This window comes from Musa acuminata, chromosome BXJ1-5, assembly GCF_036884655.1.
Source record: "Musa acuminata AAA Group cultivar baxijiao chromosome BXJ1-5, Cavendish_Baxijiao_AAA, whole genome shotgun sequence".
Taxonomy (NCBI): domain Eukaryota; kingdom Viridiplantae; phylum Streptophyta; class Magnoliopsida; order Zingiberales; family Musaceae; genus Musa; species Musa acuminata.
This window is the reverse complement of record NC_088331.1, coordinates 30,375,543-30,447,631: the sequence shown is the minus strand read 5'-3', so window position 1 is coordinate 30,447,631 and position 72,089 is coordinate 30,375,543. Positions and strand designations below refer to the sequence as shown.

The 72,089-nt window shown below is 43.1% G+C and overlaps 4 protein-coding genes and 1 long non-coding RNA gene across 5 annotated transcripts; 3 read left to right on the top strand and 2 right to left on the bottom strand.

Moving 5' to 3' along the window:
- Positions 1 to 11,469: 11,469 nt before the first annotated feature.
- On the top strand, positions 11,470 to 18,216 carry LOC135675050 (uncharacterized). The gene is made up of 3 exons (XR_010513801.1): positions 11,470 to 11,596; positions 17,164 to 17,391; positions 17,607 to 18,216. It is a non-coding gene; the product is annotated as an uncharacterized LOC135675050 (long non-coding RNA).
- A 1,268-nt stretch (positions 18,217 to 19,484) lies between these two features.
- Positions 19,485 to 20,897, bottom strand: LOC135675049 (transcription repressor OFP13-like). The gene is made up of 2 exons (XM_065185309.1): positions 20,112 to 20,897; positions 19,485 to 19,953 (listed from the first exon to the last, which is right to left on the bottom strand). The coding sequence occupies exons 1-2, from the start codon at positions 20,767 to 20,769 to the stop codon at positions 19,949 to 19,951; spliced, it is 663 nt and encodes a 220-aa protein (XP_065041381.1). The 5' UTR covers positions 20,770 to 20,897; the 3' UTR covers positions 19,485 to 19,948.
- An 8,229-nt stretch (positions 20,898 to 29,126) lies between these two features.
- On the bottom strand, positions 29,127 to 46,160 carry LOC135674115 (small ribosomal subunit protein uS5c-like). Its single transcript, XM_065183592.1, has 2 exons — positions 45,463 to 46,160; positions 29,127 to 29,464 (listed from the first exon to the last, which is right to left on the bottom strand). The coding sequence occupies exons 1-2, from the start codon at positions 46,119 to 46,121 to the stop codon at positions 29,215 to 29,217; spliced, it is 909 nt and encodes a 302-aa protein (XP_065039664.1). The 5' UTR covers positions 46,122 to 46,160; the 3' UTR covers positions 29,127 to 29,214.
- Positions 46,161 to 54,952: 8,792 nt separating this feature from the next.
- Positions 54,953 to 57,263, top strand: LOC135675048 (uncharacterized). The gene is made up of 3 exons (XM_065185308.1): positions 54,953 to 55,183; positions 55,787 to 55,921; positions 55,991 to 57,263. The coding sequence occupies exons 1-3, from the start codon at positions 54,959 to 54,961 to the stop codon at positions 56,120 to 56,122; spliced, it is 492 nt and encodes a 163-aa protein (XP_065041380.1). The 5' UTR covers positions 54,953 to 54,958; the 3' UTR covers positions 56,123 to 57,263.
- A 10,083-nt stretch (positions 57,264 to 67,346) lies between these two features.
- LOC103989922 (pyruvate kinase, cytosolic isozyme-like) lies at positions 67,347 to 67,778 on the top strand. Its single transcript, XM_065183333.1, has one exon. The coding sequence runs from the start codon at positions 67,347 to 67,349 to the stop codon at positions 67,776 to 67,778; it is 432 nt and encodes a 143-aa protein (XP_065039405.1).
- Positions 67,779 to 72,089: the final 4,311 nt, after the last annotated feature.

The window sequence follows — 72,089 nt, the reverse complement described above, 5'->3', positions numbered from 1 at the left end:
CTGTATGGGTCTGACAACACCATGCTCAATATACGGTCTCTGGGATATTAGATGGATGAGGGACTATAGGTACACGGTAACTGAGGACATACAGGTCGAATGGATTGGATTTCCCTGTATCATCTGGGGACTATGGCGTAGTGGCCTAGTGCGTCCGTAGTTGATGAGTCGAGTGAATTATTATAGAGATAATAATTCACTAAGTTAGAAGGAGTTCCGACAGGTTTGACTCACGGCCAACTCGATATTAGGCCTAGAGGGTCACACACATATGGTAGGCATTACGATGAGTAGAGGTTCATATATGAGATATTCGACGGAGCCCTTGTCTTATTGGATATCCAATAAGCCCTTGAATTATTGGATCCTATGGACGAGATCCAATAAGAGCCCATAAGAGATTATTGGATAAAAATTCATTAATCTAAAAAGCTTGGGTTATTAGATGCAGATCCAATACCCACTAGGGGAGGATCCATTAGGGTTTGACAGGGGACCTCTATAAATAAGAGGGATTCATGCTGCTCCCGAGGGCAAAAACCTAGCAAGGGTGGTCGCCCGGCGAGGTAGCACCACCTACGGGCGTTGCCTCATGGGCAGAACCGCCCGCGGAGTGGGGCGGCGCCCACAGGGGCGCCCAGTTGCAGGGGCAGCACCGCTAGCGGACGTGCCGCCTACATGCGAGGGCAGCGACCCCGCCCTTCACCACACAGCCCGCCGCCGGCAGGATGTTGGCGGTGGCGGCAGCGACATCAGTAGGGGAGGATGAGGGCATTAGGGTTTTATGGGCAAAAGATAGTCTTGCCCCTCGGAATTTGAGAAATTCCAATTTTTTGTCTTTTGTCTAAATTATGAAAATACCCCTAGGAATTAAAAATTTTTCTATATGTCCTTGATTTCATAAAATACTAATTAATTAAAAAGTTTAATTGATTATTATTTTTATTATTATCTAGTAGTCCTAAATGATGATGATTAATTATACATATGATGTATGATGTATGGACGGATGATCATGGACCATGTGATATGTGTACTTGTGATTATTATTATTAGGGTCTATGAGCCTCCATTATATTTCTCGTTTATTATCGGGCCTGCGTGTCTATGATTAAGTTGTAATCACATGAAGAGGCGCTGCGGGACCCACGAGACGGATGATCGCGATGCATGAAGATGCATCGAGATGTCGACGGAACCGACGAGGACGAGACGGACGATCACAGGGCATGGAGATGCATCGTTGCACACATAGATCTTGATGTGAGTGATCAGGCCTATTGGCTCGAACCTAATCACATTAGGTCGTGGTCCATGATCATTTGGTATGATTGCTTATACACATACTAGATATGTATATATATTTGCATGCGATATAGATATATATTAAATATGTATATGTGTGACATGTCATATTAGGAGACCAAATCATAGAAACATCTCTCTCGATAATATTAAGTCGGTAAACGTGAGGCAATTAGATTGACCCACGTGGCCTTCCATCGTTATAAGTAGGAACTGATTCCCGGTGTAGGTTGAGTTGGTTGAGTCCCTCGAGACTAACCTATATCGCGATTCGCTATCTTGCTTATGATATAGAGATGTCACCGGTGACCTGAGGACATGGTATGCTTGGTCGAGTCCCTCGAGGGTATATCATCAAATTAGACTCATCTTGTAACGAAGGTGTTGACTTAACCGAGCATCATGGTTGGTCGAGTCCCTCGAGACCATGATGATTCGGAGGCCGAACAGGATGGGAATCATAAGGAGTTGTAATCGGCAAGAGTTGCCTACCTTTTAGGCTTAGTGTGATTGGTTGAGTCCCTCGAGGTTACACTAAGACACTGATTGGATCCTGATCCCCACTAGAAGTCTGCTGGAGACTTCCGTTTCACATGCTGAGGGTGTCGCGTGACTCGTTAGTAAAATAGTGGGAGCATATTAAGATAGAAGTCCATATCTTGATAGTTTATTTCTTGCAAAATATGCATGTCATTCATTTATGCTGTATCTTTATTTTCAGAAAATATCGGTTTCAAATCCCTTACGTGGCATACTTGATGTCAACTGCCTCATTGGTCCAAATTATACAGATTGGCTCCGTAACTTTAGAATTGTTCTCACGGCGGAGAAAATCGTGTACGTCCTTGATACAGTGATGCTTGCGCCCGAAGAAGGGGCAAGCGAGGATGAGATCGCTCGCTACGTGAAGTACATTGATGACTCCACTTTTGCTCAGTGCTATATGTTGGGTTCTATGACTCCTGAGTTACAGAGACAACATGAAAAGATGGATGCCAGATCCATTCTCCTACATGTCTGCAAATTATTTGAGGAACAGGGAAGGACTCAGCGATATGAGATATCCAAGAGCCTCTTCCGCACTAGGATGACTGAGGGGACATCGGTTCAGAACTATGTCCTAAAGATGATTGAGTGAATATAGAAACTCATAGGTCTAGGAATGGTCCTAGAGGATAACTTGTGTGTGGACATTGTGCTTCGGTCCCTACCAGATTCCTTTTCATAGTTCATAATGAATTTTAATATGAATAAGCTTGAGGTGACTCTCCCAAAGCTCCTCAATATGTTGAGGGAGGTAGAGAGTACTATTAAGAAAGAGAAGCCAGTTCTCTATACTAGTGAGACCAGAAAGAAAAGGAAAACAAAAAGGTCCCTTAAGAAGGGAAAGGGCAAGGGCAGACCAAGTAAAGCAAATGTTGCTAAGAAAGACCTAGCAAAGGACAAAGGACAGTGCTTCCACTATGGCAAAGATGGGCATTGGAAGAGGAACAGTACCTTGCAGAAAAGGCGAAACAAAAGCTTGATGAAGCTTCAGGTACATTCATGATCAGTCTCTATTTGTTAGACTCTTATGATAACATATGGGTATTGGATACCAGTAGTGCTTATCATATATATAATTAGTTGCAGGTTCTAGCAAGGCCTAGGAGACTAGAGAGAGGCGAGATGGACCTCAAGATGGGTAATGGAGCAAAAGTTACTATAGTAGCTGTTGGAGAGGTCGCCCTACATATGCCTAGTGGAGCTTTTATTGCATTAGATGCATGTTATTTTGTTCCTTCTATTATCAAAAACATTATCTCCATTTCATGTTTGACAGTTAGTAGATATAAATTAGTTTTTGAGAACAATGGTTGTTCGATATTATTAGATGATAAGATCATCACGAAAGGAACATTGCATAATGGTTTATTTATGTTAGACACTACTCCACATATCATGAATGTAAATGTGTCCAAGAGGAAACGAGATGAGATGAACAATGCATACCTGTGGCATTGTAGGCTAGGTCACATCCATGAAAGAAGGATTCAAAAGTTGCTAAATGATAGATATCTAGATCCATTCGACTATGTGTCATATGCAACTTACAGACCTTGCCTTCGTAGAAACTTGACCAACTCTCCATTTAGTGGAACTGGAGAGAGAGCCACTGAGCTGTTGGAACTCATACATAGTAATGTATGTGGACCCATGTCAACTCATGCCATTGGTGATTACTCCTACTTCATTACCTTTACTGATGATTTCTCAAGATATGGATATGTGTATTTAATGAAGTACGAGGCCTTTGAGAAATTTAGAGAGTATAAGAATGAGGTGGAGAACCAGACTGGAAAGAGTATCAAAACTCTTCAATCAAATCGAGGAGGTGAGTGCTTAAGTACAGAGTTTACTTAGTTCCTCAAGGACCATGGGATATTATCCCAATGGACACCTCCTTATACACTTCAGCTCAATGGTGTCTCTGAAAGGAGAAATCATATGCTATTAGACATGGTACGGTCCATAATGAGTTTCGCTGACCTACCCATCTCATTCTAGGGAGATGCCCTAGAAACCGCAACTTACCTTCTGAATAGAGTTCCAACTAAGTCGGTAGTGTCTACACCATATGAGATATGGAAAGGGAAGAAGCCTGATCTTAAGGTTATTAAGATTTGGGGCTGCCCTACCCACGTTAAAAGACACAACCCCGATAGGTTAGAATCGAGGACAAAGCGATGCAAATTTGTGGGATACCCCAAGGAAACTTGTGGGTATTATTTCTATCATCTAGAAGACCAAAAGGTCTTTGTAGCTAAGAGAGTAGTGTTCCTTGAGAAGGAACACATTCTTGGCGGAGATAGTGGGAGCATGATAAAGTTGAGCGAGGTTGGAGAACCAAGCTCAAGCACCACTCTACAACCCGAGTATGAACCTAATACACAAGTTTCAACTTTACATAGGTCTGATAGAGTATCACATCCTCTTGAGAGATATGTGGGACATATTAGAGGAGAGGGTGTTAAGGATATTAATCCTCAGACCTACGAGGAGGCTATTATGAGTATAGACTCCGGGAAGTGGCAAGAAGCCATGAATTCTGAGATGGATTCTATGTACTCCAATAAGGTTTAGAATCTAGTTGATGTGCCCGAAGGTATTGTACCCATCGGTTGCAAGTGGATCTTTAAGAAAAAGATCAGAGTAAATAGAAAGGTAGAGACCTATAAAACAAGGCTAATGGCTAAGGGGTATCGTTAAAGACAAGGTGTTGACTACGACGAAACTTTCTCACCCGTAGCAATGCTGAAATCCATCAGAATTCTATTGGCTATTGCAGCACACTATGATTATGAGATCTGGCAGATGGATGTGAAAACTGCATTCCTCAATAGGAACCTCGAGGAGGAGGTGTATATGATGTAACCTGAGGGATTCGTGTCCAAGAACTGCCCAAATAAGGTGTGTAGGTTGCTTATATCCATTTATGGACTAAAACAAGCTTCCCGAAGTTGAAACATAAGATTTGATGAAGCAATCAGATCTTATGACTTCGTTAAGAACGAAAATGAGTCTTGTGTGTACAGAAAGGTAAGTTGGAGCGTTATCACCTTTTTTGTGTTATATGTGGATGACATCCTGATCATTGGGAATGACGTAGGAATGTTATCCACAGTAAAGACTTGGTTATCTAGACACTTCTCCATGAAGGACTTAGGGGAAGCATCCTATATCTTGGGGATTCGAATCTATAGAGATAAATCCAAGAGGATGCTTGGCTTATCCCAATCCAGGTACATAGAAACCATTGTAAAAAGGTTTGGTATGGAAAATTCCAAGAGAGGTCTCATACCGATGAGACATGGGATATCGCTTTCTACGAGTATGTCCCCAAAGACTCTAGAAGAAAGGATGAACATGGATATAATACCTTATGCCTCAGCAATAGGGTCTATCATGTGTGTCATGCTATGTACTAGGCCTGATATAGCGCATGCTCCGAGTGTCATGAGCAGGTATCAGGCGAATCCAAGCTTGGAGCATTGGAAAGCAGTAAAGTGTATCTTTAAGTACTTAAGAAAGACTAAGGATCTTTTACTAGTATATGGAGGTAATAGCCTTAAGGTTGAATGCTATACGGACTCAAGTTTTCAGTCTGATATCGATGATAGTAAGTCAAATTTAGGGTATGTGTACACCTTGAATGGAGGAGTAGTGTGCTGGAAGAGTTCCATACAAGATACTACTGCTGACTCAACCAAAGAGGCGAAGTACATTGCTGCATCAGATGCAGCAAATGAGGGAGTCTGGTTGAAGAAGTTCATCATAGATTTGAGAGTCGTGTCGAGTAGCAAGGAGCCGATCTCCTTATATTGCGACAACAACGGGGCGATTGCTCAAGCGAAGAAACCTAGGCCTCATCAGAAATCTAAGCATGTTCTGAGGAGGTTTAACCTTATGAGAGAGATCGTAACCCAAGGATATGTAGTAGTGGAAAGAGTTCCATCCGAAGATAATATTGCAGATCCACTAACAAAGTTGTTATCTTATATTGTCTTTGAGCGTCACAGGGGTCTGATGAGGATCAGACACTTAGGTGATTGACTTTAGGTTAAGTGAGAGATTGTTAATCATAGGTGCCCAGCAAGCTAATCACGTGAGTGATGGCATGTGTGACTTGATACAAAATCTTTTTGTTTATTATATTTTGGCATATATCACTTTATAACTATTGCATATATGCATATATATATATTGTGATATCCTTGGATTTGTGCAATGGGAATCGGATCGTGATGCGATCACGAAAATGAGATCGATTCACATTTAAACACATATCCTAAATAATCCCGGTCATAGGTTACTCGAGAGGAACATGGTGATAACCGAACAGACTGGTGTGCTATATACCCGTCCATGTGATGGATGCAGCTGGTCTCATAGCTGCTCGTGTAGGGACACTAGGGATACAGTACAGGTACTCATTGGAGAATGAGTTCACTTATTGATCCGTTTATGGAATGCTGGATGGTTGATGATGCCTTATTGTTAGACAACGATTCCGTAGTCCTAGTAGTATATCTGGTCCTTAGACTTGAGACACCAAGGATGTCCTGTATGTGTGCTCCACTTTATGATACCAAACTTATAGGTTTGGTTGTCTCAAATCTAGAACAACTGGTCATTGGGAGTGATAGTCGACCTTACGAGAGCTATTGAGTGTCGATAGAGGATCATCCACTCTTAGCGTCATAAGAGTAATATCCCATGTGTTCTTGCTCAGACAAATCCTTGGCCAGGATCATTCGGGTTAAGAAAAAAAGAGTCGTTCAGGGGAATCCGATTATATTATATTATTTAATGTGAAATCTGTAACGTACTTTATTTGGTTTACGTACACATGGCATGCATACACCTCCTAGGTGTGCCCAATCCTTATATGCATAGGTGCACATATATGCATATATAAATTCTAACCATAGACCATTACAATAGTGCATCTATTCAAACCCTAGCCGACCCTAGATATGGTGTTCGTCTCCCATGCTATCCTGAGACCTCCCCCCTTCCCCCTCATGCAACTCCACTTCCTCTTTCTTCTATAGTCTTGTCATGGTCTCTTTTTTCCCATGTAGAGACTCTCGTTGACTCCATCAAGCCAGGGTGTCATCGATGCACGCTCCTCCTTCGTCGCTTGTTTCATCTTGGACATCGTAAAGTCCAGAGAGTTTCAAGTTTCCATTGCTTGCACCATCTAATTCTGTGAGTAGATCGATCAAGATGTGGTCTTCCTATAGGATGGTGCCGACTCGGCAACTTGGCTCCACATCTTCGATGCGGAATCCAGCAGATCTGAGGGTTGTGTCATGCTATTGTGCCTTGATATCACCACATTGCTCACGTACACATGATAGAACATTATTAAGCCTACCGTGCACTTCCCTTATTATTTCCATGATTGGAATAGAGAACTTGTGGTAGAGAGGTATGTACAGCTAACCGTGGCTTTAAGGAAATTTATGTTCTTGCGTTTCATGGTTATGTGATGTTGAGGAGGGAATATGATTGATCACAAGGTTTACATTGATGGTTGTGCAGATTTATTTGATCCCTCTCAACATGACCTATCTGCCATTATTTGAGACCATCATGTCCACACCAGTTTAAATATTTCAAGCAGCAAGTTTGTTAGCGAGGAATTTCGTTAATCTAATGTGAAGTTTTAGAAAGTTCCATTAACTCGTTTGGAGGAAAAATTATTTAATATAGAGGTGACAAATCGAATCCTTTAGGATTTAACTTATTCTCACAGATTTAGTTGGAATTGCCTAAGGCGTGAGGTACCATTGCGGCAAAGACGCGAACTTAGCTTTCGTTGCCTAAGTCGCGATGTACCCTTACGGCAAAGATGTGAACTTAGCTTGCATTGTCTAAGTTGCTCTTCGCCCTTGCGATTTACATCCGCAAAAATCAGCCCACTTGTAACCTCTCGCAGGTCCCGAAGGACCTATAAAAGAGAAAGTTGGTTAGTTCGAAGAACGAGCAACGGACAAGTCCCGACGTCTCGCGAAAATGGGAAGCTTTACAAACAATTCAGTAAGCACCTTATGTGCACAAGAGAAAAGAGGGAGAGGAGGAAAACAAGGACTTTAGAGGGTTGAACGAACAGCTGCAGGTCTAAAAACAGCTGCTCACCGGGTGCCGGGCACGACAACAAGTTCCCATCAAGGCAACGTGCGAAACTTACGAAAGATTGTTCTACGCTCGACACTATACCGAAGCCCCATCCCCCATGGTGCCAATCGGGTGGTTCCAAGGTGCTAAGATGGTTGACGATTTGTGTGTAGCAGCGGGCTATAGAAAACAGCCCTTGGCATGCGAAAAGGGAGTTGTTTTGGAGCTGTTTTGCTCGGTTCGATGAGCGGTCGCATTATAGCGCTGTAACTTATTCGAACTTACATTTTTACAAGCAAAAGGACTTAAAATCATGTCAAAACATGCTGCCAAGCAGCTGTACATATAGATAAGAGCGACGAACGGTTCGTTGAACGGAGTTGTTGCGGGTGCGCGATGACCACCCGTGACAGTATGGTGGTTAACCAACTACATGGAACTCAGGTTAGTGGCTCATCAACCTAAATAGGTGTTTTTAAAATAATAATTTTTATTTTTAATTAGTAAAAATCTGGGTAAGCATTTATTCCCATTGCTCGGATATAATAAAGTGTTATAGGCTTTGCTTTAAATTTGATTCTTGTTCTTTATATACTTGTATGATGATATGCTTCCATGATATGTTAGTATGATTGTTTTAATCATGAACATGCTTATTATAAATTAATGTGTGTGAAGATATACGTGGTTATAACAAGTAGTAAAGAAGAAAAGTGCAAATGTTACGTATATATTTATTTATTTTTAAGTTAGTTCTCAGTAATTCCTCTACAAGAGCTTATATCTCATTGCAGATTCCAAGGGTTGTAAACTTTCGGACCAGCGAAGGGATGGTGTTAAGGTCCACCGAGGCTGAATCAATGATGTATTGTAGTATGAGTGACACCCGATAGTGGTCTTGTAGGGGGAATTATAGGGAAAATATTTTATCAAATGATTTTCTAGGGTCACCTGCTATCAATCCTGTGAGAAATGTACTCTTGGATGGTAAACCCGTGGCCTAACGCATCGGATGACATTTAAGTCCACCAAGAATGTTGTCCATAAGGTGGGGTTTAATTCCCTCGGGTTTAGCACGTACATCTTAAAAAGTATGTATGATATATATATAAAAAGGAAAAAGAGAAATGCAATAATACATGAATATTAGGACACAACGTATGTGATAAATTAGAGTTTTTCTATATTCTTTCGCTTATTGATTTGACTGTGTGAAATGCATATGCTATTATTATTATTATTTTGTTTATGATTTGAATAGTCATAATGAATTTAAACCCTTGCTCATCTGCTTTGTAAGGGAAGCTTGTTTACTTACTGAGTATTTTATTTAAATACTCACTTCACTCCTCCATCTCCACAGGTAATTCATCGGAGAACGTATGATTGATCTTGGATATGCATGTGATACTCCGCATGTGTCAAGAATGATTATATGATAAAGGTCTGAAAGTAATTATTTTTAAATAAAAATGTGACTTGGATATATGAAATAATTAGGTGATATTCATGTAACGTAATAATCTTTTGTTCTTTTATTAAGTTAGTCTTTGACATATAGTGTTTGTCATTTTTTATAGTTATACTGTATATTAGTTTTCCACTTGGATGACTGCATGTTAGACTGATTAAAAATAAAAATTATGGTCAAACTTGAACTAGTCTAACTTGTGGTCATCCTGTTACGGACTTAGTTGGTTTTGCCTAAGTCGTGCGGTACCCTTGCGTGTCCGTCCACAAAGGTCAGCCTCCCTGAAGCCTCTCATTGTCTCTTAGGACCAACAAAAGAGAGAACGGGTTAGAGAGAATGTCTCAATCGGGATCCACAAGCAAACATCTCTGAAAAACACTTCATAGACAATGCAAATTACAAACAGACTTTACAAGCTCTGAACAGTTGCACAACAAAGGGTAAAATGGTTCATTATAGATCGAAAATCTCTCATACGTGTCCACATGACACAACCTTTATTTACAAGCCTAAAGAGGCCACCAACCTAACTAAAAATGGGACTATTAAACCTTCGGCCGTCCCTCTACATGTTGTACAAGACATGAACATACCAAAAGGCACGAACATACATAAACATTACATCAAATATCCTGTTTAGAAGTTTGTCCGTGACAATCCGATGGATCATCACATCTCAGATTTCGGGGTGTGACATAATACGAGCTAACATTATCAATAGATGATGCTTTTCTAGTTTGTGCATATTGGGCATTCAATATTTTTTAACATTTGATCTGTCTGTGACTAATTTGTTATCTTTGTTATATTTTTTAACGATAATGAGTATAACTTCGCCTTCTTTGCATATTCTTGGCTTCAGTCGGGCTTTTCCATTCATGCACATTATTCCTTGCTGCTTTATTTTAGAATCTCAAAGGTGTGAAATTAGAGGAGCTCATTTGATGCTGCTTGATATTCTCCATTTCTTTCAAATTATGACAATCATCTGTAATTTAATTTCTCCCACTGTCAAAATGATATGATTGTGTGTTACTGCTACACTTTTTCTTTTTGTAGTGTTAGAACATGAAATTTTGATAAATGAACTGGGTGGAATCTTCTTCTTAAAGTTTTCCTTTTTATTTGCGGACTGATACTGATTGCTGGATTTTATCAGATTCTGGATTTAGTATTACAGACATGTGGAAGACAACAGGTATCCTTTTTTAAGTTATTGCTCATTTCATCCTTTCTGACCAGTTTCAAATGTCACTTGGAACTCAGCTCAAATTTTAGCAGGGGTAGAATGGGATGGAATCAGCGAGTTTAGTACAGATGACATTGTTACGGGTAGCGCTAGCACACCTTAGCTGCAGGTTCCATCTGGTGTTATGGGGGCTGGCACACTGTAATCTAGAGATAGAAGATTCGTTTGTTGGTGGGGACAATCAGGTTCCATCAAGATCCCAATATCACTGCCACAAAGATCAAGCTTGGTAACAATCTGATGATCGATGGTTTTGGCGGTGAGGATATTTGCAAGAGCAGTATCGATTGCCAGAAGGAACAGCTGCAGTTACTGTGTACAGTATAATAGTAAATCTTGGTGTATTATTGTTCATGCCTGATATTGAGTCCTCACTTATTAGTTCATAGGTTTCAGATATGGTTGTTGGCTTCTGCCAAGTGACTGCATCATATATACACCACTGATCTTGAGTCCAATCTTGTTTGAAGAGTTTAGAGAACGAAATCTCTTGGGTTGTGTGCATTCTATGTATAGGGACTAGAAAGAGCTCTTGGACCTGTCCTTCAACGGTCCATCTTTCTGGAGGACACAAAGAAGTGTGTGCGTCAAACATGCATGCAAACGGTTGTAGCCTGTTAGGCTGCAACTATGAGTGCATTTGATCACTGTATTTAAACTATGTTATTGGTTTCCATACAATTTCCTCCTACATTTTACCAATATGATGCAAGACCCTTTACAGTCCATTCATCTCGGTGATAAAATTTCAATATCTGAGATTCATTGCCTCATTAAACTATATAGGTAGATGCTTTATCATGAAAATCTATCTGCATCATGGCTATTTCCAGGTAACCAAACTGGTCTTGGATACTTGTTCAGCAAGGCAGAGACTCCATCAAGCATATCTTCTACGTCATGGCTAGGTAACCAAACTTGTCTTCGACCTTGTTCAGCAAATTAATCATTGTTCAATTGTTAATCATTTGTGCAACTGAGGTATCTGAGAGGTCTAAATAATTACTAGTGCTAGAATTCATGAAGCTAATTCCAGACAAAATGAATGATGTCAATGTTCTTTGACTAGTGTAGCTGAGTGGCCAAGAATACCAACTTGATATCCAAATGAAAATATCAACCAACACAGCACAGCATAAATAATAGAGTAAAAATCAATCACACAGTGATCTTAACGTGAAAAATTTAATGTGGAAAAAATCACGGGACCGTAGTCCACCTCAAATTTTCATTATCAGATCACAGGAAAGTACCTTAGAGAGGGTAAACTGTAAATCAACACCGTTAGGATTGTAGAGTTTGCTGCAAGGATTCTCTACATAAAATTTGGGTCGAAACTGACAACGTTTGGCTACCGATCGTCAAACAGAAAACTCATAAGATTGTAGAGTTTGCTGCAAGGATTCTCTACATAAAATTTGGGTCGAAACTGACAACGTTTGGCTACCGATCGTCAAACAGAAAACTCATAAACCTAATCTTTCTCTCTCTATTTCTCTCCTCTTTCCTCTGCACGTCGCACGCTGCACGCTACAATCTGATCTCTTTTTTCTCACCTTCTCTCTTCTCTTTTTAATTTCTTTCATTTGCTAATTTGGACTCAATAGGCCCAATTGTCCAAGCCTACATATGGGTTGGACCCAACAATTCTTCCCCTCCAGCTCATATGGTGGGTTGTACCAAGCCCACTCTTTGCCTACATGCTTCAAGCTTCTCCTTAGGCAAAGACTTTGTCAACATATCTGATCCATTCTCATTGGTATATACCTTTTCTAACTGTAATTCTTTCATCTCAAGCACATCACGAATCCAGTGATATCTCACATCAATATGTTTGGATCTAGAATGGTATGTTGAATTCTTGGAGAGGTAAATGACGCTTTGACTATCACAGTAAACAGTATATCCTTCCTGTTTCAAACCCAATTCCTGTAGAAACTTTTTCATTCATAAAGCTTCCTTGCAGGCTTCAGTAATTGCTATGTATTCTACTTCTGTGGTTGATAGAGCAACACACTTCTGTAACTTAGACTGCCAAGAGACTGCTCCTCCTGCAAATATTATCAAGAATCCCGAAGTGGATTTCTTGGAATCAGTATCACTTGCCATGTCTGCATTTGTGTAGCCTTCTAACACAGGTTTATCACTGCTAAAACATAAACACAACCTGGAAGTACGTTTTAGATATTTTAATATCCATTTCACTATTGCCCAATGTTCCTTTCCAGGATCAGAGAGAAATCGGCTGACAACTCCAACTGCATGAGCTATATCTGGCATAGTACAAACCATAGCATACATCAAACTACCTACTGCAGATGAGTAAGGTACTTTGAACATTTCTTCTTTTTCTTTCTCACTTGTAGGACATTGTTTCGAACTAAGCTTGAAATGACCTGCAAGTGGGGAACAAACCGCTTTGGCTTTACTCATGTTGAATCTTTCAAGAACCTTTTCAATGTAAGTCTCCTGAGATAGCCAAATCTTCTTTTTCTTCCTATCACGAAGAATCTTCATGCAAAGTATTTGTTTCACCGATCCCAAGTCTTTCATGGCAAAAGACTTACTTAGCTCTTTTTTAAGCTTTCCAATTTTTTCAACATCATGGCCAACAATCAACATATCATCAACATATAGCAGTAAACTAATAAAATCATCATCTGAAAATTTCTTCATAAACACACAATGATCAGATGTGGTTCTATCATACCCTTGGCTCATCATAAAGGAATCAAACTTCTTGTACCACTGTCTAGCTTGTTTGAGTCCATATAAGCTTTTCTTAAGCTTACATACCAGATTTTCTTTTCCCTTGATTTTGAAACCTTCTGGTTGCTCCATGTAAATTTCTTCTTCTAAGTCACCATGAAGAAATGATGTTTTTACATCAAGTTGCTCAACTTCTAAATTCAAGCGAGCAGCCAAACCAAGAACAACTCGGATATAAGACATTTTCACAACCGGAGAAAATATTTCTTCAAAATCAACACCTTTCTTCTGACTGAATCTTTTCACAACTAGTCATGCCTTGTATCTCTGTTGTGAGCTATTATTTTTAGTCTTCAATTTATAAACACACTTATTCTTGAGAGCTTTCTTCTCTTTATGCAACTTTACCAAGTCATAGGTGTGATTCTCAAGTAAGGATCTCATCTCTTCTTGCATGGCTTTAACCCACTCATTCTTATTCTCATGTAGAATAGCTTCTTGGTAAGTTTCTGGCTCTCCCCCGTCAGTAAGCATAACATACTCATGTGGAGGATATCAGGTAGAGGGTTGTCACTCTCTAGTGGATCTTCTCAATGGAATCTCAACTAGTGGTGGAGGTGTTTGTTCAGTTGGTTCAGCATCATCAACTGTAGGTGTATCATCACTAGTATTCTTACCACAATCTTCTTGTTCATCTCCCCCATGATTATCATGAACTATAGGTGAAGGAACTGGACCCAAACTCCAAGGAATATAAACAGAGGTTTCTGGCTTCTCAATATTATTACCATCATCAAACAATTGGTCTTCAAGAAACACAACATCTCTGCTTCTAATAATCTTCTTGTTCACTGGATCCCATAATCTGTACCCAAACTCTTCATGACCATATCCCAAGAAGATACATGCTATTGCTTTACTATCAAGCTTGGACCTCTCATCTTTAGGAATATGAACAAATGCTTTACATCCAAAGACTCTCAAATGATTATAAGATATATCTTTTCCTCTCCATACTCTCTTTGGAACATCACCTTGCAGAGGAACTGATGGAGAAAGATTTATCAGGTCAATTGTAGTTCTCATAGCCTTCCCCCAAAATGACTTCGGTAACTTGGCGTGAGAAAGCATACACATAATCCTTTCTTCAATGGTTCTGTTCATCCTTTCTGCCACACCGTTCTGCTGAGGAGTTTTCGGAACTGTTTTCTCAAGCCTGATTCCATGAAACCTGCAATAATTCTCAAAAGGACCCTTGTACTCGCCACCATTATCTGATCGAATACACTTTAGTTTTCTGCAAGTTTCTCTTTCAACACTAACATGAAACTCCTTGAAAGCATCGAGTACCTGGTCTTTATATTTCAAAGCAAAAGCCCAAACTTTTCTAGAATAGTCATCAATAAAAGTAACAAAATTAAGAGCACCTCCAAGAGTTCTAGTTTGCATAGTACAGACATCAGTATGAACTAAATCAATAACATCTGATCTTCTAGATTATGGATATGTCTGAAATACAACTCTATGTGTTTTTCCAACTAAGCAATGATCACAAGATTTAAGAGATGTACCTGCAACTCTGGTAAGAACTGATTTCTAGCAAGAGTTTGAAGTCCCTTCTCGCTGATATGTCCAAGCCTCTTATGCCAAAAATCTATACTTTCACCTTTTCGAATTGCATTAATCTCTCCTTTGTGTAGCTTAGCTTCCATGACATAAAAAGAGTTAATCTTCTTTCCTTTTGCCACAATTAGAGAACCTTTAGTGAGTTTCCATTTGCTTTCACCAAAATAATGTGCAAAACCCTCATCATCAAGTTTACCTGTAGATATCAAGTTAAGACGAATATTTAGAATATGCCTTACATCTTTGAGTATTAATTTGCTCCCAATACTGGTCTCCAAGCAAATATCTCCAATACCCACAATCTTAGATGTATCGTTGTTTCCCATTCTGACATTACCAAAATCACCAACAGTGTAAGATCTAAAGAAATCTCCATGAGAAGTAACATGAAATGAAGCACCAGAGTCAATTACCCAATTATTATCCTGAGCTACAAGGCTAACACAACCTTCATCACAGACAATAGTGATATTACCTTCAACAGTAATTGTATTGGTCTCTTTCTCATTTTTCTTCATTTTATTCTGTTCTCGCTTCCAAAACATACACTCTTTCTTCATGTGACCTGGCCTATTACAGTGAAAACATTTGATATCTCTTCTAGACTTGGATCTTCCTCTATAACCATGTGGATTTCTGCTATGACTTCTTCCACGTCTTTCTTTTTTTTCAGTAACAAATGCCCCAGAAGAAGATTCACTCTATTCTTTCCTTCTAGCATCTTCATTTAATAAATTGTCTTTAACCATATCTATAGTTAGAGTCCCCTCTGGCGTGGAGTTACAAATAGTCACCACATACGTTTCCTAACTTTCTGGTAAAGAGTTGAGAAGTAACAATCCCTGTATCTCATCATCTATATTTATTTTCATAGCAACCAACTTGTTTGCAAGACTCTGAAATAGGCTTATGTGCTCAACAATGTTACCACCATTTTTATACTTCAAATTTACAAGCCTTCTGAGGAGAGAAATTCTATTTCCCACTATCTTTTTCGCAAAGAGGTTTTCTAACCTTTGCCAAACAACATCAGCTCTGGTTTCATCTGAAATATGCTTATGCAAGTTTATATCCATCCATCTTCTAATATAGGCAATAGCTTTTCTATGTTGAACTTCTCATTCTTCATCGTCCATAATAGAAGGTTTATCTTTAACCTTGATAGGCTTATACAAATCTTTGCAATATAGCAAATCTTCCATCAGACACCTCCAAGTAGAATAATTTGATGAGTTCAATTTAATCATACCATCTGATTGCTCCATTTCAATCACACAAGAAAAACTAGCACAAAATAACCTACTGCTCTAATACCACTTGTTGGGAAAAATCTATTAAAGCGGAATAATTCTTTCCCTTTTTGTGTATCAAAATAGATTCCTCATCAAAATACCAACTTGATATCCAAATGAAAATATCAACTAGCATAGCATAAACAATAGAGCAAAAATCAATCACACAGTGAGACCAAATCTTTTTAACGTGGAAAACCCAATGTGGGAAAAACCACGGGACCGTAGTCCACCTCAAACTTCCACTATCAATAATAATGATAACAGGTTTATAGTAGGTCTTCTCTAGAATAACTAGAGGATCATAATAACATCAAGATCATAGATCTTGGCTTAAGAATAGCATATCTTCATCATATAGTAGGATGGATCTCCTCAAAAGAGAATTCTAGGTCTCACAAAATGGATATCACAGGAAAGTACCTTAGAGAGGGTAAACTGTAGATCAACACCGTTAGGATTGTAAAGTTTGCTGCAAGGATTCTCCACATAAAATTTGGGCTGAAATTGACAACGTTTGACCACCGATCGTCAAACAGAAAACTCAGAAACCTAATCTTTCTCTCTCCTCTTTCCTCTTCACGCGGTAAACAAGAATCTGATCTTTTTTTCTAACTTTTTTTTCTCTTTTTAATTTCTTTCCTTTGCTGATTTGGGTTCAATAGGCTCAATTATCTAAGCCCATATGGGCTGAACCCAACAAGTTCTTAGTGTTTGGCTCTGGCTAGCGTATTTAGTTTCAGTTGATGGTGCCGAAAACATATAGAGCTGTGGTCCATAGAAGAACCACATTTGTAATTCTTATCACATAATTTTCTGGTGCATTCTAAATTGGATGAAAGTTTCAGGGTGATGTATAGATAGCTGGTTTTTGAAGATGTCCCTGGGGTGCAGTTAGTATACCTGCAGAATCAGAGTGCACCCATGTTTTCGCCCTAATGTGATTGAAGACGGCGACAGCAACAAGAAGCTACTGTTCCCAACTGTTCATATCTGCTTCACAAATACTTTCTCATTAGCCAACTCTGTCAAGGACAAAAGTCACTAGTTTTCGGTTCCGTTTTTGGAGGCTTCAGGTATCTGAACTTTTTACACTCAGCTTACTGTGGTCTTTTGTTTCCTGTTCACAGTTTCTCTAAAAGAAACTGTGATTTCTTTGTGGCCTTCTGAACTCTGGTACATCAGTCCAATCAACTCGAATGTTAGAAACCTCGAGACCTAATTTGTCTAGCTTGGATACTCAATGCTAAATAGATAGGTGAGCAGTAAATATTCCCCATGAATAATGCAGGCGCCCTGTGCTGACATGGTCCTAAAGAAATCACGAGAGACAGCAGTGGGAAACCCGTGGTGGTCACAGACCTCATGACTGACGAGAAGCGAGAGGTTGAAACCCATGGCAGTGGCCATCAATGGACCACCTTTTGGCTTTACCAAGAACCCTGTGAGCTTGATGAAACATAGGTACTTTCACGCAAATGGCTGTTCCCTTTTATAAATGTCCATGCGTTATATCAATCTTTAAGATAAGTAGTTTCTGGACAAATGGCTTTGACTTCATATTCCTATCTTCTGAACTAATCTCATACGATTATAAGTGTACAAAACAAAAGTCCACATGCTAATCACTTGCAGCAATTGCAGAGGTGAAGATTGTAGAGCATGATGATGTTGGATGTTGTACTTATGGTTGTCAGCAAAAGGAAAGAGTTCCTGTTTTATGGTCAACTGTCCCAAGCTTGCTATTTTGTTGGTGTCTCATATTGACTTGTTCTGAAGTCACGACATATGTTCTTAATTAGTTTTGTTGTATTATGGTGCATGAAACATTCAGCAAGTCACGCACCATTGCAGCTGAACTTTCAGAGTCACTAAAGGACAGCAAAATTATTGATCACAATTTACTGGAATTAAAATTCATTTAATTGCTACAGCAAAAATGGCCAAGTTTGGAAGTTTTTGTTGATTGAGGAACCAGATCCTCTCATTGACTTAATGAAATTCTTCTGTTTTTATCCCCCATTTAGAAAGAAATGCCTGATTCTAATGCTTGGGTATCACCTTCAACTAAGTCTGAAACCTCTGAGAGAGAGAGAGAGAGAGAGAGAGAGAGAGAGATCCACCATTAGGCTAAGGCTCTTTTGGAACTAGTGTTGATGCCAATTAATCTAAAGATCAAAAGTATAGAGGGCTTAAAGCCGTTAAGCAGACACAGCAGCTACTGTGGACGTGTGGTGTGCAGCTGCATCAGACACAATGACTAAACAAGTTGCTCTGGTCTTCCCCCCCCAACCCCAATGAGCAGGTCCTCATTAAAAGTCATGCACTTCAATGCTTGTGATTAACATTAACACAATGTGTTGACACCCAAGGATGTCAGGCCTTGTTAACTAACATCAATTTCCCTCGAAATACAGTGTCTCTCGCGAACACATTTGGCAATTCCAACCTGCAGGAAAGGAGTGGGAGGAAAGTAACCACCAGTTGCTTGGGTTCAGAGCAGTCAGCAATGTGATGACTACATTGTTGCTCTATTTAAATAACATATCTGAGTATGGTTTTAGCCCTTCCATAACTGGCTTTCTCGAGCAGTGTAATATATATTATTAATGACGATGGTCGCCCCAACAAGTATTAATTAATTGCTCAGGAAACAAAGGGCTTTTGCATGGTTTTTGGCAGTTCACAACACGATGCAGGTTTTAGAAGCTTCTCAGTTGAAACTACAGACAAGAATCTAATTCTTATCCATCTCCTCGTCCTTCTCTAAAGTTAGACAGTGATGCATGCCATAATTAACCCATGTGCAGGCTTTGTTAGTGGATGAAGTTTAAGGCTGCTTAACCTTTTTGTCTTCTTGTGAAAGGAAAGGAGATGAGATAGATACGTCTTCCTCGTACAAGTAACAACTGTTACAAAGAGTTTTCACTAGGATTTCTTGGCTATCTTATTTGACGGCAATTATTCTGTACTAAGTTTCCTTGGGATAAAGCCTCGACGAATGAGTCTATTCAGCTTAAATCCGACTGACTATCATTTAATAAAATGATAGTCGATTATATTAGCTTAAGTACGTAGAGATAGTAGAGTTTAAATTAGAGATTGAAGATAGAGATAGTAGAGATACAAAAATTAGTGGTATCTGGGTGGGAGAAGCAGGCCAGGTGGAGTTGGGACATTCCATGTTCTTCAATTAACGAAGAAACTCAACATTAACACCTTGTAATTGAGTGATAAAAAGAATCAGACAGCTGCTCTCATTGACCTGAAAAGATGTGACCTTTCCTAGGTCCTGTTGGAGAAGGATGAGAGAGCAGCACTCCTCGTGGGTGTGGCCTGATGGAGAACACCAACCCTGCATCAGCAGTGCTTCATGGTTGTCATCATCTGCTGCAGAAGAAGTGGTGTTCCAAAGCATCCATAGGATCACTTGTCTTGCTCTACCAGAATTATTGGGTGTCATGCTAATGTCCATAATTGGTTACAACTGTGATGCCCTTCTCATCTACTATGCAAGAGGACATCCACCCGCCTGGCCTCGTCTTCTTCTTCTTCTTCTTCTTCTTCTTCTTCGATGACAGAACAACTCTGAATCTGAGTCCATCGAGACAACAAGCTTCTTCTATCTTCCAATTAAACTAACAACATGAGCTTAATCAAGACATAGCAAGTGGAAGAGAAGAAGAAGAAGAAGAAGAACGAGAAGAGAGAGAGAGAGTTGATAGCTCTCTGCCTTGAAACTTCACTATCTGAAAAACTCTAACAATATACATGTCAATAAGTCAACGGGACTCACTTCTCTCCGCCTCTTTGATTGCCTCGATCTTAAAAGAATTGGAAGATGATGAGGAAGAAGACGGAGGAGGCCGAGGTGAAGCAAGGCCTAGGACCAAATCCGCAAAGGCTGCAGCTACGAAGCGATGGGTCTTCTTCCCGTTGACCTTTAGATACCAAACCAGCAGCTCCTCGAGCCGCTCCCAGTCATTCAGCCCATGAGCCGCCACCATCTCCTCCATCGACCGCCGGAAGTCGCGGTAGGGGTCCTCCGACTCCATGGCCAGCACGACGCTGCCCTCGAACGGCGACACGCCCGCCTTCGCCTCCTCCAGTATCGAGCTCGTGTCGCCGCCGGGCTCGAAGAAGAGCCGGTCCGACCGCAGCCCGCGCACCACGGTCTCCACCGAGCCACCGCCGGAGCGGTCCGACACCGTGGAGAAGCTCTCCTGCTCCGCCGACGAGCGGGTGAAGCACGACTCGGTGGACTCGACGTACACCGAGTTGACAGTCTTGTACGTGGCGTCGCCCTCCACCTCACGGAAGGAACTGGTCTTGGGGTGCTTGCAGGAAGGCCAAGGCCATGAAGAAGGAGGAGAAGGAGAAGAGGAGTGGCAAGAAGGCCTTGGCGTGTCCCTAAGCCTGAAGAAGAGAGAGCTCAAGCCTAGCTTCTTCCCCATCTGGTTTCTCAGACACAGGAGGAAGAGGAGGAGGAGGAGGCAGGTTTTGAATTCTCACATGGAGTCTGTATGGCCTGCGGCATGCATTAATTGAAGGTGAGAGGAGGTGAGGGAATCTTGAGCTCACTTCCTTATACAACCGCAGGGGTAGGGAGGAGGTGTGTGTGTGTGTGTGTGTGTGTGGTGGGGTGACTCATGCGGTCATCAACTGTAGGCTTTGGTGCTGCATTGCATCATAGAATAATACACTTGTTTAAGCTAAAGCTAACAGGCAATAATGATGATGCCACCTTAATCCATCCATCATGGTCACTTGATGATCTGCACAAAACTTGACGTATCAGACATGGCTTCTGTGTCACTGATCACATACTTCAAATCATAGGATCATAGTCCTGGACGAGAAGTGTCCCAAGGTTGATTTGCTTCGACAACTCCGAATTATGTATATGTATTATTACATATATCATGAAAGGACAGTCGTTTTTCCAGTTCCTGAAAAGCTGATCACTTTCATAAATGATTGGCAGAAAAAAAAAATAAAAGGACCATATTGAATGTGTTGGCGATCCTCTGAAATGATTTGCGTTCGGTGTCTCAAAGTACTTCCTTTGGGTGATCAAAGACTTCCAATCAATTGTTCTAATCAAACATTGAAGGCACATTAATTTTTTTGCTTGGCTTCGATTTGCATGCTAACATGAGAGAGTGAGAGAGAGAGAGAGAGCATTAATGGAAGGTCGATGGAGACATGAGATGGAATTTATTGCTTCACCTTCTCAGTAAACCACGAGCCTTTTAGCCACTACATTTCTTTCCTCTTCTCTTCTTCTGGAATACTATTCTGCGATCTGAAACACCGTGTCATGAACAGGCTCAACAAATCTCCTTCCTGCACACCATCATGAATCATTCTTGGATCAAAATATTTGGCACTTGTTGTGTGAGAATAATAGTGAAAGTAACCATCTTCACTCCCCAAACAACTGGTGAGTGGTCATTGTAATTTCAAAATAAGAATTAAGTTCCGAGCCAATTAATTTAGTGTACGATGAAACCAAAAGTTTGGAGTTACCGTCTTCTATTTCCGATGAAGAAAGAAGCAAAAGCACCTCATCAATATGGGTTGGGTTGAGGGAGGATATCAAAGTAAGTAGTTAATCAGTAATATTTATGCATTCATCGATTTGATCAGGTTCTGTGTGTGGTATCAGTTACATGAAAGATTCATGGGTCTCAGAATCTTGTGGCATACTAAGCAGCCAAGTTTTTCATGTACTTGTGAAGCAGCCAAGTTCTCTAACGTGATGGGACGGTAGTTCATGGCTCGCAAGAAGCAAGCTTTGGGAAGCTCATCATGAGTTAAGATCTATTTGACAGAGAAATAAATTTTTGTATATGAACAAATATTAGTAGGTCATAATATACAGTGAAATTAAATAGAACCATAATCAAATATAACACCAAGATATACGTGGAAAGCCCCTTCAATGTGAAAGGTAAAAACTTAGGGCAAACTAGAGATAATCCACTATAATAATAATGAATATATAAATCTCAATCTCTTGCCTAGAACCTTAGCAACAATCAAGAGAATAATTGGGATACAAGGATCATGTCACTGTGCACAATATCTAAATCCTCCCTAATTCTCTCAAAGTAATCACAGTAAGAATCTACTGTAGATCTGATCTAATCTGAGATGAAGGCATTGCTAGATGATTGAGAACAGTCTTTCTGTACTGTCCTTGTCTTCTTCCCTTTCTTTCTTTTCCTTTTCTACCTTGTTCTCCTTCTTTTCTTTGGAATCCCATGGCTGCCAAAAACTACCTTCTTGCTGCCTTTTTTTGCCTTTTTTTATAGCTATCACACCCCCTCTAATATAAATTAGGGTTAGGTTAAGATGGGGTAAGCTGTGGGCTGATAAAGCCCACCTTAGGCTGAATATGGGCTGACAGCCCCAACAACCTCCCCCTTTAGCCCATAAGAGAGGTTATCCTATGACTCCTCAATGTGAAGTCATACCGACCAACTATCAATATATCTCCTGTCTTTCTTTTAGTAAGGTCTTTGTCAACATGTCTGCTTCGTTGTCATCTGTGTGAATTTTCTAAAGCTGCAACTGCTTCTTTTTCTACTCACTTTCAACTCCTTCCTGGTAACTTTCTGGTTCACTTGTATCAGTAAGCATCACATACTCATCTGTAGAGTATCTTCTGGAAGGTTGACGTTGTCTAGAAGATCTTATCAACTGAGATTCTATGGGAAGTTGCTCTCCAACTTCTTCTTACTCAACATGTCTTGTAGGTAGATCAACATCAAGTTCTATACCATCTTTTTGCATATCTCTCTCATCACCCTGATATACTAGAGGAGTAACTGCGTCACAATCTGCTAATCCTTCTGTAGAAGTCTTGGTCGGTGTCTTTTTCTTCAAATCTTCAAAGGTTTGATCCTCAAAGAAGACTACATCTCTACTTTTGAACACCTTCTGCTTTTCTGGATTTCAAAGCCTATAACCAAACTGATCATGTGAGTAATCAAGAAAAATACATTCTTTAGTCTTATTATCTAGTTTGGACCTCTTATTGTATCGAACATATTCAAATGCACGACAACCAAACACTCTCAAATGCCTGTAAGAAACATCTTTCCCTGACCATACATGCTCTGCAACATCACTATCTAGAGTTATACATGGCGACAAGTTGATCACATTAATTGCAGTCCTTAAAGCCTTATCCCAAAACCTTTTGGGTAGCTTGGCCTATGAAAGCATATATCTTATATTTTTCATGATGGTGCGATTTAACCTCTCTGTAATTGCATTATGCTGAGGTGTACCAAGAACTATCATCTCATGTTGGATCCCTTGTGACTTGCAATAATCATCAAATAATCCTATGTACTCACCACCATTATCTGATCTTATGCATTTCAATTGCCTTTTTTTATCTTTCTTTCAACCCTGGCATGAAACTCTTTGAGTACATTAATCACTTGATCTTTGATCTTCAAAGCATAGGCCCAAACTTTCGTAGAAAAATCATTTATAAAAGTGACAAAATAAAGTGCACCACTTATACCGGAAATATCAACAAATCAACCATGAGTTTTTGTCCTCAAAGGATCATATACATTTGTATAAACACTATCTAAGTTATGCATTTTTCTAGACAAAGCAGGACTAGTAAATGAAACTCTATGTTGTTTACCAGCCAAACAATCAATACAAGGGTTTAAATGTATACCTCTGAGGTCTGGCAATATCTCTCTCTTGGAAAGAGTTTGCAGCCCCTTCTCGCTCATGTGTCCCAATCGCCTATGCCATAACTCCATGTTGAAGTCTTTCTCTGTAACATTTAACTACTCATCATAAGCTTTAGCTTGCAACCTGTACAAAGTATGACATTTCTTTCTACTAATTATAACAAGAGAATCCTTACTAAGCTTCCATTGCCCTTTGTAAAATATGCTATCATAGTCTTCATCATCTATTTTTTCAACTAAAATTAAATTCAGTCTCAAGTCAATCATATGCCTCATATCCTCAAGCACCAACTTGCAGCCAAGGTTGGTCTTTAAATAGATATTGCTAGTCATAGGTGCCCAGCAAGCCAATCACGTGAGTGATGGCACGTGTGACTTGATATAGAATCTTTTTGCTTATTATATTTTGGCATATATCACTTTATAACTATTGCATATGTGCATATATATATTGTGATGTCCTTGGATTTGTGCAATGGGAATCGGATCGTGATGAGATCACAATAATGAGATCGATTCACCTTTAAACACATATCCTAAATAATCCCGGTCATAGGTTACTCGAGAGGGACATCGTGATAACCGGATAGACTGGTGTGCTGTATACCCGTTCATATGATGGATGCAGCTGGTCTCATAGCTGCTCGTGTAGGGACACTAGGGATACAGTACAGGTGCTCATTGGAGAATGAGTTCACTAATTGATCCGCTTACGGAATGCTGGATGGTTGATGATGCCTTATTGTCAGACAGCGATTCCGTAGTCCTAGTGGTGTATCTGGTCCTTAGACTTGAGACACAAAGGATGTCCTATATGAGTGTTCCACTCTTTGATACCAGACTTATAGGTTTGACTGTCCCAGATCTAGTACAACTGGTCATTGGGAGTGGTAGTCGACCTTACGAGGGCTATTGAGTGTCGATAGAGGATCATCCACTCTCGGCGTTATGAGAGGAATATCCCATATGTTCTCGCTCAGACAAATCCCTAGCTAGGGTCATTCGGGTTGAGAGAGAAAGAATTCTCCGGGAGAATCCGATTAGAGCGAGACTCGAGTAGAAACCGTATGGGTCTGACAACACCATGCTCGATATACGGTCTTTGGGATATTAGATGGATGAGGGACTATAGGTACACGGTAACTGAGGACAGACAGGTCCAATGGATTGGATTCCCCTGTATCGTCTAGGGACTACGGCGTAGTGGCCTAGTACGTCCGTAGTCGATGAGTCAAGTGAATTATTACAGAGATAATAATTCACTGAGTTAGAAGGAGTTCTGACGGGTATGACTCACGGCCAGGTCGATATTGGGCCTAGAGGGTCACACACATATGGTAGGCATTGCGATGAGTAGAGGTTTAGATATGAGATATCCGACGGAGCCCTTATCTTATTGGATGCAGATCCAATACCCACTAGGGGCAGACCCATTAGGGTTTGACAAGGGATCTCTATAAATAGGAGGGATTTAGAGCCTCGTGGATCACCGCTAGAGAGGAGGACGCTTGACCTCCTTCACCCTCCCCAAGATTTCCCAACAGTGGTATCAGAGCCAGGTTGTTCGTGTGAATGATTGGTTTTGAACTGCGTGTGTTGTGTTTAGGAAGAATTTTGACGTCAAAATCATTGACGCAAAAGCGAGGAAGGGCAGCAACAGTTGCTGCCCTCGATCTGCATGCCTGCAGCCACCTGCAGCGGCAGCCGCAGCCGCAGCCGCAGCCAAGCAGCACAGCGCCGGCGCATGCGCAAGCGCTATGGCTGCAGCAGCCCGCGGGTAGAGGCGCCTGCGGCCGCTGAGCCCGCGGGCAGAGGCGCCGCGGGGCAGCAGCGTGGGCTGTGGCCGCTGCTCCTACGGGCAAAAACCCCGCAGGGGCGGCCGCCAGCGAGGCAGCACCGCCTGCGGGCGCTGCCTCGCGGGCAGAACCGCCCACGGAGGCGGCGGCGCCCGTTGGGGCGCCAACCTGCAGGGGCAGCACCGCCTGCGGGCATTGCCCCGCCGGCAGAATTGCCCGCGGAGGTGGCGACGCCCGCGGGGTCGCCCACCTACAGCGGCAGCGCCCCGCCCCTCGCCGCACAGGCCGCCGCCAGCAGGGTGGCAGCGGCGGCAGCAGCAAAGGGTAGTAGGGCATTAGGGTTTTCTGGGCAAAAGATAGTTTTGTCCCTCGAAATTTGAGAAATTCCAGCTTCTGTCTTTTGTCTAAATTACGAAAATACTCCTATAAATTTAGAAATTTCCTACATGTCTCTGATTTCAGAAAATATTAATTAATTAAAAGGTTTAGTTGATTATTATTTTTATTATTATCTAGTAGTCCTACATGATGATGATTATTTATACATGTGATGTATGATGTGTGGACGAATGATCATGGACCGTGTGATATGTGTACTTGTGATTATTATTATTGAGGTCTGCGAGCCTCCATTATATTTCTCGTTTATTGTCGGGCCTGCGTGCCTATGATTAAGTTATAATCACATGAGGAGGCGCAGCGGGAGTGTGGATGCGATAGCGGGACCCACGAGACGGACGATCGTGATGCATGAAGATGCATCAAGATATCGACAGAACCGACGAGGATGAGATGGACGATCACAGGGCATGAAGATGCACCGTTGCACACATAGATCTTGATGTAAGTAATTAGACCTATTGGCTCGGGCCTAATCATATTAGGTTGTGGTTCATTATCATCTGGTGTGATTGCTTATACACATACTAGATATGTATATATATTTGCATGCGATGTAGATATATATTAAATATGTATATGTGTGACATGTCATATTAGGAGACCAAATCATAGAACCATCTCTCGATAATATTAAGTCGGTAAACGTGAGGCAATTAGATTGACCCATGTGGCCTTCCATCGTTATAAGTAGGAACCGATTCCTAGTGTAGGTTTAGTTGGTCGAGTCCCTCGAGACTCACCTATATCGTGATTCGCTATCTTGCTTACGACATAGAGATGTTACCGGTGACCTGAGGGCATGGTATACGAGGAATATCCCATGTGTTCTTGCTCAGAAAAATCCCTAGTCAGGATCATTCGGGTTGAGAGAGAAAGAGTTCTTCGAGAGAATCCATTAGAGCGAGACTCGAGTAGAAACCGTATGAGTCTGACAGCACAATGCTCGATATACGGTCTCAGGGATATTAGATGGATAAGGGACTATAAGTACATGGTAACTGAGGACAGATAGGTCCAATGGATTGGATTCCCCTGTATCGTTTGGGGACTACGGCGTAGTAGCCTAGTACGTCCGTAGTCGATGAGTCAAGTGAATTATTACAGAGATAATAATTCATTGAGTTAAAAGGAGTTCTGACAGGTATGACTCACGGCCAGCTCGATATTGGGCCTAGAGGGTCACACACATATGGTAGGCATTGCGATGAGTAGAGGTTCGGATATGAGATATCCGACGGAGCCATTATTTTATTGGATGCAGATCCAATACCCAAGAGGGGAGGACCCATTAGGGTTTGACAAGGGGCCTCTATAAATAGGAGGGATTCAGAGCCTCATAGGTCAAAACCTTTGCTTGCCTCTCCTATTCTCCTCCCCCTCTCCATCTCAGAGTAGCCTGAAGTTTTGAGGAGCGTCGTCGTAGTCCTGTTGTGTGTATCACCGCTAGAGAGGAGGACGCTTGACCTCCTTCACCCTCTCCTAAAGATCTGCGAGGAAACAGGGATATATGATCTCCCTAGGTAACACAATCTACCCTATACGCAGTTTTAAGTTTCGCGGATTTTGCGCACCAATCTTCGCACGATGACGAACATCTCTTTGGGAATCGGGGATTTTGTTTTCTTGTTCTTCCGCTGCGCATGTGATGTCGCCCCCAAGACAACCCAACACTTGTTACTTGACTCATAGTACAACATCATTTGACACAAAATTACTGAGGGAAACCATTAGTGTCTCCCAACTTTCTGGTAATGAACTAAAAAGTAACAATGTCTGCAACTCATCAAGAGACATTTTTATAGAAGATAACTAGTTAGTAATACTCTACATTTCATTCAAATACTCAGCAATAGAAGCACCATATCTATATTTTAGGTTCACATGTTTTCTAATAAAAAAAGCTTTGTTACATGTTATTTTTCTTTCATAAAAACCTTCCAATTTTTTCCAAAGAGAATATGCAGATCTTTCAGTAGAAACATAGTGAAAGACACTATCATCAAGCCACTGTCGAATAAACCTAACTGTTTTTCGATCTAACCTCTTCTACCATCATTTGTCATAGTTGTGGGTTTTGCACTATCTCCTTGCAAAGATCTATATAAATCTTTGCAATATAAGAGATCTTTCATTCTTGATTTCCATATTATCCAATTGTTTCCATTTAAACTAATCATGCGAGAAACATTACTGAACTCCATATTCAAATATAAAAATTAAATCACCACAACCCTACGATATCAGTTAATGAGATATAAAGAGAAATGAGCTTTTGTATATAAAAAATACTAGCAGACCATAACAGATAGCAGAATTAAATGAAACCATAATCAAATACAACACCATAATCAAATAAAACACCAAGATATATATATATATATATATATATATATATATATATATATATATATATTAGAATTAAAAACAAGCTATAATGTCTCAACTACTTACTTGGGTCGACATACAGCAATGCACCACTTACCAAAAATGCTATTCATATTTATCATCTATTTTTTCAATTGTGCTGAATTTAAACAGTACATCATCGGCACAATCATCGAGGCTTATGCAGCTTAGTAATTTGCAGTATTAATTTCCTTTCCATGTGTCTACCACAAAGATCAACATTCATATAATGCTACCGACAAAATGCCCCAAACTGATCTAACCAGAAATGAAGGCTTTTGAGAATATTGGCTGATTTGCTTCTGCATACACCATAACCAACACAAGTATCCTGCGGTACATCGCAAGGTATTGGACTTATATCCTGTCTTTCTCATTTATCTTTCAAAAAAAAAAAAACACAAATATCCTGCAGTGAAAAATAAGGATCCTGTCGGAGATGATTGATATAAGTTGGGGGTGCAAACATATGGAAATCGTAGATAAGGGTAAATTTTGCAATTTTTTTCCAAATGAAAAGAGTCAACAGAACTGTCAAACAGATTTAGCAGAAACAGCCTTTGGGTTTGGTTCACTGCCACAATTCTTCCATTGGGATTCCACGCTCACGAGCGACATCTCGGAACTGCCTCATCCTCTGGACAGCGGCAACAGTTGCTCTTGCATTGTTAAGGGCATTTTTACTCCCTAGTTGCTTCCCCAGAGCATTCTCTACACCAGCCATCTCCAACACAATCCTGACAGCTCCACCAGCAATGACACCAGTACCAGGTGAAGCAGGTCTCAGCATGACTTTTGCTGCTCCATAATCTCCATCACATCTATAGAGGATTGGAAAGAGATAGTAATCAGATCTATGGCTACTGGATTATTGGCCAAAAGACAAGGCATATGAACCAAGATATCATAGTAAGCAGTAAAGTGTATGGTTACAGTTAATCCCATCTAACTTCTGGCAGAATATACTAGCTTGATGACTCTTCAGGTTACAATATTCTGCGCCTTTCAAAGAAATAACTCTCGAATCTCATGCTAGAAGCAAGACTGTCAGTTCACTAGTTTCATCGATGGGTTCAATGCAAGAGAAAATCAACTGTTTCGTGTACTCAAATGTTTACGTACCAGATAATCGGATACTGAAATTATTTAAAAAAGCAAGCAGGCATTCACTTACCACAAAAACAATATACTATAGAGTGGACAGCATTGATAACTCAAGCTGTGATCAAGTCGTAATATCTTATAAGCATATAACGGTCATCATTTATGGACTTTCTACCTCTCTCATGTTCCTAAGGGGTGTGGGACAAATAGTCGCTTATCCTCCTGGCTGACTTTTATTAGGCTTGGTTAGCTAGTCTTCCAAGGCAAGAGACATGAGTCTTCCCTCCTGTTTTGGGAGTAGGGGCAGGGTGGCCGTGCCATCTCTCTCCTGGTTTGGGTAGGAAGCCCTTGTAGGATGGTTGGCTAGACCTCCTCTCAAAGGACGAACGCTCCTTTGATCAGGATCTCTCTCTGAGAGTAGTCTGGCAACTTTGGCTTAAATCTGGTCTGATTAGGTCAACTTCAAGCTTAATCTAGATGCAACTTAATCACCCAACTAGAAAGGATGTTGTTGCAAAATCCTACTGCAATTGAAATTGGACCAATTGCTGCCTCAAATTCAGATCTGATCATTATAAGATAAGAATAATAATTAAGACGAGTATTATCATTATAAAGTGCTGATTAGATCAGTGTTTTCGAAAGGCACAGCGAGGCGAAGCTCGAGCGCCTCGTAACAGGGCCGGGCGAGGCATTTGAAGGAGGCACCACTCAGGCACGTGCCTGAGCCCAAGCGTTGGGTGACTCAGGTGTGTGTCTGATCAAATTGAGTTCAGGTTCAACCAATTTCACATAGTTGGCTCAACCAAACCAACAAATCACAGCACTCACCCCTAGCCCTCCCTCCCGACCAAATGTAAGGAATCAAAAAGCCTACCGTGAGATGCCTCTACCCTTCACCACCAGATTGCGAGCTTCCTTTGCCCTATGCCGCTAGAGCTTCCTCTACTCTACGCCACTAGGCCGCGAGCCTCCTCCGCCCTAGGTTGTTGAACCACAAGCATCCCCCACATTATGCCATCTTTGAATCTTTGTTTCTCCGACATGTGAGCTTACATCATTGACCAGCTTCGTTTTGCCTTACCACTATCCTCCACCCTAACCACCACCTTCCTCCGTCGATTGCCACTATCCTCCGCCCTAACCACCACCTTCCTCTGCCAGTTACTTCTCCATCTCTTCTTTCTCAGTTTGTAGGTAACAACAGCTTTGTTAAATGATCTCTTTCCTACACCTTTAATGATCTCCTATTTCCTATTTGTATTTCCTGCACTTTGTTAAATTTCCAACATCAGCTTGAGGTAAGTACACTGTTAGGGGTTAGAACATAATATACTGTTAGGTAAGAACATCACAACTTTGATATCTGCTTTTATTTCCTGCAATGTAACTTGGTACTTTATATGATTGCAGTTTGATATGTTATTTTTATTTTTATGATCATATTTATCAATCATAATATTTTTTAAAATTTTAATATTTTGGAATATCTCGTTTCGCTCGGGTGAGCGCCTAGCGCCTCGAGTGTTTTGGCACCTTGGCACCTTGTGGTTTTGAAAACACTAGATTAGATGTTGAGACCTAGCACTGAGCCCTCCAAGTTCATTGATGAGAAGGATTAAACTGTGGTATATTAGCTATTAGGTCTTGACTTTGTAAAGTCTTCTGCATTAAGTCTTGGCTTAGCTAATGTTCTTTTTCTTTCTTGATTGGAAAAGCAGTCTAGGGATTTTCTGGATTTTGTATTGCAACATACAACATACAACTGAATTATCGTGTAATTTGCTAGACCTCTAGAGGTTGGTGCTTAAAGGGAAAGGTCTTTTATGGTCTGAGATCTATGTTGGTGAATGAAAATCCTAGTTTGGAGAAAACAAAAATTCTTTAGCAGTTTCCATTTCTTTATAACTTGCTAGTGTTTTCAATGTCAGTTCCAAGCCCCAAAGAGTATGAGGGTCATGTTAAGCTATTAATAGCCAACATAAAACTTTATTGGATCTCATTAGCATTAGTCTTAACTAATTTCATTATAGGATTACATCATCATCCAACAGTGACACTAGGCATCTTACAATTCAACTGCCCCAAAGTACAAAGGTGAATTAGAATGGGACCACAGAATTAGATTAGTAGCTTAGAATATCCAACAAAGAAGACAAAGATCATTCATGTCCATGATGGCAACACAGTTAATGATAAGACCTCATGCCACCTACTGAAGGTCTTCTTTCTTTCATAAGGACAGAGAAAAGAAACAAGGGAATAGAAGAGAGGGTAGTATTGATAAGGACTTATAGAGTGGACAGCATTGATAAGTCAAGCTGTGATCAAGTCATAGTATCTTATAAGCTTATAATAGTCTTCATTTATGGACTTTCTGCCTCTCTCATGTTCCAAGGGGTGTGGGACTAATAGTCGGTTATCCTCCGACCAACGCCTTGTCACGGACAAAACTGTAAACGGGGTGTTTGATGTAATGCTCATGTATGTCCGTGTCTTTCGGTTTTGTTCATGCTGTACACAACACGTAAAGGGCTAATAGTAGGCTTAGTAACCCCATTTTCTTTGGTTTTGGTAGTCGTCCTAGGCTTGCAAACAAAGATTGTGTCATGTGGGTACTTGTGGGGATTTCGGTCTGTAGTGGACCATCATTTTGAACCCTTTGTTGTGCGACCGTTCAGAGCTTATGAAGTCTGTTTGTAATTTGCATTGGCTATAAAGTGTTTACTGAAATGATTACTTGTGGATCCCGAGTGAGACGCTTTCTCCAACCCGTTTTCTCTTTTGTAGGTCCTAAGAGACCATTGGAGGTTTCGGGGAGGCTGACATTTGCGGACGAACACGCAAGGGTGCCGCACGACTTAGGCAAAAACAACAAAGTGCGTGATATACGGTATCAAAGCGGGACAAGCACTCATAGAAACACTTGGCATGCAAACGTGGGGGACCTAGTGGGGCTGCGTTGAGGGCAGCCAGCATGCGTGACCGTTTGGGGGAAAACGGGCATAGAGATGTAGGGAAAAGGAGTCGCTCAAAGGAGCAGGCATCTGAGATTGACATTCAAAGGAATGGCCAACCCTTCGCGCAAAAGGCACCACGAGGACAAGCAAGCTTGGAAGAATGCGTAGCGCACAAAGGTTGGGATAGCTGAGTTCGAGCTACGGCTCAATGTTGAAAACCATACTTGATGGTGCTCAAGGCAAGCGAGGCGCTTGGTAAAGGATGAGACCATGCAAGATGGAATAGATTGTTTAGCGACCAAAAGAATTGTGCAAAGCTCACAGAGGTGAGGGGAATTGGTAACTCGAAAAATTCGATACTCATGGAAGGGCTTTATGCGGACGATGATATGTTCGTCGCTATCCCAAGGTGACCGAAACTCGGTGCCATAAAGCATTAAAACTTTTTCTTCGACATGAGAAGGATATGTCCGTAGAAGGCTGAAGTGTGTAGCGAGTTCAGCATGTTGCTAGGCCTTGAGGGGTGCAGCGGGGGTTATATTAACGTGGAGTCACAATCTAGCAAGTGCGTTTGCGAGGGCAGAACAATGCATAATTTGTTCAGGAAGGTGGAGTAGTCCAAGGGGATGGTGGTCTCCGAAACTTTCAAAGGGAAGGATGCGAAGAGAAAAGTTGCTCTAACGTGATAGATACCTTGGAGGGATTAGTCATGGTTCTCCAGATGGAGAATCATCTGTAACAGACCGCATATATTGAGAAGTACCTCAAAACAACAACTCAACAAAGCTCAACGAACCGAGCGAGCTGTCACGGACAAAATTCTAAACAAGATATTTGATGTAATGCTTATGTATGTCCGTGTCTTTTGGTTTGTTCATGCTTTGCACAGCATGTAGAGGGACGGTCGAAGGCTTAACAGCCCCATTTTAGTTGGGTGGCCTTCTTGGCTTGTAAATAAAGGTTGTGTAATATGGACACTTGTGAGAGATATTCGGTCTGTAGTGAACCATTTTGACCCTTTGTTGTGCAACCATTCAGAGCTTGTAAAGTGTGTTTGTAATTTGCATTGATTATGAAGTGTTTTCGAAAATGTTTGCTTGTGGATCCCGAGTAACGCGCTTTCTCTAACTCGTTTTCTCTTTTGTAGGTCCTAAGGGACCATAGGAGGTTTCGAGGAGGTTGACCTTTGCGGACGGACATGCAAGGGTACCGCACGACTTAGGCAAAATCAACTAAGTCCGTGATAGATGGTATTAGAGCGGGAAAAACACTCATAAAAACACTTGGCATGCAAACGTGGGGGACCTAGCGAGGCTGCGTTGAGTGCAGCCAGCACACGCGACCGTTCGGGGGAAAACGAGCATGGAGATGTAGGGAAAATGAGTCGCTCAAAGGAGCGGACATCTGAGATTGGCACTCAGAGGAATGACCAACCCTTCGCGCAAGAGGCACCACGAGAACAAGTAAGCTTGGAAGAATGCGTAGCGCACAAAGGTTGGGATGGCTGAGTTCGAGCTACGGCTCGACTTGACAAAAATACTTGATGGTGCTCAAGGCAAGCGAGGCGCTTGGTAAAGGATGAGACAATACAATATGGAATGGGTTGCTCAGCGACCGAAAGAGTTGTGCAAAGCTCACAAAGGTGAGGGGAATTGCTAACTCGAAAAATTTGGTACTCATACAAGGGCTTATATGCAGACGATGGAATGTTCGTGGCCATCCCAAGGCGACCGAAACTCGATCCCATAGAGCATTGAAACTTTCTCTTCGACATGCGAACGATATATCCGTAGGAGGCTAAAGTGTGCAGCGAGTTTAGCACATTGCTAGGCCTTGAGTGGTGCAACGGGGACTGTATTGACGTGGAGTCACAATCTAGCAAGTGCGTTTGTAGGAGGCAAAACAATGTACAGTTTGTTCAGCAAATCGGAGTAGTCCAAGGGGATGGTGGTCTCCGAAACTTTTAGAGAGAAGGAAACGAAAAGAGATGTTGCTCCAATGGGATAGATAGCCAGGAGGGATAAGTCTCGGCTTTCTAGAAGGAGAATCATGTGCAACAGACCGTACATGTTGAGGAGGAGTACCTCAAAAACAACAACTCCACGAAGCTCAATGGACCGAGTGAGCGGCGAGGAGTCATCGCATGATCTCGCTTGAGAGAATACATTGGTGGATGCATGCGAGATCAAGTGGGGGAGCGACCCAAAACAACACAAATGAAGGCACACTTGGAGTCGATATAGAGATCGGACTCAATGGAGGGCTGACCCGTAGAATGGTGGGTGCGAGGGCCACCATCAACTTAATGTAAAACGAGGAGCGGAGCACCTTGGGTGTAACTTGGCGAAGTACCCAAGCAGCATGAAGGGAGCCAGCATAAAAGATGGAACATAGAGCGAAGGCACAGAGCTTTCCTTGGACAGAGGTCAAGGACATGAACTCTTGCAAAGGCAAGAGCGGGATCATGTCGTTTCATGGGTCTTTCACTCTGATGGAGCAGACTTATCTTGCATGGTGCCAAAGACTGAGGGAGCTTCTAGGCACATGCACCTTATCTCGGAGAAGCATTTGATGAAGGAACTAAGACGACTCAACTTACGGAGGCAAAGTTGAGTTCAGAAGGCCTTGGCATGGGGCAAGTGGACGCGATGGCAAGTACTCTTGAAGAATATGCCATAGTGTTGCCATTCAAGTTGCCATAAAGGAAGCGGTGCGCAGCGGAGATTGTGTTGGTAGGTGCAGAGGCCCAGGATCCAAACAATGGTGCACCATTTTCAACGAAGTCGGTGGACTTCGGGAGCTACTAAGCGACGGACTGTCCTAAAGCGGTGCTTCATCTAAGTGTGACCTAAGAGCGGGTGGATGAAGGTCGATTACCAAAGGAGCGAACACAATCAAAAGTGGAAGAGGCCCTACGATATGTTGGCAGAGGTCACATATGAAGGGATCGCAATCCGAGTTCATCCCACAATGATCAGAATGCAATAGAGATGTCACCAGGAGGCGACATGGTGCAGCGGATCGTGGTGGAATAGTTCGTGGCAATTCGATACACACAAATTGTAGCCCCGTGAGGGACTATGTCATACGGAGGTATGATCGAGAGCTACTAGGAGCTCCACTTCGGTGAAACAACACGACGGCATGAAGGGCTATGGATTCAAGGAGTGAAGGTCATGGTATCGCAGAGGCGGGTTTTCCGTGCGTGCATCGAATTTTGCATCGGATAGAAGCCTTGCACATCAGAATATGGGGGTTGTGTACCATCGAGGGAATATTCGAATGCAAGTACCAGTGAGTCCCATGGGAGGGACTTGATCATGCAGAGGCATATCGAAGCAGCTGGAGAGTTGGACTGCTCCAGAGTTCATATTCGCTTAAGGGAGCACGGCAAGTCGGAGGACAAGGTCGAGTAAGCGAACGTTGCTACCAAGGAAGCTAAGGAGAACATAATCGGTGCAAACCCTACAACATGATGGTAAAGGCCCTACATAGGAGTCGCAGTTTGCCTTTCCATTGACCAAAGGGAGCTACTTGAAGAACATAGAGGTGTTGAAACAGGAGGTCAAAAGGGGCGAGGAAGCGACAACGAGTCCAGAGGGACTTAGCTATCCAAAATCAAGCATCAGTTAGAATGGAGGTGAACTCGGAGGAGTGCCATAACGACATCTACTGATTGTGAAGAAAAGGGATGCAGATGCGAGGCGACGAATAATAGAGCCATGGGCATGGCAGCACCATGGTACCACAGAGGTGGGACTTCTGTGAAAGTCATTGATCCCTTACTCTCATGGAGGGAGAGTGCTTGGTCGTGAAAGAGACCGAGGAGGTGGAGCATGCAAAGGCAAACTCCAAGTACCGAGACAAGGTTGAAGGGCAAAGACCAAAGAACTTCGTGAGACCGGTGTTAACGAGCTTCTCATCAAGATAGCCGAAAGTGTAGGACTTCGGGTCGTGCAAGAGTGCACGACCAAGGAACGAAGCAGGCAGTACGCGGTGCTATACCTTTGCTACTTAGTGGAGTAGGCGACAGGGTTGATGGAGAAGACGGTACAATCTCAGAGGCGACCAAAACTATTAGAGACTTACTCCAAGTTGGGGTGAAAACTTCCTGCATTCCAGAAGTTCAATGGCATTGAGAAGGTGAATCACAATAGCTAACTCGATGCAAGGAGTGCAAACACTTTGAGTGCTTCAGAAATGTAAGCAAAGAGCAGGCGAAGGTCAGTAACCAGCTCGATGCATGGAGTACAACCCTTGAGGAGGGGGCGAAGTCAAGTAACCATTGTCTTCTCAACTCTTAAGAGAATGGGCGAAACTGAGTACCCCAATTCTCTTATCTATCCAGCAGAGAAGCTCTGCACAAGTTCAAAGACCCTTCGAAGATAATGGAAGACAATAGTTGTCAAATCCTGACCAATGGTGATCAGTGCTACTGAGAGTAGATTATCCGCTTCATTTCCTAATAAAATGTCAATCGAAAGCGGAAGTGATGCGAATCTACTTGAAAGTGACAACTAAATGAAAGAAGAGTCGATGGGCAAATTTTGTGGAGCAAGGACCCAAAACTTCAGAAGTTTGCGAGGCGATGCTCGTTAAAGCTTCAACAAGCATCCACCCAGTTCAAGCAGCATGAGGCATTTGAGAGACTGACGCATAGTAAGGATTGTCTTTTCCTTCATCTGATGGACCCGTAGAAACTAACAGGGATCAAAAGTTCGACTACTTAACAACAGTAGTAGAGAGCAGCTAGGAGCCAAGAGACGCATTCCAGTTGAAGCAAAAGATTGAAGAAGAAGATTGAAGACTCAACAAAAGCGAGGAGTTGCAGTGTCGACAAAGGCTTCGACGAGGACGTCGAAGGAATAAGTGGGGGAGAATGTCAAAGACAAAATTCTAAACAGGATGTTTGATGTAATGCTTATGTATGTCCATGTCTTTTGGTTTGTCCATGCTTTGCACAGCATGTAGAGGGACGGTCGAAGGCTTAACAGCCCCATTTTAGTTGGATTTGGTGGCCTTCTTAGGCTTGTAAATAAAAGTTGTGTCATGTGAACACTTGTTGATATATTCGGTCTGTAGTGGACCATTTTGACCCTTTATTGTGCAACCATTCAGAGCTTGTAAAGTGTGTTTGTAATTTGCATTGATTATGAAGTGTTTTCGAAAATGTTTGCTTGTGGATCCCGAGTGAGGCGCTTTCTCTAACCCGTTTTCTCTTTTGTAGGTCCTAAGGGACCATGGGAGGTTTCGGGGAGGCTGACCTTTACGGACGGACACGCAAGGGTGTCACACGACTTAGGCAAAAACAACTAAGTCCGTGACATTACGGCGAGGAGTCGTCGCATGATCTCGCTTGAGATAATGCATTGGGGGAGGCATTACGAGATCAAGTGGGGAAGCGACCCAAAACGACATAAATGAAGGCACTCTTGGAGCCGATATATAAATCGGACTCAACGAAAGGTTGACCCATGGAATGGTGGGCACGAGGGCCACTATCAACTTAATGCAAATCGAGGAGCGGAGCAACTTGGGTGTAACTTGGTAAAGGACCCAAGCCACATAAAGGGAGTTGGCACAGAAGATGAAACATAGAGCGGAGGCATGAAGTTTTACTTAGACAGAGATCCAGGACATAAACTCTTGTAGAGGCAAGAGCAGGATCATATTGTTCTATGGATCCCTCATTTTGATGGAGCGAACTCATCCTGCATGGTGCCAAAGACGAAGGAAGCTTCAAAGCACATGCACCTTATCTTGGAGAAGCATTTAACGGAGGAACTAAGACGACTCAACTTACGGAGGTGAAGTTGGGTTCAAAAGGCCTTGGCACGGGGTAAGAGGACACGGAGGTATGTACTCTTGAAGAATATGTCATAGTGCTGCTATTCAAGTTTTCATGAAGGAAGCGGTGTGCAATGGAGATTATGCTGGTGGGGCTAAAGGCCTAGGATCCAAATAATGGTGCACCAATTTCAGCGAAGTCGGTGGACTTCAGGAGCTACCAGGCAATGGACTATCCTAGAGCTGTGCTTCGTTTGGGTGTGACCCGAGAGCGGGTGGATGAAGGTCGATTGCCAGTGGAGCGAACACAATCGAAGATGGAAGAGGCCCTATGATGTGTTGGCAAAGGTCATACATGGAGGGATCGATATCCGAATTCATTTCACAATGATCAGAATGCAATGAAAATGTCAACAGTTGTCGACATGGTGCAGCGATCATAATGGAATAGCTCATGGCATTGCGATACACAAGAAACTAGTCCCGCGAGGGACTATATCATACGGAGGTATGATTTGGAGCTATTGGGAGCTCGACTTCGGTGAACAACACGACGGCAAGAAAGGCTATGGATTCAAAGAGTGAATGTCATGGTATCGAAGAGGCGGATCTTCTGTGCGTGCATCGAATTTTGCATCGGATAAAAGCCTTAGTCATCAGCATATAGGGGTTGTGTACCACCGAGGGAGAATTTCGAATGCAAGAACCAGTGAGTCCCATAGGGGGACTTAATCATACAAAAGTATGATCAGAGCGGTTGGAGAGTTGGACTATTCTAGAGCTCATATTCGCTTAAGGGAGCCCGACAAGTTAGAGGACAAGGCCGAGTAAGCGAACGTTGCTACCAAGAAAGCTAAGGATAACAGAATCGGTTCAAACCCAACAAACACGATGGTAGAGGCCATGTATGGGAGTTGTAGTCTGTCTTTCCATCGACCAAGGGGAACTGCACGGAGAACACAAAGGTGTTGAAGTAAGGGGTCGAAAGGGGCGAGAAAACAACGACAAGTCCAGAGGGACTTAGCTATCCAAAAACCAGTGAGTCCCATGGGGGGACTTGATCATGCAGAGGTATGATCGGAGCGACTAGAGAGTTGGACTACTCCAGAGCTCATATTCACTTAAGGGAGCCCGGTAAGTTAGAGGACAATGTTGAGTAAGCGAATATTGCTACCAAGGAAGCTAAGGAGAATAGAATCGGTGCAAACCCTACAATATGATAGCGGAGGCCATGCATAGGAGTTGCAGTCTATCTTTTCATCGATCAAGGGTAACTGCTCAAAGAACACAGAAGTGTTGAAGCAGGAGGTCGAAAGGGGCGAGGAAGTGACGACAAGTTCAAAGGGACTTAGATACCCAAAAACCAGTGAGTCCTATGGGGGGGCTTGATCATACAGAGGTATGATCAAAGCGGTTGGAGAGTTGAACTGCTCTAGAGCTCATATTCGCTTAAGGGAGCCTGGCAAGTCAAAGGACAAGACCAAGTAGCCGAACGTTGCTACTAAGGAAGCTAAGGAGAACAGAATCGGTACAAACCCTGCAACATGATGGTGAAGGCCATGTATGGGAGTTGCAGTCTGTCTTTCCATCGACTAAGAGGAACTGCTCGGAGAACACAAAAGTGTTGAAGCAAGGGGTCAAAAGGGGCGAGAAAACAACGTCGAGTCCAGAGGGACTTAGCTACCCAAAAACTAGTGAGTCCTATGGGAGGGACTTGATCATGCAGAGGTATGATCGGAGCGGTTGGAGAGTTGGACTGCTCCAGAGCTCGCATTCGCTTAAGAGAGCCCGACAAGTAAGAGGACAAGGTCGAGTAAGTGAACGTTGCTACCAAGAAAGCTAAGGATAACATAATCGGTGCAGACCCTACAACATGATAGTGAAGGCCATGCATGGGAGTTGCGGTCTATCTTTCCATCGATCGAGGGTAACTGCTCGAAGAACATAGAGGTGTTGAAGTAGGAGGTCGAAAGGGACGAGGAAGCGACGACAAGTTCAGAGGGACTTAGATACCCAAAAACCAGTGAGTCCTATGGGGGGGCTTGATCATACAGAGGTATGATCAGAGCGACTGGAGAGTTGAACTACTCTAGAGCTCATATTCACTTAAGGGAGTCCGATAAGTCAGAGGACAAGGCCAAGTAACCGAACGTTGCTACCAAGGAAGCTAAGGAGAACAGAATCGGTACAAACCCTGCAACATGATGGCGAAGGCCATGCATGGGAGTTGCAGTCTGTCTTTCCATCGACCAAGAGGAACTGCTCGGAGAACACAAAAGTGTTGAAGCAGAGGGTCGAAAGGAGCGAGGAAACAACGACGAGTCCAGAGGGACTTAGCTATCCAAAAACTAGTGAGTCTCATGGGAGGGACTTGATCATGTAGAGGTATGATCGGAGCGGTTGGAGAGTTGGACTGTTCCAGAGCTCGTATTCGCTTAAGGGAGCCCTGCAAGTCAGAGGACAAGGTCGAGTAAGTGAACGTTGCTACCAAGAAAGCTAAGGAGAACAGAATCGGTGCAAACCCTACAATATAATGACGGAGGCAATGCATGGGAGTTGCAGTATGTCTTTCCAACGATCAAGGGGAACTGCTCGGAGAACACAGAGGTTTTGAAATAGGAGGTCTAAAAGGGCGAGGAAGCGACGACGAGTCCAGAGGGACTTAGCTATCTAAACACTAGTGAGTCCCATGGGGGAACTTGATAATCGAACAAACCTTGCAACATGATGGCGAAGTCAGAAGAAAACCAGCCATGCAACCGAACGTTGCTACCAAGGAAGCTAAGGAGAACAGAATCGGTACAAACCCTGCAACATGATGGCGAAGTCCATGCATGGGAGTTGTAGTCTGTCTTTCCATCGACCAAGAGGAACTGCTCGGAGAACATAAAAGTGTTGAAACAGAGGGTCGAAAGAGGCGAGGAAACAACAACGAGTCCAGAGGGACGTAGCTACCCAAAAACTAGCGAGTCCCATGGGAGGGACTTGATCATGCAGAGGTATGATCGGAGCTGCTGGAGAGTTGGAGTGCTCCAGAGCTCATATTCGCTTAAGGGAGCTCGGCAAGTCAGAGGACAAGGTCGAGTAAGCGAACGTTGCTACCAAGGAAGCTAAGGAGAACAGAATCGGTGCAAACCCTACAACATGATAGTAAATGCCCTACATAGGAGTCGCAGTCTGCCTTTCCATCAACCATGGGGAATTGTTCTGAGAATACAAAGGTGTTGAAGCAGGGGGTCGAAAGGGGCGAGGAAGCGACGATGAGTCCAGAGAGACTTAGCTACCCAAAAAAACTAAGTATCGGTTAGAATGGAGGTGGACTTGGAGGAATGTCATAGTGCCACAGAGGTAGATCTACCGACCACGAAGAAAGAGACGCAGATGCGAGACGATAGATAATAGGGCCATGGGCATGGCAACGCCATGGTACCACAAAGACAGGACTTCAATGAAGTCATCGATCCCTTGTTCTCATGAAGGGAGAGCGCTTGGTCGTGAAAGGGGCCGATGAGGTGGAAAATGCAGAGGCAAACTCTAAGTACTGAGACAAGACTGAATGACAGAGGCCAAGGAACTTCGTAAGAGTGGTGTCAATGAGTTTCTCATCAAGATAGCCGAAAATGAAGGACTTCGGGTCGATACAAGAGTGCTCAACCAAGGAACGAAGTAGGCAGTACACGGTGCTGTACCTTTGCGACTCAAAGGAGTGGGCTGCAAAGATGATGGAGAAGACGGTACAATCTCAGAGGCGACCAAAACTATTAGAGACTTACTCCAAGTTGGGGCAAAAACTTTCTGTATTCCAGAAGTTCGATGGCATTGAGAAGGTGAATCACAGTAGCTAACTCAACGCAATGAGTGCAAACACTTCGAGTGCTTCAGAAGTGTGAGCAAAGAGCGGGCGAAGGTTAGTAACCAGCTCGATGCATGAAGTACAACCCTCAAGGAGGCAGGCGAAGTCAAGTAACATTTGCCTTCTTAACTCTTAAGAGAATGGGCGAAACCGAATACCCTAATTCTTTTATCTATCCAGCAGAGGAGCTCTACACAGATTCAAAGACCGTTCGACGAAACCTAGTGGAAGACGATAGTTGTCAAATCCTCACCAATGGTGATCAGTGCCACTGAAAGTATATTATCCGCTTCATTTCCCAACAAAATGCTAATAAAAAACGGAAGTGATGTGAACCTACTTGGAAGTGACGACTAAGTGGAAGAAGAATCGATAGACAAATTTTACAAAGGACCAAAAATTTTAAAGTCTGCGAGGCGATGCTCGTTAAAGCTTTAACAAGCATCCACCTAGTTCAAGCGACATGTGGCATTTAAGAGACTAACGCATATTAAGGATGATCTTTTCCTTCATTTGAGAAATCCGCAGGAAACAACAAGGATCAACACAACTCAGCCGACCCCACACCAGATTCAGAGTCAGAGTCATGGGCGAGTTGAAGCAACATGGCAGATCAAAGTTCGACTACTCAACAACAGCGGCGAAATGTCGTTGAAGCCAAGAGGCGCATCGCAACTGGAGAAAAAGATTGAAGATTCAACAAAGGCGAGGAGATGCAGCGTCTGCAAAGGCTTCAACGATGACGTCGAAGGAATAAGTGGGGGATAATGTCACGGACAAAAATGTAAACGGGGTGTTTGATGTAATGCTCATGTATGTCCATGTCTTTCAGTTTTGTTCATGCTTTACATAGTATGTAAAAGGCTACCAGTAGGCTTAACAGCCCCATTTTCTTTGATTTTAGTGATCGTCCTAGGCTTGCAAACAAAGGTTATGTCATGTGGGCACTTGTGGGGATTTCGGTCTATAGTGGATCATTTTGGACCCTTTGTTGTGCGATCGTTCAGGACTTGTGAAGTATGTTTGTAATTTGCATTGGCTATGAAGTGTTTACTGAAATGATTGCTTGTGGATCTCGAGTAAGACTCTTTCTCTAACCCGTTTTCTCTTTTGTAGGTCCTAAGGGACCGTAGGAGATTTAGGAAAGACTGACCTTTGTGGACTGACACGCAAGGGTGCCGCACGACTTAGGCAAAAACAGCTAAGTACATGATAGCCTCCTCGCTGACTTTTTTAGGCTTAGTCAGCTACAGTCTTCGAATGTTAGAGACATGTGTCCTCCCTCATGTGCTGGGAGTAGGAGTTGGGTGGCTGCCTCATCTCTCTCCTGGCTTGGGTAGGAAGCCCTCATACGATGGATGGCTAGACCTCCTCTTAAAGGACGAACTCTCCTTTAATCAAGATCTCTCTCTAAGAGTAGTCTGACAACTTTGGCTTAAATCTGGTCAGATTAGGTCCACTTCGAGCTTTATCTAGATGCAACTTAATCACCCGACATTGTTGCAAAATCCTATTGCAATTGAAATTAGACCCATTGCTATCTCAAATTGAGATCTAATCACTATAAGATAAGAATGATAATTATGACGAGTATTATCATTATAAAGTGCTGATTAGATCAGTGTTTTCAAAAGGCCCTCAGCGAGGCGAAGCCCGAGCACTTCATAACAGGGCCGAGCGAGGCATTTGAAGGAGGCACCACTCAGGTGCATGCCTGAGCCCACGCATTGGGAGACTCAGGCATGTGTCCAATCAAATTGAGTTCAAGTTCAACCAATTTCACATAGTTAGCTCAACCAAACTAACTAATAAGTAATAACAACACTCACCCCCAGCCATATTTATTTTATAATCATATTTATCAATCATAATATATATATTTTTAATTTTAATATTTGGGAACGTCTCGTTTCGCTTGGGAAAGCACCTATCGCCTCGAGCGTTTTGGCACCTTGTGCTTTGGAAAACACTAGATTAGATGTTGAGACCTAGCACTGAGCCCTCCAAGTTCATTGATGAGAAGGATTAAACTGCGGTATATTAGCTATTAGGTCTTGACTTTGTAAAGTCTTCTGCATTAAGTCTTGGCTTAGTGAATGTTATTTTTCTTTCTTGATTGGAAAAGCAGTCTAGGGATTTTCTGGATTTTGTATTGCAACATAAAACATACAACTGAATTATGGTGTAATTTGCTAGACCTCTAGAGGTTGGTGCTTAAAGGGAAAGGTCTCTTATGGTCTGAGATCTATGTTGGTGAATCAAAATCCTAGTTTGGAGCAAACAAAAATTCTTTAGCAGTTTCCATTTCTTTATAACTTGCTCTTGTGTTTTCAATGTCAGTTCCAAGCCCAAAAGAGTATGAGGGTCATGTTAAGCTATTAATAGCCAACATAAAACTTTATCAGATCTCATTAACATTAGTCTTAACTAATTTCATTATAGGATTAGATCATCATCCAACAGTGACATTAGGCATCTTACAATTCAAGTGCCCTAAAGTACAAAGGTGAATTAGAATGGGACCATAGAATTAGATTAGTAGCTTAGAATATAGGAACACACTAAGGGAAAATGTTATAATTGGTAAATAAAACAATTACGAGGAAATAAAAAAGAAAATAGACGGCGGATACAGAAAAATCAATACTCCAATATCATATTATCTGTTTCACATAAACCACTATACATAATTGAAGCATACAAAACTCATTTTAATGGAGTGATCAGAAGTATGCAACAGAAAGCAGCTTATCATCTGCCTCTACCACATTGAGCTGGGCCTCTAGGTTTTGAAAAATGTGTCAGATTGAGTATTGTAACACTTCTTCATCACAGGAATAGTGTGATTCCTGAGCATCAGCATCCATGAAACTTGCACTCTAAATTATCAAGCACATTTCGGCATTGGCAAAAAATATGATTTCATCACGGTAAACTAAAGATTTAGCTTATTTATAACTTCTCCGATTCCTCTCAATAAATCAACCATAAAGACAAACATCTTATAGGGAAAGCAGAACAACAAGAGATTTGAAGCAAGCATTAACAAAAACTTATGAATCAAGAGCCCAACTTTGCATTTGAAGGAAAAATGACAGAGAAACGGATGGATTACCTGTGAGGGAAGGTCAAGTATTTGGTCATGGGCACCGACACGATGTTCCTACGGGCGTTCCCTGCGGACTTGGCGATAGCGTCGACCACCTCCTTGGCCTTCCCGACCCCGACGCCAACCTGCCCCTTCTTGTCCCCCACCACCACGATGGCACGAAAAGAAAGCTTCTTGCCGCCCTTGACGACCTTGGTGACCCTCCTCACCTGGACGACCCGCTCCTCGAACCCATCGTTGGGCCTGTCCCGCTTCTTCCGGCCGAGGAGGCCGCTGGATTTCTTGACCTTTCCGTCCATGACGTAGATGTCGTTCCCGAGCACGGACTCGCCGCTGTAGGCGGCGCCGTAGATCTCCTCGTAGGCGGCGGCGACCTCCTCCTCGGACTCGGGGGGAAGCTCGTCGAAGGAGGGTGGGGCAACGTAGCCTTCCGGCGGGGCCGGGGGGTCGAAGGGGATGTCGTCGTTGGGGTCGACGTTGTCGAAGAAGGAGGTGTCGATGTCGGCCGTGGCGGCCAATTTGGGGAGGGTTCGGGCGCGGAAGGAGGAGGAGGAAGGGAGCAGGGTGGCACAGAGGGGCTTGAGGCAGAGGCCGCCGCGGTGAAGAGGAGGGTGGAGGGAGAGGGAGGAGAGAGCGGCGGTGATGGCCGCTGTCGCTAAAGCCATCCTCTCGCTGCTGTTTTGGCTTCGAAGGTGTGAGAGTGAGGGAGGGATTCAAAGGCTTATCTCTATTGCTGAGTAGGAACCAAATTGGGGCCCACACTGAGAATCATTTTGATGTTGGGACCCACATTATATTTTTTGGATTTTAAGTAATTATGGAAGAAATTTTTTTTTAGGTTTTTATTATGACTTGATAAAGTCTCGGCAGAATTACTTATTATATGTACAGTTAAATGATCGAAGGTTAGATATATAGGCTATGATTAGTCTCAAATACGACATTTATATGCGTTTACATGCAATTAAAAAAGTAATTGAAGTACTAACTTGATGCAACATATATCGTCCGAAGATAAAATCTGCAATTAGACATAATATCTACCTGTCATATAATTATATCAATTTTATATTATGTTCCTTTACGGCTTAATATTTGTAATGTGCATCAATTTTTGTTGATCACGTATATATGTTCAACATAATTATGCCAATTTTAATTTTAACCTAGTTTGATTTTATAATTTTCTCTATAAATATAGGTAGAAAGTGTTGAACAACATTAATTAAAAAAAAGTTTATATACAAATAAATATAAGTCGATCGTAACACATAACGAAATTAAATGAAAATCACAATCAAATAGGATACCAAGATTTCGTGTAAAACCCGTCCAACGTGAAAGATAAAAACCACGAGGCAAGTAAGGGAAAATCTACTATAAAAATAATGAATGTACAAATCTCAAAATCTTTTGCCCAAAACCCAAGCAACAATCACAAAAAAATAATTAGGATACAAGGATTATGCTACTGTGCACAATATCTAAAATCTCCTAAAGTGATCACAGTAAAAATTTACTATAAATCTGATCTAACCTGAGATGAGAACACTACATGGATGATTAAAAACAACATTTGCGTTATCCTTATCTTTTTCCCTTTCTTTTTTCTCTTATTTTTTTGCCCTCAACTATCATTGTTGCTTCTCTCTTTTTCATAACCACTAATACCCCCTTGTTCTTCCCTAACTGAGTTAGGGTTTAGATTAAATGAGAACGGAGAAGTCTAAAGTGGGATGTGGATAATTAAAACTCACGATGGGTTGAATAATTGGCCATCTACCCAACAACCTTCCCCTTCAGCCCACAAGGGAGGTTGTCTCATGATTCCTCAATGTGAAGCCATGTCGATCAGCTATCAGCATATCTCCTGTCTTTCTTTTAGTAAGATCTTTGTTAATATGTTTGCTTTGTTGTCATTTGTGTGAATTTTCTAAAATTGCAACTGTTTTTCTTCAAGTATATTTCGAATCTAGTGATATCTAACATTTATTTGCTTTGACTTAGAATAAAAAGTTGAATTTTTACAAAAATGGATGGCACTATGGCTGTCACAATACACCACATAGTTTTCTTGTTTCAGCCTCAATTCTTATAAGAATTCTTTATCTATAATACTTCTTTGCAAACCTTTATAGCAGTGATATATTCTTCCTCTGTAGTGGAGAGAGCAATGCACATTTGTAATCTAGATTGTCGTGACAAAACTCCCCTTGCAAAAGTGAGTACAAAACCCGTCAACATATGTGCATTTGTGTAACCCGTCAACATATGTGGTCCACCTCCAAAGCTTAAACAAATATTAGAACCTTTCTAGTATCTTCTCGATGTATTTCTCTTGTGACAATCAAATCTTTTTTTTTTCTATAACAAAAAATATGCATGCCTAATATTTGCTTTGCTAGCCTCATGTCCTTCATTGTAAAGGACTAACTCAGTTCCTTCTTTAACTTGTCAATTATAGATATATCTTTCTCAAAGATAAACATGTCATTAACATAAAATAAGAGAATAATAAAATCTTCACCAAACCGTTTGATGTATACATAATAATTTGAAGTCACTCTTTTGTATTCATTTTCAATTATAAATGAATCAAACTTTCTGTATCATTGTCTTGAAACTTACTTCAACCCATACAAACTCTTTCTTAACTTGTAAACAAAATTTTTTTACCTTTGACTTTGAAGCCTTTTAGTTACTCCATATAAATTTCTTCCTCTAAATTACCATAAAGGCAAGTCGTCTTCATATCCAACTACTCAACCTCCAAGTCCAAGCTAACAGTAATGCCAAGAGCTACATGAATAGAAGATATTTTAGCAAAAGGAGAAAAAATCTCTTCAAAGTCAGTACATTTCCTTTGACCAAAGCCTTCAAGAATAATATTCTTGAGTCTTCAACCTGAAAACTCACTTGTTCTTCAAGACCTTTATTCTCTTTTGTAGTTGTACCAAATCATATGTGTGGTCCTTCTACAGAGCATCCATATCTTCCTGTATAGCAATTAACCATTTCTTTTTCTACTCACTTTCAACTGCTTCCTAGTAACTCTTTGGTTCACCTGTATTAGTAAGCATCACATACTCATCTGTAGAGTATCTTCTGGAAGATTGATGTTGTTTAGAAGATCTTTTTCAATTGAGGTTCTGTGGAAATTGCTCCCTAACTTCTTCTTACTCAACATGTCCTACATGTAGATCAACATCGGGCTCGACACCATCTTCCTACACATCTCTCTCATCACCCTGATATACTAGACGAGTAATTGGGTCATAATATACTAATCCTTCTGTAGAAGTCTCGGTTGATGTCTCCTTTTTTAAATCCTCAAAGGTTTAATCCTTAAAAAAGATCATGTCTCTACTTTTAAATACCTTTTGTTTTTCTAGATCCCAAAGCCTATAACCAAACTGATCATATAAGTAGCCAAGAAAAATACATTATTTTATCTTACTATTCAGCTTGGACCTCTTATTATTTGAAATATGTATAAATGTATGACAACTAAATACTCTCAAATGCCTATAGAAACATCTTTCCCTAACCATACATACTCTACAACATCACTATCTAGGGTTGTATAGAGTGACAAGTTGATCACATCAACTGCAGTTCTCAAAGCCTTATCTTAAAACTTTCTGGGTAACTTGACCTATGAAAGCATATATCTTATCTTTTCTATGATGGTGTACAGTTCATCCTCTTTGCAATTGCATTATACTGAGGTATACCAAGAACTATCATCTCATGTTGGATGTCATATGACCTACAATAACCATTAAACAATCTTATGTACTCACCACCTATGATCTTATGCATTTCAAGTACCTTTCTGTCTCCTTTTCAACTCTAGCATAAAACTCTTTGAAGACATTAATAACCTGATCTTTGGTCTTTATAGCATAGACCCAAACTTTCCTAGAAAAGTCATATATAAAAGTGACAAAATAAAGTGCACTACTAATACCGAGTGTTGAATATCATATTTTGATGATAAAATCAATTGATGAGTTTATGATCTAATCTGTGTTTTGAATGACACAAGACTAACTTCGATCAGAAAAGACAAATCGATTAAAGTAGGAGGAATCGAACATTGGGCCACAGTGAAACATGTTAGGAGATTGGATGTCAAGTCGAAGGATCGGTCGACATACCGACATAAGGACTTTGTGCCATGAGTTCGGGCATCGAGCCGAAGGATCGAACATTATGTCAAGGAGATCGAATGTTAGAGAGGTCAACATGCCAATTGGGCAATACACTGAAGTAGAGAATGATGTGCCAAAAGATCGGATGAAGCGTTAGATAAACCAATGACATATCGAACAACATATGATTCATGCTTATAATAATTTGTCTAGACCGAAATAGTTTAGGTCTAATTGAGTTAGTTTCGAGTGTAATCAGGTTAACTCAATTAGGGGCCCATTAGGCCAGAGTTGGGGCTATTTTGGGCTAAGATAAAGGCCCATTCAGTGACCCTTAGTTGGCCCAAGCGATGCCATCGCTTGAGGCTCGACCTCCCAAGTTGTCTAGGCGGTGGTACCACCCAGATATAGTTTTCCAAACTATGTCAACCAATGATACTACCAGACTATGTGGTGGTACTACCTAGTGTCAGTGTCAGACTTGGCGGTGGTACCACCTAGTGTCAGACTGATAGGTGGTGGTATCGCCAATTGTTAGTATAACAGGCGATGGTACCATCAGTACCCCGAAATCTCGAAGATTTGAACTTTGACTCCAATTTTTTAAGTCATTTAGGGTCTATAAATATTCCATAAATTCCTGCTTGATAAACATATGAAAGTAGAATAAAAACTCTATGATTCTAAGGTTGTAATATCTTAAAGTGTAGAGTCCCTTCTCCCATAGCTTAGTGATAGTCCTAAGGGATGTGTGTGAGGAAACACTTGTAAAAGAGGGGTATAAAAGTTCTCTCCTGAGCCTATAAAAAGGAGAAAGAGTTATAATTGTAGTTGATCTTCGTCCATTGGAAAAAAGATCGATAGTGGAAGTCGGTGGCCTCAAGTGAAGAGGAATCGGGAGTGGATGTAGGTCACGATGATCGAACCACTATAAATTCGGTGTACTATTTTCCTTTGCTAGTTACTTTTATTACTTACTTAGCTGCTCACTTCACTTTACATTTACTCTAAGTCAAGCTCAAACACTTTCTGATATGGGCTTTATCGAAATGGTTTTTCTACATTGAATGAGTTTTCAAATCGACATAATTTTATGTAAGTACTAATTCAACCCCCCCTCCCTCCCTCCCTCCCTCTTAGTGTCGATTTTAGTCCTAATAGTTGGTATCATAGTCACGTTTCTCTCCGTTGGTTTAACACCCAAGAGAGATAACTTTTTTCGATAATTTAGAGGGTAATTTTATCATTCATCCTCTTTTGTTCAAATAATTTAGTTGCTACACTTATTGAAAAACTTGAATCATAGTTTTTTTACTTTATATGTATTTGAATTTATGGAATATTATCGAAAGTAGTTTTCAAAAATCTTCTAATATATTGAACGAATGAAATGATTTGGAGAAGAAAACTTTTTTTTTTTATTGCTAAAGCGATGAACACTTTATTTTGTGCTCTAGATAAAAATAAATTCAATCAGGTTTCTATATGGGAAACTGCGTATGATATTTGGTATACACTCAAAATCACATATGAAGGTACAAGTAGAGTTAAAGAGTCTAAAGTCAATCTTTTGATGCATACTTTTAAATTAGTTCGAATAAAGCCAAGTGAAACTATTATTGACATATACACTTGTTTTACATATGTCGTCAATAGTTTAAAAGCTCTTGGTAAATATTTTTCTAATCTTAAACTTATAAATAAGATTCTAAGATTCTTTCTAAAAAGTTGAGATTCAAAAGTAATGGCAATACAAGAAGCAAAGGATCTAAATAATTTTCCACTTGAAAAACTTATCGGGTTTTAATGACCTATAGAATAACTTGTATTGAACATGATTAACATAAGAACTACATTCCAAAGAACAGAAAGGATTTAGTACTTCGAACAATAGAAGACCACTCGAGCGAAAGCTAGTGATGATGATATAGAACTTTTGACAAAAAATTTAAAAAGTTCATGAAAAAGACTAATTATAAAAATAAAATTAAAAATAACATAACAATTTATTATAAATCAAAGAAGCTACCAAAGAAAAAGAAAGTATTCAATGTGATATGGGACAAATCGAGTACATCCGAAGATGAGGAGCAAACCAACAAATGTGAGGTGGCGAACTATGCCTTAAAAGTTCACTATAAATTTGATCTAAGACGAGAACAGTGCTTGGATGATTAGAATAACCTCTGCGTTGTCTTTGTTTCTTCCTCGTTTTTTTTTTCTCTTATTTTTCTGCCCTTAACTATCATTGTGCTTCTCTCTTTTTCACAGCCACTTTGCCCACTTTTTCTTCCCCAATCGTCATACCACTTGTTAAAAGAGTTAGGGTTTAGATTAAATGAGAAGAGAGAAAGCTAAATTGGGCTATGGGTAATTAAAGCCCATTATAGGCTGAATAATGGGCCATCCGTGAACAACATTAATCTTGCATCTATATTCTTAAATTATTGATATTTGACTTTTTTTTTTATTTTGAACTCTTTTTTTCCTCTAGGAAGATTAGAATCTTGCTGGTCGAAGCAATGTGTACTCTTAAAAAAATAAATAAAATAATCATTAAGAGAGATATTATTGTGAATGGTAAGAATTTTGAGTCTCAATAAGATTTTAACTAGTATTCATTAGATTTAAATTCTCTTATAGGTTAGGATTAGAATTTAGACTAAGGATCTAAATAGGAAGAAAAAATTATTAATAAATTAGGATTTATTTGTATAAAGACATCATGAGTCTTAAAATTTTAGAAAAGTGAAAAGACTTACAATGAATTTCTCTCTAGCGGATCTTGAAAAGGTTGAAAGGAGGTTTTTGGGATTTATGTGAAAATATCTATAAGAAATCTGGGGCTTTGATTTGGGTGAACTCAAGAAAAAATGATTTGTTACATTAATTTTTCTTATCTAGTGAAGAATTTGGTTTTGAAGTTCACATAGATTTTTTGATATTTTCTTTAATTGTTGATCTCTAGAGTTTATTTATTTTTAAAGTATTTTCTCAATGTTCATAATGTAAATTAATAAATATGCATGATCTATGCATTAAGCTTTAGAAGGAACGATACTAATAAATAATCTAACTAGTGATTTTATAATATGCAGACAAAGAAACAGCTTTATACTATGATCATAAATTGCAAATTGATGAGGTCAGATTTTGATCATCCATCATCCATGTAAAGTAAGATGGATGATATCGATCGGGTCTTTTTCATCAAGTTTGTTGACAAGAGCAATATTATTTCTTTAGCATCTTAGAACCAGAATTTAGACTCTACTAGCTAGTTGATGATATTTAGACTCTATTTAACTAAATCTACAAGTGCTAGTTATATGGATCTGGTATTTAATAATCATATATTTAGTTAAGTTAAAAGTATTATAATTTTTATTTATATTTTTTAATAAAATTCTTTAAGTCTTCCTTTATCTCTCCTAATCATTTCATCTTTTCTAACTAATATATATGTTAGTCTCGTGAGTATATTATCACGAGCTTAGATGGATTTGTCCAAGTCATGTAATACTTTTGTATATCCATCCGCAAGGGATCAACCTCCTTGTAAAAGAGAAAAGTGGTTAAAAAAAGCTTTATACTCGGGACCCGACAAACAAATATTTCAACCAACACTATATAGGTAATACAAAATACGAAGATAGATTTCACAAGCTTTAAATAGTAGTACAACAAAGGAACCAAAACGATCTAACTAGAAATACCCAAAAGTGCCCATATAATATTATTACAGAATGAGATAATGAACCAACCCTATATACCCAAATGCCCATATAGCATTGTGTCACCTGAGTAGCTATAGGGTGTTGAGATGATTGATATTTTGTATTGTTTTACACACTCAAAAGATATTTAAAATGACTATTTGAATGGTCTTCTTTTGAATAGTTTTACTTGTACGCGACGATCACAAATAGCTATGTGTACAAGCCTAAAATAATAAAAAATATCAACTAAAATGGAATTGTTAAATCGATTACGAGCCCGTCAATATAATTTTAAATGATTCTTTCTCATTTTATTATTTATTGAGGTGATACCTAATTGTTCACGAATAAAAATATTTTTAATTTTATCTTTCCTAATGACTCAATAGATCCACACCAATATTTTTATCTCAATAATATAAATCTTTTGTATATATTATTTCTTAATAGTCCAACATTTAAATTCATAAAATATTGATAGTCTAATAATTATATTATAATTTTTCTTAAAATTTTAAATATATTGACAATCATACAAATGCCCCTTACTAATTTACGACTCTAGTTTATACTATAAATAATATCTTCATCAATTTATTTATTTTATTATATGACTAAGTCTACAAAACAAAAAGGGAGATGAAAATTTCCTGATGATCCTCCACATGTATGAAATCTAAAGGTATTTCTCAATAACTAATGGATAGAGATGGAGAAGTGTCAATGTTTCTCTTACGATCATGGAGTTGTCATGTCCTATGGAGACGAGCCTTTACACTGAAAAAGGAACACTAAGATTATGATCTTTGTGTAATATACAACAATACTAGAGGATATTTTGTTGGCACAAATAATATTGATCTTATCATTTTGATTTACTAGAGTTATGACGATGGAGTAAATCTATAATTTAAAAAAGCACATAGTTGCCTCTTTTGATGTCACCTCACAACGTTGGTTGTGAGATAAAGTTGCCAATGTCTAAGATGAGAGTATACACGATCTTATCGAGATGTCATAGTAGTCATAGTACTTCACATTCTACCCAAGGAAGATATCAGAGTTGAGTTACGATGAAGATATTGATGTGCTTTTGGATTGGCTTACCCACACATGTACATGGTTGGTGATAGATTGTATAATTGATAATTAGTATAAATTATTTTTGTTTTATAATTTTATTTGCCCATGTCCTTAAGGGGGCCTCACATCAGTAGATTTATTATGGGAAAAGATTTCTTCCGGCATCAATTTGAAGCATTGATTCATTCACGAGGAAATGATAATTAGATGAGAAAATATACTTCCTTCCGAGGAGACCACATATATATATAGTGTTAAAAATGTATATTCTTGGCTACGACACGCATATGTGGAGGTCCGGCATTGACCCACGTCAGCCCGGAAATTACGAGCCGTCACCGCTCACCACGTGTGCCCAGTGCCGCAAGCGGCGCTTCCGTCGCGCTCGACCTCCCCACCTGTCCTGCAAACATGGACACGGAGGCCACCATCCGACGGCTGGGAAGCCCCCAGCGTGGCCGCGCCTCGAGCGTAGACCTGCCGGTCTCCTTCCGAGGTGGCTCGTCGAGCAACAGAGCTCGAGAGCGCGCTTCGAAGACGGTTGCCATGGCTTCGTCTTCGCCTCCTGCGTCGCCGCAGGAGCGACACGCAACTGGCTGCCGGATGGTGGAGATGGAGCTCGGCGCGGCGCGGGCCCTGGCGCACCTCGCAGGACTAGCGGGGGGCGGCGACGGCGACGGGAGTAGGTCCAGAGAGAGGAGCACAAGCGAGTCGCCTGTTAGAGCTCAGCAAAAGAGCTTCCATGGCGGTCGGGAGAGTTCAGCTTTAGGAGTAAGAAAGCGAACTCTGCTCGTCTCTTTGGCCCATATCAGGTGTTTGTCGTAGTGTGAGAACCTAACTTAGTCAATTCTAATGCAACATACTTGTCCCTTAATCTCAATGGTGGAATTGAGGCACCTGGGAGAGTTCATCTATTGGCTACTTCTTTCGATTTGAAACCAGAAAGAAAAAAATTGAGAAGCAATCTGAGATATGATGGCATTTAAGAGATGGAGAGGAGTGAAAGGAACAACACAAAGCTCTTGCTGTTGCTGTCCTATGCTGTAGGAGGCTAAAAAAGCTCCTCTTTTTTTCTCTTATTCAGTCTTTTCATCATCAAATGTGTAAAGCGTTAGTTTTGCTGCTGAGATTGGCTTTAACTCGTAGGAGGAAGCTATCCATTCATGCAACTTGTAGATTCATCTACCCTACAGAAGCATGTTGAGTGTCAAAGTATGGTTGCTGTTGATGAACCCAAAAACAAAATATTGGATTATTACCTTGATTCGTTTGTTTCGAATTTGCACTTCATAAATATAAACAAGTGAGATCACATCTCTGTCAAAACAACATCATGTCAGTTTCTCCTCAGTCCCATCCATGCCTGTGCTACAGGATCCATGTTCGACCGCTGGTTGCGATGGTGGCCACACTGCTTCAGGCAATGGAGCGGAATACAGAGCACACACCGAGTTCCCCAGCAGTCAGCCTTCACTTCCTGGTAGGAGATGTAAACAGAATTTGACAGAGGTAACGATTTCGAACCTCATTTGCCGTGATCCTTCTTCGAGTGGAGGCTGAAATCTCTGTTTGCTGCAGGCTGAGAAGGAAGAAAGGAGATTGCGCAGGGTGTTAGCTAACAGGGAGTCTGCGAGGCAGACCATCCGTCGGCGTCAGGTGACGAGCATTAATTACTCCATCTCTCCTCACTGTATCATTCTTCTTTGTTGACTTTAGGCTCTCCGGGAGGAGTTGACCAGAAAAGTTGCTTACTTGTCCCTGGAGAATGAGAATATGAGGATGGTAAGCAACATTCCACCTCGTGAAGTTGTTTCCTCCCAAACTTTCAATAGCTCCCATTGATCCTTGGATTTGACTGTAGCAAAAGGATGTGGCCATGAAAGAGTACCTTTCACTCAAGGACACAAATGAACAACTGAAGGAGCAGGTTTGACCTCTGCGATCTCCTGGAACCAAGATGTGGTTGATGATACAGCTTGAGAAAAGTTTTCTGCTTGTGCAGATTGCCATGACAGTGAGGTCTGGGACGGAGAGCAGTGGGACTGCTGCAGGCAAAGAGATGGAGTCATCAACATGTTCTCCCGGGTTCTCCATGCACAAGCCTTTGACTTGTGCCGACACCATAGGTTTCTTCGAGCACAGTGGATCAGTGCGGCCTCTTTACGTGCCACCCTGTGTGTGGTACTATCCATCGCACCATGAAGTTTCTCATCCATTTGGAGACCAAGATGTTGCTGCATCCAGGGACAATGAAGCGAGAGTCTCTGTTCATGGCAGGGACGAGAAGGATCAATGCTTGATAGCAAGAGTTGGGAACGAAAAGGAAGATGCACTTGTCACCAAAAGAACCCACAAAGATGAGATGACGGTCAAGATGCCACCATCCACGTCAAAAGAGAAATCTGAGCTGCAGCGCGATGAAGGTTTGCCAGAGAAGCTGCAGGCTCGCTCTCCTGGCGAATCGTCGAGCACATCATCGGCTGCAGCTGCGGCGGCGGCGACGGAGGCAAGGAAGAGGAGGAAGCAACTCACGAAGTTGAAGCACAGCCATGGAAGCTGGGCTGGGAAGCACGGTTGAACAAGTTGCTTCTAATCTCAGCTACTGATGCCAGTTTTCCGTCTTCTTCCTCTGTAGGCGAGAAGTTGATGCGTGTCCAACTTGTGCTGCTCGTTGCAGTGATGATTGGAGTTCTTTTGCTGTCGCCTTCAAACACAGCATTAGAATCGAGAACTACGAGTTCAAAGCAAATCAAACTGGATAAAGCTTTGAAGTATTTACTCTTTCAAGTAATTGGACAAAAAGATGAGAGAAAAGAAACTGAGATAGAATATGGGGTTGGAAGTCTAAGCTTCGAATAAAATCAAACCTTGTCCTCCTGTACTAAATCGATCAGAGTTTGGTCATTCTTCTTATACAGGATGTGGCTACAGTTGACTTTTTCGTGGAGTCCATCGTAAAGATATCATGCCAAGTCCGAATTTGTGGACTTTGTTGCGGTCTAAATATTACATTTTATAATTTTAAAATTAAAATAAATTATATATATTTATATATATCGCTATAGGAGGAACGAGGAAATGTGGCCAATGACAGAGTTGGCATAAAATTGACACATTGATATCACGTTGCTATTGAGTCGACATAGTAATATCGATATCGTATTGTTAATAACGTCTCGTAAATACGTCAAGACCACACGATCAATGCGTGACGCCCGATTTGTCAACACCACATGGTTGGTTGATGATTTAATTCCACAAGGTAAACGTGCTTCATTCACATGATAACGTATATCCGATTTCCATCCTGAAAAGTTGCTAATTTGCAGTGCACTAATACCAAACCATTGTTTTATTCCCTTGTTCATGCTGCCTTGGCCAATCACTTAACATGGAACCAACATTCTGAGAGCTATAAAAGTACTATTTCTTCGTTTATGTCAAATGCAGGCTTGCTGGACTTGCTTTTCATGTTTTCATCTAGCATTTTTACTGCAGATTCTGGGTGCTTAAGAAATTTTAATTTTAACATCTTATAGCCCGGCTGAAGGTGCTGATGTTTTGAGCATTTGTGACTGAAATTTCTACTCTCTGATTTCTGGTTCATCAACTTCCTTCCACTTTCCTTGAAGCACAGAAAATTTCAAATTGCAATATTGTTCTGTGCTTCATACTTTCTTTTGTTTTTCTGCAAAGGCTCTAAAACTTCAGTATGCATCTTTTTGGATATCTAGATAGACTGCAATATTCAAGAATGACTACTATTTGCTAAATGTTGCTTATATAAGCTAATTTCTGGCTAATTAACTATTGTCTGTTCTAGGCTAAGTTGAGCATTTAACGACTACTATCTATGCAATTACTGCATAGATAGTTAAATGCTATGAAGTTCTTTTCTTCTGCAGCTGATCAATGCTGTGAAGTTCTTGAACAGGGCATCACCTGTCGGGAGCATTTCAATTCCAGCAATCTTGAGACATTTCAACCTAGAAACAGGAGCCGAGCTAATCGAATTAATTTTTTTTTTAAAATAATTTCAGGTGTTTTATGGCTTAGGAATATTTTTCTAAGGCATTTATAATTTTCTTTTTTATAGTAGAGTTTTGCTCCTTTTCCATCCGTGGACGTAGGTCAATTGATCGAATTATATAAATCTGGTGTCCATGTCTCTTTTATTTTTCTGTTTTATTGTCTTTATTGGGTTGCCAAATTACCCTTTGGTAAATTTTCTAGGGCCAACTCTAATAAATTGGTATCAGTTCATGGTTTCAAGATCTTTTAGCAACGATGATAATAACAAAGATCGTTGAGATCGTTGTCGAGAATTTCGGCATGTGGCAGTTCAAGATGGAGGCCATTCTGATTCAAGACGGAGTTGATTTGGCACTATAGGGAGCTGAGAACATTCTAGATGATACGTCAAAGGAAGAACTTGCGGGTATGGATAAGAAGGCCCGATCAAGCATTATTCGAAATCTCTCTAACGAGGTTTTACGGGAGGTAGCTATGGAAACTACGGCTAAGAGCATGTGAGACAAGCTTAAAACCTTGTATATGAAGAGGATAGTGGAGAATCGTCTCTACTTAAAGTAGAGTTTGTATATACTTCGGATGACTGAAGGTACATCTATACTCTCACATCTTGATAAATTTGATTTCTTAGTTATAGATTTGGAGAATATAGATACGAAAATTGATGACGATGACAAGGCCCTACTACTTTTGTGTTCTCTTCCCTAATCCACTATGATTTATGGAAAAGAAATAATTTCGTATCAGGAAATTAAATCTGCACTAAAATCTAAGGAGTAGATAGACAGAGATATCATTGGGGAAAGTAGAGGGAATCAGACTGAGGGTCTGGTTGTCGGGGGGTAGAACGGATAAAAGGGAATTTGACAATAGTAGATATAAGTCTAGACATAGAAATTTGGAGTGCAAATATTGTCATAAAATGGGGCACATTAAAGTTGATTGCTTTAAATTAAAAAATAAATTAAATAAAAAGGAAAAAATTATTGAGAAATCTACTCAGTCCACTGAAGCTAGTGTAGTAGTTGATGAGAATGTTGAAAATATTTTCTTTCCTATTGATGATAGGACGATGTCTAAAAATGAATTGATTTAGATTCAAGTTGTTTTTATCACATGTATCCCAATAGAGATTTGTTTTCCACATATGAATCTTGTAATGGTGGAATTATTTTGATGGGCAATAATATCGCGTGTGATGTTGTTGGTAGAGGCACAATCCAAATTAAAATGCATGATGGTATTGTGAGGATGCTCACTAATGTTAGATATGTTCCTGATTTAAAAAATAATCTCATCTCTTTAGGCACATTAGAGACTCTTGAGTGTAAATACACAGCTGAAGGTGGAGTTATGAAAGTTTCTAGAAGCGCCTTTGTTGTTATGAAAGCTTATAGGTCTGGTAGATTGTATATTTTGTAGGGAACTATTGTCACAGGCTCGGTTGTAGTCTCATCATCACCATTATCTGATTCTGACATCACCAAATTATAGCATATGCGTTTGGGTTATATGAGCGAAAAAGGTTTGAGCATATTGAGCAAAAAGGGTCTTCTTTGCGGATAAAGTACTGGGCCACTGGATTTCTGTGAACACTGCATTTTTGGAAAGCAAAAAAGAGTCAGCTTCAATTCTCCGGCAGTTCACAAAATGAAAGGTACTCTTGACTATATTCTTTCATACCTTTGGCTCCAACTCGTGTTCAGACTAAGGGTAGTGCTAGGTATATGTTGACTTTCATTGATGATTATTCTAAGAAAGTTTGAGTTTATTTTCTGAAGCATAAAAATGATATTTTTCTAACCTTTAAGTAATAGAAGGCTTTGATTAAGAAGCAAATAGGTAAACAGATTAAGTGGCTTCGAACAGATAATGGCATGAAATTTTGTGAAGGTGACTTTGATGAATTCTACAAAAATGAAGGAATTATTCGGCATTGCATTGTTAGGATGATGCCTCAGCAAAATGGTATGACTGAATATATGAACAGAACACTCTTAGAGAGAGTAAGGTGTATGATCTCAAATGTAGGATTGACAAAGGACTTTTGGGCAGAGGCGATCAATATGGCCTATTACATTGTCAACCGCGTTCCTTCTGCAGCACTTAATTTTAAAACTCCGGAGGAAGTTTGGTTAGGTACTCCTGCTGATTACTCTGATTTAAAAATTTTTGGGTGTCCAACATACATGCATGTAAATGAAGGAAAATTAGAGCCTCGAGCTAAAAAGTATATTTTCCTTGGGTATGCTTCTGGGGTGAAAGGATATAGATTATGGTGTTTTGATCCCAAATCCCTAAAATTTGTAATCAGTAGTGATAGGGGTAAAAACAGATTTGACGTAACACACCGGATTTGACGTAATACATCACGACGTCAGCCCCCCCTGGACGGCACACTGCTCTAGGGGACGAGCATTAAACATCAACATAATGTGCACCCTCACTCACCGTACCCAGACGACCTCATCGTCTGACCCCGCACGACCGGCCGAGGCAAGGGAAGGCGTCGACTGAGGCTCGCCATACCCTGCTGTAACGGACAAACTTCTAAACAAGATGTTGGATGTAATGCTTATGTCTGTTCGTTGTCTTTTGGCATGTTCATGCCTTGTATAGCAGGTAGAGGGGCGGCCGAAGGCTTATAAGTCTCATTTTAGTTGGGTTGGTGGCCTCTTTAGGCTTGTAAATAAAGGTTGTGTCATGTGGACACGTGCGAGAGCTTTTCGGTCTGTAATGGACCATTTTACCCTTTGTTATGCAACTATTCAGAGCTTGTAAAGTCTGTTTGTAATTTGCATTGTCTATGAAGTGTTTTTCTGACATGTTTGCTTGTGGATCCCGATTGAGGCGTTCTTTTTAACCCGTTCTCTCTTTTGTTGGTCCTAAGGGACAATGGGAGGCTTCGGGGAGGCTGACCTTTGCGGACGGACGCGCGAGGGTGCCGCACGCCTTAGGCAAAACCAGCTAAGGTCGTGACATCATGGTATCAGAGCGGGACAAGCACTCATAGAAACACTTGACATGCAAACGTGGGGGACCTAGCGGGGCTGCGTTGAGGGCAGTCAGCACACGCGCGACCGTTTGAGGGAAAACGGGCATGGAGATGTAGGGAAAAGAGTCGCTCAGAGGAGCGGGCATCTAACAGTGGCATTCAGTGGAATGGCCAACCCTTCGCGCAAGAGGCACCACGAGAACAGGCAAGCTTGGAAGAATTCGGAGCGCACAAAGGTTGGGATGGCTGAGTTTGAGCTACGGCTCAACGTTGACAACTATACTTGATGGTGCTCTAGGCAAGCGAGGCGCTTGGCAAGAATGAGACCATCCAAGGTGGAATGAGTTGCTCAACGACCAAAAGAGTTTTGCAAAGCTCACAGAGGTGAGGGGAATTGCTAACTCGAAGAATTTGGTACTCATGCATGGGCTTGTATGCGGACGATGGAATGTTCGTGGCCATCCCAAGGCGGCCGAGACTCGGCGCCAATGGAGCATTAAAACTTTCTCTTCGGCATGCAAAGGATACGTCCGTAGAAGGCTGAAGTGTGCAACGAGTTCAGCATGTTGCTAGGCCTTGAGGGGTGCAGTGGTGGCTGTATTGACGTGGAGGCGCAATCTAGCAAGTGCGTTTGCAAGAGGCAGAACAATGCACAGTTTGTTCAGCAGATCGGAGTAGTCCAAGGGGATGGTGGTCTCCAAAACGAAGAGAGATGTTGCTCCAACGGGACAGTTATCCAGGAGGGATAAGTCTCGGCTCTCCAGAGGGAGAATCATGGGAGATGGAACTCACAAACAACAACTTCACGAAGCTCGATGGACCGAGCAAGCGGCGAGGAGTTTTCGCTTGATCTCGCTCGAGAGAAAGCATTGGTGGATGCATTGCGAGATCAAGTGGGGGAGCGACCTGAAGCAACTTAAATGAAGGCACACTTAGAGTCGATATGGAGATCGGACTCAAGGGAGGGTTGACCCGTGGAATGGTGGGCGCGAGGGCCACCATCGACTCAATGCAAAAACGAGGAGCGGAGCAACTTGGGTGTAACTTGGCGAAGTACCCAAGCCGCCTGAAGGGAGCCAGTAGAGAAGTTGGAACATGGAGCAGAAGCACAGTGCTTTCCTTAGACAGAGGTCAAAGACATGAACTCTTGCAGAGGCAAGGGTAGGATCATGTTGTTCCATGGGTCCTTCATCCTGACGGAGCGGACTCATCTTGCATGGTGCCAAAGACGAAGGGAGCTTCGCGGCACATGCACCTTAACTCGGAAGAGCATTTGATGGAGGAACTAAGGCGACTCAACTTGCGGAGGCGAAGTTGGGTTCAGAAGGCCTTAGCACGGGGCAAGAGGACGCAGAGGCGGGTACTCTTGAAGAATATGCCATAATGTTGCCATTCAAGTTGCTATGAAGGAAGCAGTGCGCAGTGGAGATTGTGCTGGTAGGGGCAGAGGCCCAGGATCCAGACAATGGTGTACAGATTACAGTTAAGTCGGTGGACTTCGAGAGCTACTAGGCGACGGACTGTCCTAGAGCGGTGCTTCATCTAGGTGTGACCCAAGAGTGGGTGGATGAAGGTCGATTGCCAGAGGAGCGAACAAAATCGAAGGTGGAAGGGACCCTGCGATGTATTGGCAGAGGCCACACATGGAGGGTTCACAACTTGGAGTTTATTCCACAAGGATCAGAATGCAATGGAGATGTCACCAGGAGGTGACATGGTGCAGCGGATCGTGGTGGAACAGTTCGTGGCAATGCGATACACACAATCTGTCCCGTGAGGGATGAGATCATATGGAGGTATGATCAGGAGCTACTGGGAGCTTCGCTTTGGTGAACAACACGACGGCAAGAAGGGCTATGGATTCAAGGAGTGAAGGCCATGGTACCGCAGAGGCGGGTCTTCCGGGCGTGCACCGAATTTTGCATCGGATGAAAACCTTGGTCATCAGCATATGGGGCTGGGTTCCACCAAGGGAAGAGTTCGAATGCAAGTACCAGTGAGTTCCATGGGAGGGACTTGATCATGCAGAGGTATGATAGAAGCAGCTGGAGAGTTGGACTGCTCCAGAGCTCATATTCGCTTAAGGGAGCCCGACAAGTCAGAGGACAAGGTCGAGTAAGCGAACGTTGCTACCAAGGAAGCTAAGGAGAACAGAATCGCTGCAAACTCTACAACGTGATGGCAGAGGCCATGCATGGGAGTTGCAGTCTGTCTTTCCATCGACCAAACAGATTGCTTGGAGAACACAGTGGTGTTAAAGCAGGGGGTCGAAAGGGGCGAGGAAGCGACGACGAGTCCAGAGGGACTTAGCTACCCAAAATCAAGCATCAGTTAGAATGGAGGTGGACTCAGAGGAGTGCCACGGAGACATCTCTACTGATTGTGAAGAAAAGGGATACAGAGGCGAGGCGACGGATAGTAGGGCCATGGGCATGACAGCGCCATGGTACCGCAGAGGCGGGACTTCCGTGTAAGTCATTGATCCCTTGCTCTCACGGAGGGAGAGCACTTGGTCGTGAAAGGGGCCGAGGAGGTGGAGCATGCAGAGGCAATCTCCAAGTACCGAGACAAGGCTGAAGGGCAGAGGCCAAGAAACTTCGTAAGACCGGTGTCAACAAGTTTCTCATCAAGATAGCCGTAAGTGAAGGACTTCGGGTCATGCAAGAGTGCACGACCAAGGAACGAAGCAGGCAGTACGCGGTGCTGTACCTTTGCTACTCGGTGGAGTAGGCGGCAGGGTTGATGGAGAAAACGGTACAATCCCAAAGGCGACCTCATCTATCAGAGAATTACTCCACGTTGGGGTGAAAACTTCCCGCATTCCAGAAGTTCGATGGCATTGAGAAGGTGAATCACAGTAGCCAACTCAACGCAAGGAGTGCAAACACTTCAAGTGCTTCAGAAGTGTGAGCAAAGAGCAGGCGAAGACTAGTAACCAGCTCGATGCATGAAGTACAACCTCGAGGTGGCGGGCGAAGTCAAAGTAACCTTTGCCTTCTCAACTCTTAAGAGAATGAGCGAAACCGAGTACCCTAGTTCTCTTATCTATCCAGCAGAGGAGCTCTGCACAAGTTCAAAGACCCTTCGAAGATAATGGAAGACAATAGTTGTCAAATCCTCACCAACGGTGATCAGTGCTACTGAGAGTAGATCGTCCGCTTCATTTCCCAACGAAATGCCAATCGAAAGCGGAAGTGATGCGAACCTACTTGGATGTGACAACTAACTGAAAGAAGAGTCAATGAGCAAATTTTGTGGAGGAAGGACCCAAAACTTCAGAAGTTTGCGAGGCGATGCTCGTTAAAGCTCCAACAAGCATCCACCTAGTTCAAGCAGCATGTGGAAATTTTGAGAGACTGGCGCAGAAAAGATGGTCTTTTCCTTCATTTGGTGGATCCGCAAGAATCGATAAGGATCAACACAACTCAGCCAACCCCCCCAACAGAGTCAGAGTCATTGGTGAGTTGTAGCAGCATGGCGGATTAAAGGGTCGACTACTCAAAAACAGCAGCGTAGAGCAGCTGGGAGCCAGGAGGCGCATTGCAGCTGGAGCGGAAGATTGAAGACTCAGCAAAGGCGAAGAGTTGCAGTGTTCACAAAGGCTTCGACGAGGACGTCAAAGGGATAAGTGGGGGAGAATGTAACGGACAAACTTCTAAACAAGATGTTGGATGTAATGCTTATGTCTGTCCGTTGTATTTTGGCATGTTCATGCCTTGTATAGCAGGTAGAGGGGCGGCCGAAGGCTTATAAGTCCCATTTTAGTTGGGTTGGTGGCCTCTTTAGGCTTGTAAATAAAGGTTGTGTCATGTGGACACGTGCGAGAGCTTTTCGGTCTGTAATGGACCATTTTACCCTTTGTTGTGCAACTATTCAGAGCTTGTAAAGTCTGTTTGTAATTTGCATTGTCTATGAAGTGTTTTTCGGACATGTTTGCTTGTGGATCCCGATTGAGGCGTTCTTTTTAACCCGTTCTCTCTTTTGTTGGTCCTAAGGGACAATGGGAGGCTTCGGGGAGGCTGACCTTTGCGGACGGACGCGCGAGGGTGCCGCACGCCTTAGGCAAAACCAGCTAAGGTCGTGACACTGCGGTAGCTCGACCTTCCACGCAACGCCCACGACGACGACAGGCGCCATCGGAGGTACGACCCTGCCCCGGTAGGGTGGCACATCTGGTAACATCAAACTCACCTATAAATACTCCCAGGCCCCAAACGAACAAGGCAAGCACACAGAAGCACAACTTCACCCAAAAACCCCTCTCCCAATCACTGACTTGATCGTCGGAGGGGTCGGGACGAGCACCTCGGCCCGACCTTTGTGCAGGTACTCGACCGGAGCCGACCCAACCCGGCGTCGCGGAGCCTTCCAGCCGGACCCCCTGCAATCGGCCACCACAAGACCCCGAGAGGAGTCACGCCTGATCTCAACCGTTCGGACCCCTGAACCAGCCGCGTTGTCTATTGTGGGAAACAACTTTAAGCCGTGGCCTTGGGGCCGACGTGGCTCGGTTCGGGTCCGAACGACAGGGATCTCCCTGGGGTGTTCCTCGAGCCTGCTGGGGTGGTCGAGTGCGGTGGTCCGATCGGGACGATGTAGTCGTCTCCTCCGGGAAGGAACTCCTCGCCTGCACATCCGACGGGGACCTTCGGCTTCGCACCTGCATAAAGGTCGGGCCGAGGTGCTCGGCCCGACCCCTCCGACGATCAAGTCAGATGATAGTGGAGGGGGTTTCAGATAAAGAAATGTTTTTATGTCCTTCCCTCTCTCTGATGAACGAGAGGATATTTATAGAGAAGCTTACTGCTTTCTGAGTTGCCCACTCTCCTCAGTGTACCATGCGTGTGTACGACGCAGGCGTCGAGCCTCAACTTCGTCGTGGGGAAGGGTCCCATCCCGCTTGAAGCGTAGCAGCTCCTGTACCCATGTGATTGGCGCACTACCGGGGGCCGTAGCTGCTACTTCGATGGCGCGGGCAGGAAGCTCCTCGACCTCCGGCCATGCTTCGCGGGTCGGCTTCGACGCCAGCTTAGCTAGTGCGTCGGCTCGCTCGTTCTCCTCCCTCGGAACATTAGACAACGTAAAATAAGGGAACTTGGCAGTCAGGTCCCTTACCCGTGCTAGGTATTTCGCCATGGTTGGGTCTCGAGCCTCGTATCCACCGCTGAGCTACTCGGCCACAAGCTATGAGTCGGTGAGGACGTGTATAGCAGCCACCTGCATCTCGAGGGCCAACCTCAGTCCCGCTAGGAGCGCCTCGTATTCTGCTTCGTTGTTAGTGGCTTTAAACTCGAAGCGGAGGGAGCGCTCAAACGAGCGTCCGTCGGGGGCGAGCAGGACCAGCCCTGCGCCGACACCCTTCTAGCTAGCCGAGCCATCCACGTGAAGAATCCAAGCTTCGAGAGGTTGCTCGAGATCCCCGTCTGCCATCCACGTTAACTCCACGATGAAGTCAGCTACCGCCTGGGCCTTGATGGCGGTCTTGGGCACGCTAGTGGTGCGTGAGTAGGACATTGCCACGCCAGTGATGGCGGTCCTCGGGGACCTCGCTCATCAAGTCCAGTGGTGCGTGAGTAGGACACTGCCAACACGCAGGTGAGAAGGATCATGGTCGACACTGCCACGCCGTCGGCTTCATTGGTGCTCGTCGACTCTTCAGACCCATCTTGCTGATCCGGTCTCTGATTCTTCTCCGGGAGGGTAGGACCTGTGGGAGCTTTATCGGGAATGGCGGAGGCGTCGAGGAGAAGACCGAAGACTAAGATCGTGTGCACCTTGGGCCTGGCTTCGAGGTCCGAGGAGATGATCGAGAGGTTTATGATGGCGGGGATGAATGTGGCCAGGTTCAACTTCTCCCACGGTTCCCACGCTTACCATTAGGAAACCCTAGACAAACTCCGCGCCGTGATGGACAAGACCGGAATCCTCTACGCTGTCATGCTCGATACAAAGGGCCCTGAGATCCGGACTGGGTTTTTGAAAGATGGCAAACCTATCCATCTACAAAAGGGCCAAGAAATCACTCTCACTACAGATTACAGCATAAAGGGTGATGAAAACATGATATCAATGAGCTACAAAAAGCTAGCAGAGGATTTGAAGCCAAACAGTGCCATTTTATGTGCTGACGGGACTATTACACTTACGGTGCTTGCTTCCGACAACGAGTCAGGACTAGTTCGCTGCCGTTACGAGAATTCTGCAGTCCTTGGTGAGAGGAAAAATGTCAATCTTCCCGGTGTTATCGTCGATCTTCCAACTCTAATAGAGAAGGACAAGGAGGATATCCTGAAATGGGGCATCCCAAACAAAATTGACATGATTGTCCTGTCCTTTTGATGAGGATAGTAATTATGATAAGACTCGACTGACGTCAGATGACGCCTCATGCATCGATCGACGCGATAGCACGTGATCAATGCAGATCGAAACGTCGATCGAGGCACATTAAACACCTTGCTCAAGCTTCGTTCTTCACGTCACGCCAACCCAAGCGTCAGACGCTATCAGCTTGCCCTCTGCAAGTGGGCAGCTCAGGAAGCAGTAAGCTTCTCTATAAATATCCTCTCGTTCATCAAAGAGAGGGAAGGACACAAAAACATTTCTTTATCTGAAACCCCCTCCACTATCATCTGACTTGATCGTCGGAGGGGTCGGGCCGAGCACCTCGGCCCGACCTTTGTGCAGGTGCGAAGCCGAAGGTCCCCGTCGGACGCGCAGGCGAGGAGTTCCTTCCCGGAGGAGACGGCTACATCGTCCCGATCGAACCACCGCACTCGACCACCCTAGCGGGCTCGAGGAACGCCCCAGGGAGATCCCCGTCGTCCGGACCCGAACCGAGCCGCGACGGCCCCGAGGCCACGGCTCAAAGTTGTTTCCCACAACAGAATGGCGCTAGAAGGAGGGCTCGTCTGAATGTCAAGCGATCAGCGAATCCACTTTGGCGAGCCCTCAGCCGTCGGGCTCCCCACCCTGGGGGAACACCCCCCGCATGACGAAACCCGGGACGAACGCCCGCAGCGACGTCGGAACGTTACTGGCAATTGTTCAATGACCCAGGCTTGTCACCTCCCGACGGCGCACCCGCCGGCCCATCGCCGGTGTCACCAGAGGCCTTTCACGACCTCGCTCATCAAGTCCGAGCTCTAAAAGAATGGTGCAGACTATCATCCCGATCGTCTCCCAGCGGACCACTCCGCATACGACTCGACCTTCGCAGCAACAGGAGACCCTCGTCCGGACTCACGCACCACTTCCCAAGCTCCCTGGCTCGCCTCGAAACCCGATGACCTGGCCCGGGAGCCGGGAGGCAGAAGACACGGTGAGCCGCCCCGAGCGCGAGGCTCCGTCCGCAGACTCTACAAATGTCCTGCGAGCTTAGTTGCGCCTTGTCAGTCAAAGACTCGACGAAGTACAACAGGAAGTTCGAAAGTCAAAAGGAGAGCTCAGGGTAGATGGTCAGCAAGGATCCCCGTTCACCCCCGAGATCCAAGATCAAGCGATCCCGTCACACTTTCGCCTCCCTTCGCTGGATGCGTATGACGGCGCCGCTGACCTAGCGGACCACGTGGTCGCTTTTCGCGCCCTGATGGCGCTGTAAGGGACTTTCGACACCTTGATGTGTAGGGCATTTCCAACAACCCTGTGGGGGTCGGCCCACGCGTGGTATAGTACCCTGAAGGTTGGGACCATCGCCTCCTTCGACCAACTCGCCAAGGATTTCGAGCTTAGCTTCCTGGCTTACGCTCGACCAAAGCCGTCCGTGGCGTTGCTCCTCGGACTTAACTAAAGGGAGGACGAGCCCCTCTCCCTTTTTGTGAACCGCTTCACGACGCAAATTCGTGGGCTGTCAGATGCTCACCCCTCTCTGTTGATGCAGGCATTCATGACAGGCCTGCGGCCTTCCAGGTTCTTCTGGTCTCTCATGGAACGACCCTCCGCCGCGGTCCCCGAAATGCTTCAGCGCGCTAGTCAGTTCATCACCGCGGAGACGTGGATGGCTGGGAAACGGGAGGAGCACAAAAAGGTCAAGTCGGAGCCACCCCGACAGCAACAACCCGCTGCGTCCCGGCGTAAATTGGATAGATCCAACCCAAGGCCTCCTCTCCTCGCCTTGAATTCATCCCGAACAGAAATATTTCTCCATGAGAAGGGGAAGGGACTGCTCAAGGAGCCCCACCCAATGAGGAACCCGCGGGAGCTCGCAGACCGTTCAAAATATTGTCGCTTCCATCGGCAACATGGGCACGACACTGAATAGTGCCATGAGCTAAAAAGGCAAATCGAGGAGCTCATCCGTAGAGGGCATCTCGGCCACTACTTTCTGCCGGACAAAGAGCTATCACCTCGCCCGGAGGGCCCCATCGAGCGACACATCGACGTAATCGCTGGCGGTCCCGCATCGGGGGGGGGCGCTCCATGTCGGGAAGGAAGGCGTACGCCAGAGCCGCTCCAGATGTAACCCCTGGACACGAGCCCGAGCCCGAGATCACCTTCCCGACCGGGGTATCCGAGCGACCCGAACACAACGACGCCCTTGTGATATCGGCTACGGTGGCCAACGCGCAGGTGAGAAGGATCATGGTTGACTCTGGGAGCTCGGCCGATATACTCTACTTTGACACCTACCAGAAGCTCGGCTTGGCTAGGGAAAATATGAGGCCGATGTGTTCAGCGCTCACCGGATTCACTGGAGATTCAATATCACCCCTGGGGGCTATTACTCTGCCTTTGACCCTAGGGGCCACACCGAGGTCGAAGACGGTGATGACCACCTTTTTGGTGGTCGACCTTCCCACAGCTTACAACTCCATACTCGGTCGGCTGACCCTCAACAAGGTCAGGGTCGTCGTCTCGACCTACTACCAAACCATCAAGTTCCCGACTCACGCTGGGGTCGGTGAAGTTACCGGAAGCCCCCGAGAGTCCAAGTGGTGCTACCCGACCGCCATTTCATTACACAAGAGGGCCAGGATCAAGCCGCCACTGGAAGATCCGCGAGAAACAAAACAGCCGACCCCTCATCCCGAGCCGAGGGGATCCACCGTTGATATACCGCTATAAGAAGCTCGGCCTGACCAGACGATCAAAGTTGGTTCGGAACTACCCGAACAGGAACGAGAGCAACTCATCGGTCTCCTGCGGGAAAATGCCGACATCTTCGCCTGGTCCCCATCTGACATGACGGGCGTCAATCCAGGGGTCGCACAGCACCATCTCAACATCCCACCTGGCGCTCACCCGGTGAAGCAAAGACCCAGGCGGCAGGCCCCTGACCGGCAACGCGCCATATGAGAGGAGGTGGGCCGTCTCTTAGCGGCTGGCTTCATAGAAGAAGCCAGATATCCCCAATGGCTGTCCAATGTAGTCCTCGTGAAAAAACACAATGGAAGCTGGAGGATGTGCGTTGACTACACTAGTCTCAATAATGCATGCCCAAGAGACTACTACCCCCTCCCGAGGATCGACCAACTGGTCGACGCAACGGCCGGACATGCACGCCTCTCTTTCATGGATGCCTATTCGGGATACAACCAGATCAGGATGGCACCTGAAGACAGAGAGCATACGACCTTCCTCACCGAGCAAGGGGTGTACTTCTATAAGGTCATGTCGTTCGGGTTGAAAAACGTCGGGGCCACATATCAAAGAACGGTGAATAGGGTGTTCGCCCACCGGATCGGCAGGAACATGGAGGTTTACGTGGACGGCATGATCGTGGAAAGCCAAGAGGCCGGAGCGCACCTTGCCGACCTGACCGAGGCGTTCGCCACACTACGCAAGTTCGGTATGCGACTTAACCCCACAAAATGCGCCTTCGGCGTCACCTCCGGGAAGTTCCTCGGGTTCATCATACATGAAAGAGGAATTGACGCCAACCCGGAGAAAGTTCAGGCAATCATCGACATGCAGTCTCCCCGGACGATCAAAGATTTGCAACGACTTAACGGAAGGCTTGTCGCCTTGTCCTGCTTCCTCGCCCGGTCGGGTGATCGCTGCCTCCCCTTCTTCAGGGCGCTCAAAAACCCGAAAAACTTTCAGTGGACGACGGAGTGCGAGGAAGCTTTCAAAAAAACAAAGCAGCACCTGGCCAGCCTCCCCCGACTCGCCTCTGTTTCTCCTGAGGAAAAGCTGGGCCTCTACCTGGCAGCCTCCCCACATGCAGTCAGTTCCGTCCTGATCAAAGAAAGCTCCGGCGAGCAACTTCCGATCTAATACGTCAGCCATGTCCTGAACGGACCCGAGGAGCGCTACCCGCCAATAGAGAAACTCGCACTCGCCCTGGTGCTGTCAGCTCGGAAGTTGCGCCCTTATTTTCAGGCCCACCCGGTGGAGGTCATCACCGACCAACCTCTTCGGCAGGTCTTATCTAAATTTGATGTTGCAGGATGACTTCTCAAATGGGCGGTGGAGCTCGGTGAACACGAGATAAGATACGTGCCTAGGACCGCCATCAAGGCCCAGGCGGTAGCCGACTTCATCGTGGAGTTAACGCGGATGGCAGACGGGGATCTCGAGCAACCTCCCGAAGCTTGGATTCTTCATGTGGATGGCTCGGCCAGCTCGAAGGGTGCTGGCGCAGGGCTGGTCCTGCTCGCCCCCGACGGACGCTCGTTTGAGCGCTCCCTCCACTTCGGGTTTAAAGCCACT

Coding starts and splice junctions, on each gene's coding strand:
- LOC103989922 (XM_065183333.1), top strand. CDS start 67,347: ATGGACAAGACCGGAATCCTCTACGCTGTCATGCTCGATACAAAGGGC.
- LOC135674115 (XM_065183592.1), bottom strand. CDS start 46,121: ATGGCTTTAGCGACAGCGGCCATCACCGCCGCTCTCTCCTCCCTCTCC. Junction 29,465..45,462: donor TACTTGACCTTCCCTCACAG/GTAATCCATCCG, acceptor AATCCTCTATAG/ATGTGATGGAGATTATGGAG.
- LOC135675049 (XM_065185309.1), bottom strand. CDS start 20,769: ATGGGGAAGAAGCTAGGCTTGAGCTCTCTCTTCTTCAGGCTTAGGGAC.
- LOC135675048 (XM_065185308.1), top strand. CDS start 54,959: ATGGCTTCGTCTTCGCCTCCTGCGTCGCCGCAGGAGCGACACGCAACT. Junction 55,184..55,786: donor GGGAGAGTTCAGCTTTAGGA/GTAAGAAAGCGA, acceptor CCTGTGCTACAG/GATCCATGTTCGACCGCTGG. Junction 55,922..55,990: donor GTAAACAGAATTTGACAGAG/GTAACGATTTCG, acceptor TGTTTGCTGCAG/GCTGAGAAGGAAGAAAGGAG.